The sequence below is a fragment of the Zonotrichia leucophrys genome, chromosome 6 (genome assembly GCF_028769735.1).
Source record: "Zonotrichia leucophrys gambelii isolate GWCS_2022_RI chromosome 6, RI_Zleu_2.0, whole genome shotgun sequence".
Taxonomy (NCBI): Eukaryota; Metazoa; Chordata; class Aves; order Passeriformes; family Passerellidae; genus Zonotrichia; species Zonotrichia leucophrys.
The window spans coordinates 5,860,887-5,932,521 of NC_088176.1; the positions used below are offsets into that span (position 1 = coordinate 5,860,887).

Here is a 71,635-nt window from a genome sequence, read left to right on the forward strand (position 1 = left end):
GTGGGTGTAAAATGCCACCAGACAGAGCAGCAATGCTTCCCACCTGCTCTGTGCTGCTATAAATGAGTGCCCAGGAAAGCTGGATTGAAAAGCTGCCTGCTGCTGCAGAGGGGACAGACATAGCTGTTATTTTTGCTTTCTTATTGTGCCCTGGCAGTCTCCTGCAGAAGCTATGTTGGGTTATAGATTGGTATTTAATGCTCCACACTCACACTGGTATGAGGGACTTCAGTTCTCTTACTGGAAGGGTCATGCTGGATGCTGGAGCACCCAAAAGCTGCTCCAACCACTCCAGGGTGTGGAAGGCTCTGAATCAGGAGGCAGTGGCCATATCTTTACTCTCCCAGCTTCATCCTTGGAATAGGGAATGGAGCAGAGCTTGGAGCAGGGAGGAGATGTGCTTGTTTTGGGGGGTGAATCTGGTAAAGTGAATCTTCTGGGAGCACAGCTGGGAAAGGCACAGGCTGGCATTTCACAATATGAAGTGTGGCTTTCTGAAAGGATCTGGTCTCTCTAGGTTGGTGACTCCTCATTTGCTGGGTCTGCTGTACCTGCACAGATTTGGACCAGATGATCATTGCAGGTCCCTTCCAACTGAAATGTTCTGTTCCATATCAATGAAGCACTGAGGATCCTTTTTTATCTTGAAGCAACAGGATGCTGCAGTCTTCCTGCCCAATGACAGCAGCAGGAGAGATGATGCATTGTGCATAATTCCTGTTTCATTTCCTCAATACACAGTGCATACATCACTGTGCTGGCAGCTGGGCCATTAAGAACTACCCAAGAGCTGCCTCCAATATATCACATACATGAAAGGATGATATTAGGAGGACTTTAATGTCATATGATGATGCCCTGGAATTGTTTGTCAGACTCCTGTTTTGGATTGGTCTGAGGTTAAAGCCTGGCTGCCACACAATGTAATTCACACTGTCTTTCTGTTCAGAGTTTACTACCTGAAGTCATGCATTTAGGGAAAGTGAATGATGATAAAGTACAGGAATATATTTAACCTTAACTGTTATTAAATGATAGCTCTTCTCACTGCTTCAGCTGTCAGTGATCAAATAGATACTTGCTAATGACTTCTGCTTTTAAATTATGTGTTGAAACTTCTGAAATTCATCAGAGGCAGTCATGCTAACATTTTTATAGCAGTAAAAAAGGACAGCTAGGGTTGGAGGAGGGGATTAGGCACTTGCAAATCATTTAGCAGAACAAGTCACTAAAAACCCCACATTCCTGCCCAAGAGCTGTGCTTTGGGCCATGGGCCCCAGAGCTCAAGGAGGGGGTTTTAGTGAGGTGTGCCAGTAGAACGAGCAGGAAGGACTGTCCTGTCACAGGATCAGTGCCAGCCAGGGTAACCTGAGCTGTTCCTTAGGTTTACAAGGGTTTTTTTCTCCTCCTGTACCCATGCAGCCTTTGAGCAGCGCACTCAGGGCACGGGGATTGGGTCAGCAATGTCTCTCTGCTGCCTCCTCTTCAAAGACAAATTATCTTGTGTGGCGGACAGGCATGACTTGAACTGGCAGCACTGCTCTGCTCAAGACACCAGGGCATTAGGTACGCTGAAGGACAGGGGTTAAAGCTTTCTTGGTATTCCTCAAATGTGTCATTTTATTTTGGCATTGATGACTCTCCTGTAATCCTGTTTGTCTGCAAGCCCCAAAGCAAGTTGTCTGTCCCTGGAGCTGGCACAGGAGAGCAGGAGATGGGAATTCTGCTGGTGGCTGACAATCCTGTGCAGCTCAGACCCTCACCATGGGGTTTTTTGGAAGCTCACAGCTCTCAGACATTGCCTGAGCTTTGGCTTTACTCCTATTCATTCATAAACCAGGAGCTAACAAACACCATTTGCCCTTTTTTGTTTTCTGTGTTTTTATGGTGAGATGGAAAAGAAATTCTTCTGGTGGTGGTGTTTATTCAAAAATAGCATAATATTTTTGTTTGAAATAATTGGAATTACCCAAACCTACAAACTTGCCCTGTCCTTTGCTAAAACTGACAGCAGCTGATTTTGCAATGGGGCTGTCTTTCAAATGAAACCCAGTAGACAGACCCCTCATCTCATTTCTCCAAAGCTACAGAAGACTCATTTTCACTTTTGATTCAGGCTGGACTTGAATAGGTGACCTGTCTGAATGGGAAGGACTTTTCCAGTTGCTTCAATTGCTCACTTTACAGTAATTTTGATCTTGCTTCCTTTGATGTATTTCTACTGCTAACCTTTTTTTTAATGACACACAATTCAGTGTTTTTCTCAAATGCCTTGCCTTTACTGAGAAGCTCCTTGATACAAATCAGCCATTGTTGTATTAGGGAGAGGTTCAAAGCTATGCTTGATACTGCAGGGCAAGCTAATGGCTCAAAACCAGAATCACTACAAAGTGTAGGTGTCTTTTTCTTTTTTCATCCTTTTATTTTTTTCCTCTCTGCTCAAAAAAAAAAAAGGCACAAAATGTATTCTCAGTAGTCAAGCATGCAGGAGGGGGAGGAGGTATTTATCACAGCAGCCTGAGTGCTGGAAAGGGACCATTTCAAAAGGACAGAGGATAAAAAGCCATGAATCAATATTGCTATGTGCCTTCTGCTGCTGTTTATTTGAATCCATTTGTTTTGCTGACATATTTCCCATGTGGCTGGCAATGCTATTTCCTTTGATAGCATCAGCAATTGATGTGTTGCGTTTGCTGTACAGCGAGGTGCATCACAGGCAAAGGGATGTCACTCTGCCTCTGCTCCCAGCTAAAAGGGCATGTTTCACCTTTATCTCCCAGCCCTGCCTGGTGGGCACTGGGTCCTTGCAGGGAATGAGCTGACAGACAGAGAACAAATTGCTGCTGACCAAGGGCACACTGTTATTTTTGTCGCGCGAGAGCACTGGGATTCCCTGTGGTACAAATTCTCCTGGGATGAACCCACTGAGGTCTGGCAGGTCTGCTGGTGACACTGGGCACCAGGCAGTGGTGGGGAGATAATCCCTGGAGAGAACTTCTGTGAGGTTTTAAAGCTGGGAAGGACAACTGCATGGGAAGCCAGGCTGCTTCACTGGGTGGTGATGCTCCCTTCACTCGACACATCTCCTTCCTATTGAAACAAATCCCTTAAATCTAATACAGCTTTCCATTTGCTGATGGAAGTGCTATAACAAATGGTGTATGTTTATTCAAAAGTTGTCTAAACCCACAAACTTAGAATGCAAAGTATCACAGGCATATTTTATGAAAAATCCTTTTGCTAGGACTTTTTTCTCCTGAGGAGCTGAGAAGCCTCAGAGGAAAAGAAAAACAATAATTATCTGCTGCTGTGGAATGCAACAGGTGCATCTGTGATTGGCCCATGTTAGCTGTTTCTAATTAATGGCCAATCACAGTCAAGCTGTCTCAGACTCTCTAAGAGTCACAAGCTTTTGTTATCATTCCATTCCTTTCCTTTCAAGCATTCTGATGGAATCCTTTCTTCTATTCTTTTAGCATAGTTTTAATATAATATATATCATAAAATAATAAATCAGCCTTCTGAAATATGGAGTCAAGATTCCCATCTCCTCTCTCATCCTGGGCCCCCTGTGAATTCCACCACAGCAAAGAACTATAAAAGATGAAAATTTCACTAGGAACAGATTTGGCCACACTTTGAATAACAGAGAATTAATTTTTTAACATCAGCTTTGGGCTGGTGTTTTAACAAACCCACAGCTCCTATGAGAACATGCAGACAAGGTTTTGTTAAGTTGCAAACTAGGTTGATGTGTTGTGCAAAAGTAAGAGGAGAAAACTTCTGTTTGTCTGATTTCCTTTCAATGCATGTTCTGAGAAGATGACACTTCTGCTGAAAACTTCCCACTCAGGCATTAGTAATTTTAATGAATGACATACCATTTCATGTCAAAAAGGCATCTTGGTCCCTGTCATCGTTACTGGTGTGTGGAAAAAGCAATTATAGTCTCTTTCAAATTCAGCAAGGGAAGAACAGCTTTGCAATGAATCACAGAACTATTTATGTTTGTGGGGAGCACAGGGGAGAGTGGAGTGGCAATAGAAAACACTTTCTGTGTTCTGCCTGCTTTCAGTGACCTAGAAAAGCATTGGGTTTATTTTGGCTCTCCATAGTTACCAGAATATCCATTTTTCTCTTTTTGTTTTGTTTTGTTCTCAAAGCCTGGCACCTGCAGGAGGTGTTTTCTGAGCTCTTTGAGCATTGGATCAGTAAATGGGGAAGAGCACATCCTCTCTTTGTAAAAATGTGCAGTCTCCTATAGTTTTTTCCTATTCAGGAGCTGCTCAAAGGGACATACCTTTCAAACATAATTCTTGCTATTCAGTGAACAAAGCTGAGGTTGAATATTGACCTCTTAAAGGGAATTCTTCCCTTTTCAACACAAAGCTGGTTGCATTCCAGCTCAGAATGGCTGCTGCTTCTGCTTTTTAAAGATGAAGAAGCAGACACCAACACAAAGGGACTTGAACTGCCACATACTATTTGCGATTTACTTGAGTCTTGCTGTGCTCACTCATAGAGGAATTGTGAATCTCTGTTTTCAGAGCAGTGAGGGTGTGGAAACACACAAATAAACTGGCACGGTGAGGTTCAGCTTCAGGAGACTCCTCCTGCTGTCTGGATTGTTCTTCCTATTCTGCCCAACATCTGCTCAGTAAATTGTGCAGAGCAGAGATTTGTGCAGAGCAGAGCTGCCAGATTGCTCTCCTCTCTGGTGCTTGGTACAGCAGGGCCCTGGGACTGGGCATGTGTTTCCAACAGACTCCTGCAACAGATGATAAATGGCCTGAGTGTTGTGGTCCCTTCTACCCTGCTCCTGCTGGATCAGGCTGAATTCCATCAGGGCAATGTGGAGAGCCAGAGAGACTTTCTGGCAAGTTGCAGAGAAGGAAGAGCTTGTGCACAGCAGCCTGGGCACACTGGGACCCTGTAACCAGCTTTCCTGAAAGGAAGGATGTGCTGAAAGGCAAACACAAGCTGTGGCACATCCCTCTCCTGACTGCCCAGAGCTGCCCAAAGTGCCTTTGCTTTTATCTGTGCAGCCAAGTTTTACTTCTGGTCAAAGCAGAGCACCAAGGGCAAGGTGGAGAGGGAAAAGGGCTTGTCATGGCTGAGCCTGATCTCCACAGAGCCAGCACGTGGAGGGGCTTCACAGCCTGACCTGTGAACCAAGAAAAGCTCCAGGAGCTCCTGACTTATCTGGGGTGAGTGTCCCAGACTGCTCACAATGCAAAGTGTTTGGGAAAAGAACACAGAAGCTTTCAGCATTTATTTAGGTGGCAATTTTGAATGTTTGAGTCCAAGGCAGCTTCCAGTTTTATAAATTTAAAAATCACCAGCCAATTTGTCTCTGGCATCCAGCCCACAAGTTAGCAGCTTTAGTTCATTGCAATGAGTTGAAGTTCCTAAGCTTTTCAAGAGTTCACAAACACTGAATTCTGAGCTCTGAGGCTTGTGGATGTAGCATTTCTTAGCAGGATCTGAAGCCTGTTCTCCTAAACCACATCTGACAGGTGAATGCAAGAGAGAAAATGTGGTTCCAGTGTGTATATTGAAAGCAGATGCAGCAAACTGAGTTCAGTGGCTCAGAAGGGGGTAGCTGCTGCAAAGATTGACACAGAAGATAAATTATGAGGTGCTATTTCTGGCCTCTGGCAAAAAGCAAGGTGGGTGATAGAAGATTGACTTGAAAACAATCACTTTAAATGATTTTGGAATTGTATGAGCTGGAGATGTGCTGCATTTCAGAAGCTGACCTAATTCCCCTTATTTTTGTCATATGGGCTTTTCTTTACCTGTTTCACTTACAGAAGAAACCTTTAAAGAGAACTTAAAGTAATTTCTGTCTGTGAAAGTAACACATATGACAGGCTATTTGCAACCTCTTTTATTTAAGCTAGTTATTTAAGATTTCTAAGCATTTAATTTGCTTTGTCTGATTCTGTTAGTTCCTCTACAGTGATTTATTTATTTAGGTTTTGTGGGTTTTATTTTCTTTGTTTTATTTTTTTTACATAGACGTAAACTTCTTCTACAAAGCAGCAGATAAATGTTCACCTATAATGTGTTAATTCTCATTGTACCTCATCAGAGAATGCATGAAGGAAAAGTCTATGAAAGGTTCTTAGATTCAGCTGAGACTTTTTCTGTAACAGTGGAGTAGCCCCTTCTCTGCTTTCATTAATTATGCACTGCAGCAGTGAGTTTTGCAGTGAAATTTCCACATGCCTTAAGCCACACTAATGAACACACATAAAAAGAAGTGATATTATTGTTCCGCCTCCCTTTTATTTACTGTAAACAAAGCTGATTTTGTTTCTATTTCCTCCTGCATTGCTTTCCATTCACTGTGTTGTTTTGCAGCACCTCCGCGACGGTTTTGATCCTGCGTGACATTTTCAGCTGATATTTATTAAAGAAATTGCAGCAATGAATTAAGCTATTTAAAAGCTTAGTCCCTCTGTTCTAGACTTAAGCATATGTCAAACTGGTGGTGTTTGGAATTAGGAATGCTATGCTGGCTCTGCTGCCACTATAATTCTGCCAGCAAAAGTTCTCCTGGTAAAGATTTATGGCTTAGAAATTGTTGTCTAACAGCGAAACAGAACGGTTCTGACCACATGAATATAAAAGAGTATTTTCTTTGAATTCTGCTTTCACTTCAAGGAGACATGGATGAAGCCAAGTGGATAGGTCTTTGATTTAGAGATAAAATCTGTCCTGGTGAATCAGGCTTGAAGAAGAGAAGGAGCAGCTTGCAAGAGGGTGTGGCAAGAGCAGAGAAACTGATTGACCTGAGGCAGAATCTGAAAATGCTACTTATTACCGTGGAAAAACCAAAAAAACAGGATTGGAGTAGATATTTATTTGTAACATCAGAAGATGGCAATTAAAAGGTGCTTTAGTCCCAGACTCCTTTAGAAGCCCTCTTCTTGTATTCTTATTTCCTGATAAATTCTACCACTTCTTCAAATAGTTGATAGAAGAAAAGGTGAGAATTTAAAGCATGACACAAAGAAAAAACCTCCTAGGAATGCTTCTGCCTTTTCTTAGCTTTTCTGCTGATATGCTGCCAGGAACTCCACATTTATTTTTATTTTTCATTCTGGCGTGAAGTCAGAATTAGTTTTCAATAATGCTCATCTATGATCTTGCTAGTTCATTGCTTTCTGTTATTACGTAGTGATATATGTGTCATTTGCATCTAAATTCCTCCAGTCTGTGGTGAATTTGGGACAAATCTGCTACTAGAAATAAAAAAAAAAAAAAAATTGAAGCATAATTTTGATGGGAAAAGGCTGTGAATTGATTAATTCCCTTACTGGTGTAATCCAGCAGCTGGTCAAGGATCAGGACCTCACAGTGGAAGAGAAAGGAGATGTCTGTCCTTCCCAGACCTCACTATCAGACAATTAATGAATGGATACAGACAGGGAGGGAGGCAGAAGGACACATGAGCCGCTCTGAGTCACGGGGCTGCAGCAAACCCACAGCCGAACACTTAGGGATGCTATTGACGTAATGCCACGGGAGAATTAGGAGGATAATGAGGATAGTTTCACAGATACTTAAGGCTGCCTGGGAAAAAGCACAAAGGTGCCTAAGTGAGTGTTTTAACAAGTGGGAGATAAGGGCTTTTATCCTGAATGGATTAGAGGACGGAGTTGGTTTCCTGACACTTAATGAAAGACAAGAACTGCATCATAAAGAACCTTGAAAGTGAAGCTTCTGTGTGATACAATGGAGAAGAGGGTCCAGAAACCCAAGAGGGGTCTGAGATGGTTTAGGTTTGATGGATAAGAGGGGAACATAACCATGTATTTTAGGGGAAGGGGAAAAAAAATAGGGCACTGTAAGAGAGGAAAGATCGGGAGAGCTGCACCTTTGGGGCATGGAGAGAGGGTGGATGCCAAAATGTCTCCTGAAGCACTTCTCAAGAAGGGCCAGGCCAGGGCAGCAGCCAGCTGGGGTGATGGGACTGTGCCCGAGGAAGAGGAGGGATGGAGATAAGGCTGTGAGTCCAGGGGGAGAGTTAAAGATGTCTTCGAGGTTTTTGATGTGCTGAGGTTGTACTGCTGCCAGGAAGGAAGGGAGGAGAGAAAGTTAAGGCAGGGACACAAACACAACATGGGTGGCGGAGGAGAGGCTGAAGGGGAGAAATAACTGAAGAAGTAGGAAGAAAATTAGAGAGTACTGAGCAAAGAAGCCAGACAAGACAAGATTGTGGGTGGTGGATGATGCCAGAGCTCTGGGCAGGCTGAAGAGGATGAGGCTGAAGCGCTGATAGAGAAGTTGATTAAGATAAGGCCACTTGCTGTGCTACGAAGAGCAGTAATCATGAGGGCTAGAGGCTGGCATTTGTCTGCCTTTGATCCTTGAATAACAACGCATGAAAATCCCTTGCATTTTTTATTTCTGTGTTTAACCTTGTCTCTAAAACCTCTTGCATTTGTGTAATTCCTTTCACCCTGAAGAGTTTTACAGAGGGGGCATTAGTTTGGTCAGCAGAGATTTTGGATTGAACCAGAGCAGGTGTCAAATCTGGGCAATGCAGAATGGAAAGAGGGAATCAGCATCAGGTCCCACAGAATACATGGGTGAACCTTCCTTTGAGAGTATTAAATTGAAAGCAGACAAAAAAACTGCTTTAAAACAATTAAAAAAAAAATTCTCTTTAAAGTCTTCCCCACCGTGACAACTTACACGGAAAAAAGTTTTAATGGACCAGTATCTCCTCTCTTACAGCCCTGGAAATAAAACAGTCAGGTTTAAAACTGAAGGCATGATGAATTCATGCATTATCTTCCAGAAGGAGGAACTATGGATGCTCTTTTTCCATTTCCTGAGAAAATACAAATAATGAGGAAGTCGATACCCAGTATCTGATAAAAAACAAAGACTGGGCACCCACTCTTTTGTTGCTGCACAATGGTAGCTTATGCCAGCCCAGATAAGTGCTGTGCAAATTATTTTCCAGAGTGCCTTAGATGTGAAAGCCAGTGAAAGATGTGATGAAGAAAGCTTCCCTGCTATCTGATTAAACAGTCCTAGAAAGGCCTGTTCTTGAAATAGCAAGAGAATTGCTGCTTGACACCTAAAGATTGTGCAAGACAGTAATCAGCAGCAGGGCTCTGCTTGGTAGGACAGCAAAACATTGTTCTGTGAGGAAGGTGCTGCTTGTTCTCTTCTCCTTTATGTATGGTTTTCATTTGTGCAGAGATTCTTTCTCCCCCCCCAGGATCCCTTCCCACATTTTCCCCTGAGAAATTCCATTGTGGCTATCACAGCTATATCCTAAACCTTCCAGTAATCTGCTGCTCACTATTGGTGAGGATGTATCACACCCACAGAGCCATTACTGAAGCAAATCCCTGACTTACATTATTACTATTTCTGTTTTCCCGTGTTATTGCTCAGAAAGCGTCTGCTGCTCAGTGTTGAGCCCTGCAGATGACTGGCTCCACCTCTAGGCCAGTTACAGCTGGCTCTGCAGGGTGAGAGCTGTCCAAGCTCAGGTTTTTATTTTCATTGAGGAGACATCAGACCAGAATGTTTTGTTGCATAGATAGCTCTCAGTTACAGGCATATTTCTACTTTTATACTTACCTGCCTGAAGTCTAGGAGGAAGGAAAGTTTTCACTCTATTCACCCTTATAATGAAAAAGTCACAAATATTTCCTAAGCTTCATACATAAATATGTTGATAACATCCCTTTAAAAAAAGGTTCCTGACTACTAAGAGAATCCTATTGATATCAGATAATATCAAAATACTTTTCTTTTTTTTTCAAATGACCACAGTTCTCATGCTTTTTTACCCAACACATCCTTATATTTGCATTCTCAGCGAAAAAAACTGGAAAGGAAAACATGAGTTTAAGATTAAAGCTCAAAAACTTTGTGAGATTCTCTGAAAATGTCACTTAATGACTTAATGCACGCACTAATGCACCTTATTTTACTGGAACCAAAGTTTTCACAGACTCTCACATACTCTCTGAATACATTCTGAGAAAGAAATTAAATGCTTAATGACAAAATAAACAAAATCTACACTGGGAAGTCTAGAGTTTGCTTTTTGCTTTTGATAAATGGGTCGCTTTTAGAGATCTTACAAGAGATTGCACACCCGAGTGGAGGCAGAGGCTCAGCAGAAGATTATTGGGAGATAATGGAGCAAGTCAGATGAGAAAACATGATGAAACAGCAGAAAATTTACATGCTGTTTTGCTTCTTCCTTTTGCATTAATAAAGCTGAAGCTTTTGTGTTTATTTCCAAATGCTGCCTGTTGCTGGATGTACCCATGTGCTGGATGACCTTCCCATTCCTGTGGTGCCAGCTGTGGGCAGCTAATGCCAGGCTGGGAAACAGCACTGAGCACATTTTCAGAGTCCTTTCTGTTGCTTGCACTGGCCCAGTGTCATCCAGATTCACAGAATTCACAGAATCACTGGGTTGGAAGAGACCTTCAAGATCATCGAGTCCAACCCAGCCCCAACCCCTCAACTCAACCCTGGCCCCCAGTGCCACATCCAGGCTTTGTTAAACACACCCAGGGATGGGGACTGCACCACTTCCCTGGGCAGCCATTCCAGAACTTTATCACCCTTTCTGTAAAAAACTTTTTCCTGATATCCAGCCCCTATTTCCCTTGAGGCTGTGTGCTCTGGTTGTGTCAGTGCTGCTGGAGACAGAGCCCAGCCCCAGCTGAGCACAGGCACCTTTCAGGAGCTGTGAGAGTGATGGGGGCAGCCCTGAGTCTCCTTTGCTCCAGGCTGAGCCCCCCCAGCTCCCTCAGGGGTTCCTCTCAGGGTTTGTGTTCCCAGCCCCTCACCAGCCCTCATTGATAAATGAGGCTGGCTGACCAAAGGCCCAGAAAACAGCCAAAATAAGGTCATTAATGAATAGCAGGCAATATATTTTATTATTTAACGTGAGACCCTTTGATATTGACTTATGGGACAGAATAGTCTGGTCATGCCTGTAGTTAGAAGCATTAACACAAATGTGCTTGTAGTGCAATTACGCTAAAAGAATTGTGCTTTGTCTTGGTGCAAGAGCAAAATACAGTCTTGTTTCACAGGGTACACACACCTCCCACCCTGCAGGCCTCAGGGCTGGGCTCAGGACACTGATTTATGTGCCTGACTGATGTGACAGAGCATCCAGAGCTGCTCAGGGTGGCTGTGCCCTGGGGACACGGCTGGGCAAGGGCTCTCCTGTCCTCTGCTCCCATGGGCCAAACACTGAGCTCTTCTCATATGCAGGAACTTGGTGACAGAGACCTTGAGATAATCCTGTTAAATAATTTATGAGGGAGGAACATGTCTGGACTTGGCAGAGAAAGGTGACAGGGCATACACAGCATAGGGCAGGTATGGAGTGAACCTTAAGCTCAGAGCTTAAACAGGGCACTGGTTTTATGGGAATCTAACAGAGGCTGGTCTTGCTAATTAGGGTAAATTAGTGTACTCTGGGCCCTCACACCAGGCACAGATGATGCAGGGAATGGGACCACTAGTGGGGAAACTGGAAAAATTTCAGTGCACATTCTCCTGTAGTCATTGTGCTCTTTTAATATCTTGCTGGAGAGAGCATTCAGACAGAGAGAGGAGAGCTGGTTTGAATATACATTTTCATTTTAAACATTTTCACACAGCTCTGAGTCCTATCCTCTTTGTAAGGCTGAGAAGTAGGAATACAGCCTTGCTGAAGGACAGAAGCAGACACACTTGAGCCTTATTTAAAACTATCCCACGTAGCCCAAGTGCAAATTATTAAGCTGAGTTTTTGCACCCAGGGTACCAGAAGCAGACCATGGAGTGTCCCTTTAGCTTATTTCAGGAGAATATGATCTGATTTGACTCTGTATTTATGTTCTGCCCTGCAAAGCAGCTGTGTGGGACAGCACAGGGAAAGGACAGACATCCCCAGAGTACCCATGTTCAGCTTTGATCAGAGCTCACATCTACCCTGCTGTTCCCTGCTGTTCCCTGGCTGTTCCCTGACTGTGTGCTTCTCTTCTCCACCAAAGGCACTCTGCTGGCACCTGGCATGAGCACACTCCTGCTGTCTTGATGGGGATTAGCTGGAATTTCCTTTGTTCACAATAGACCTTCTGCCTGTGGAAGATGGCAAGGATTATTCCTCTTCAGGCAGGTTTCTGCTTGTGCTCTGACACTTTCCATCGAGGTCAGAAATTGATAGTGCTGGTCAAACATGTTAACAATCTTTATTTCCCAAAGACTTATTGCATAAAATGTGTTTTTCTATTTTTTTCCTTGCTTAGGCAGAGACCAACTGAGATATCATGAAATGAGAGACTGTATATAGTCAGTGTTCACAAATTACATGTAGGCAAGAAACACCAAGGATGGTGTCTCCATCCCATTTTTAGGAAAACTTTACACTGATCAGCTTGCCCAAAGTGGGAGTTGTGCTGTTGAAGAGGTATGCCACAAATTGCCAGTCTGCCATGGGACTTTCAGTCCCCTGTGCCTGAGAAAATCATCAATTGTCAAAATATGTCTCAAAAATAACGACGCCTAAACTTCCTTGTAGGTTTATCCGCTCTCTGCCAGCTCTCAGCAAGGGGCTGTCTTATTAAGCATTGAAAGAGCTGTGTTGTGTGCTCCTCCTGACACACTGCTATTTAAGGCTCTGCCTAGCGATAATTTTTCTTTCTGGTTGGAATTATTTTCTTTTTTTTTAATTTGACTTTTAGAACCAGAGCTATAAATCTGAAAAGCATTTTACACTCTGTGTTAGGGCTTGATTGAAATCCCATTGAAATCAATGAAAGCTTTCCTACTGACTGCAGTGGGATTGGTGCTTGGGAAATCAGGAAGAAATGTCTTTTGAAATAAGAATTGTATCCATGTCATAATGTTTATTACCAGTAGCAGGAAATAAACCAAAACACACACATCTTTTCCCAACATGCCTCATATATCATTTAACTGCTACCTATATATACCCAACTGGGACACAGAATGCAGAAACAGCTCTTCTGGGCTACCTAATAATTCTGCTTTGTAAACACAAATCAATGAGAAAAACAAAATTCCCTTATCTGATTGATACAAATGTTCATAAAATAACACAAGAGGAAACATCCAGCAAGTGTCCTAGTCTGTTCTGAGAACCTGGAAGGAAAAGCTTCATTGTAGTCTCATTTCTGTGAAGTTCTGTGTAGAAAATATTTCTTTAATGCCTCACACTTTCCATGGACAGGTACTGTGAGGAAATTTAAATTTGCAGCAGAGCTTGTGGCTGTGACCTGGTTATCAGAAGCTGTGAGCCAGAAAAAAAAAAATTAAAAAAAAAAAAAAGAAAGAGAAAAAAGATATGATGAAGATGTAAAAACCACTTGTGATACTTGTCTGGGTAATTACATGCAGATCCTGGAGACTGAAATGAAAGTGTGACATCTGCATGTTACTTTGTCATCAAAATTGCTGCAGTCTACTGACGAGCTCGTTACAATAGAGACAAGCCTCAAGTCTCTGGGGATGTTACAGAGACGTGAGGATCCTCAGGTCTTGTCAGAACTGAATTTTTATGTGGTATTCTCAGCTAACAGTGAAAATAATTATAGTTATGGTATTTCAAAACCCTAACTTTGCCAAGGCAGTATTTAAAGCCTGAGTCAAATTTTCACATGCTGACGAGGAAAAAAGGAAGCGGTGCAGAGAAGTCTCTGTGCAAAAACAAGTGCTGCTGCAGTGATGAGCCCTTTGATAGTGCCTTTATCAGCGTGCAGGCGTGTTTGGAATAGTGTGAGAGCCATGGATGGCTGTTGCAGCTTGTTCTTTGCCTTACGGGAGGCAAGAAAGGGCTTCTTGTTTGGTTGGTAAGATGAGCTGCCGGCTTGCACAAGGCAGTGAAGTATTTCCTAAGCTTTCCTGGATTCCTGCCACAAGGAAGTGCAGTGAGTGTAGTCACAGTGAATGGAACGTTGTGAAAAGGAATTAGAAGGGCAAGGTACCTTTAAATATTGTGGCAAAAACCCCCAGCCAGCAAACCAAACCAAACTAAACCAAACCAAACCAAACCAAACCAACCCAAACCGAACCAAACCAAACCAAACCAAACCAACCCAAACCAACCCAACCCAACACAAACCAACCCAACCCAACTCAAACCAACCCAAACAAAATGAAACCAACCCAAATCAAACCAACCCAAACTAAACCCTCAGCTGTTCAGTAAATCACAGAGATGGCTGCAGAAATAGGTGCGGGCAGTGAGAGAGTATGAAAGAGAAGACATTTTAGAACCGAATATGAAAAGCAGTAATTCTACAACTGAAAAATGCTGTGTTTGTCCGCTGCTCTTAGATGTTAGCATAAGCACTTTTGAAATGAGCAAAACAAAGATAAAACTCTGCTGATAAGAGTAAGTTTCTGATTCCTCCTCAGCTCGTGATGTTTTCAAACACTGGCAAGCAATCAGAGCCCCACTCCTGAGATCAGCAAGAGCAGATGAGTGGGAGGCTACAGTGGAGTTGCTCTGAGGGCTGAGAACACAAACATGCCTTCCTCGAAGCAGTGAAGATATGCAAACTCCATTTACTTTTCTGTGTGGTTATCAGAGTTGTGGTTATCAACACTTAGCTGAGCTGGAAATGGTTTGCTGCTTTAGCTTTCCAAGTTTAACATCCATTATAAATGACTCTACTGATACCTGCATCACCCTGCACATCCAAGTTACTAAACACAGGTTGCAGCAGAGTGAACAGAAATGTCCTGTCTGTTCTCTTTCCAGGTGTGGGAAAGGTGTGGATAGAAACAAACCAGCAGCCAGAGCAGGTCTGTGAATTTGCTGAAGCTGTAATCTGAGATCTATGCATGATGTGCCAAATCAGCTTGTGGACTCTGAGACCAAATTGTGACTGGTTGGGGTTTACCAAGATGGAAAATGGAGAAAAATGTCTGCTGGTTTGAACAGAGCATTGATGTTCAAGGTGTGATTTTACATCTAAGGAAAACACTCTTAGCTCAAAAATGTTCTAAGAACTAAATGTACTTAGTTCAAAAATGTACACCCCATGCAATAGGGACAAACTGTTTTCATCACCTGCCTTTATCAAAGCAACTTGAGTTGGTTCCACACTGCTGTGAAATCAGCAGCATCTTCTGCTTTTATAAAACAGAACAACTTTGTTTCATGCTAAAATAGAACCTGGTGTTTCTACTTGGGAAAAAGATGGTGTGCTTTTCACTTTTTATGAGACATTTTGGAAAGAAGGCCCACCTTTGATTTTATCTACATTTTTCACTTTGTTTTTGTTTTGTTTGCCAAGCAAGATCAAACCCCCACACAGTGGGAATCTATTTTCAGTAAAAATCCACTGCTCATTTCCATTCTTCCATCACAGTGCCCAACTGAAAATTAAAATAAAACTTAAAGTAAGTGTACTTGAAGGCAAGTAGGCAATATTATCACAGGACCATGGAATGTGAAGGGGTTGGGAGGGACCTTAAGGACCATCTAGTCCCAACCATAGTGCCATGGACAGGGACATCTGCTAGACCAGGCTGCTCAAGGATCTTCCAAAGTGTCCCTGGACACTGTCAGGGATGGGGAATCCATGACTTCACCGGGCAACCTGTTCCAGTGTCTCACCACACTCACAATAAATAATTTCTTCCTAGTAGCTGACCTAAATTTCCCCTCTTTCAGTTTGTATCCATTACTCCTTGTCCTATAACTACAGTTCTTGGCAAAGAGCATAATAAAAAAAACCTTTTTAATTGTTATATTGTTTATTGCAAACGGGATTATGCATTATTTGTGCAGGTTATTCCCTTCATTAACAGGAGAAGGGAAGGGAGCAGCGCTGTGCAGGCACTTCACAGAAACAGGCTGGGCTCGAAGGGACTTTAAGGATGGTTTGTTTCCAAGCCCCTCATGGGCAGGGACACCTCGCAGGGTGGCGGTGGTGCCGAGGAGCGGGGACAGGCTGTGACAAGCGACATCCCGACTGGGTTCCGTCCCTTTTCCTGAGCGGGCCCCTCACGGCTGCCGCGCTCCCGCCAGGGGGCGCTGTGGGCACGGGGCCCGCTCTCAGCGCGGGCCCTGCCGGAGCCTCCCCGCTGCAGACAAACCTTCCCTGCCCTCGGGGAACCGTGAAGAGCGAACCCCGCGCGCGGCCGGGGACGGAGCCCGAAACGGCCGCGCCTCTTTCCGCGCCCCGGCAGTCGCTCCGCCCCGCAGGACTACATCCCCCAGCATGCCCCGCGGCGGTGCCGCCTGGCGCGGCTGCCGCCTTCCGCCCGGCGCGAAGTGTCGCGCGGCGCGGCCGGAGCTGGGCTGGGGCCCGGGCCGAGCCCGCCGAGCCCCGCCGGGCCTGAGGCGGCGGCGATGGGCGGCGGGCGCTGATCCCGCCCCGCTCCCGCAGCCAGGCGCCCGCCATGGAGGAGGAGAGCATGGAAGAGGAAGGCGGCGGCGAGGCCATGATGGACGACCAGAACCACAACAACTGGGGCGCGGGCGGTTACGGGCGGCACCTGCTCGGCGAGCGGCTGCTGCCGCCGGCCGGGCCGCCGCGCCCCGCGGGGCCCGAGCACAACGGAGCGGGGCTGCGGGGCTGCGAGCCGGGGGCTGCCGCCGGCAGGGTGGGGGCGGCCGGGGCCATCGCCGCCATCAACATCAGCGCCTCGACCTCCAAGTTCCGTGAGTGAGCCGGGCCTGGGCACGGGGGGGGCCCGCCTGCTGCTGTGCTGAACCCGCTGTGCTGAACCCGCTGCTCCGCTCTCCTCTGGGGCTCGGCTCTTTCCTACCTAGACCCCAGTCTCGCCTCGAGAGGTTCTCGAAGCGAAGTCAGACGGGTTAAGGCGCCTTGGAAGGCGAAAATAGCCTTTCCTCGCACAGCGCCCCAACTTCTGCTTTGCTTGTCACGGTGGCTGTGGCTGTAGAGCTGGGACAGTGAGCGTGGGCAGGGCTCTCGGTGCTGCTGGTTCTGAAGCCTTTTAGCTCAGACCTTTCCTATACACTTTGACTCTCAGCCTAGAAAAACCTAGAGGTGAATTGGAAACTTGTTTGGGATTGCTGCTGGCAGCTGTGGGCAGAGCCCCTGCAAGGGTCGTGCTGTCCCGGAAGGGACGAGTGTCTGCAAAGGGTTAATTTACCCAAGTTAGCCCCAAAAATAGAATCATAACATCAGAGAATGGTTTGGGTTGAATCGTATAGTTCTAAGCCCAGGGGCACCTTCCTCTAGACCACGTTGTTCAGAGCTCCATCCATCCTGGCCTTGGGAGTTCCAAAATGGCTTTTGCGTGTAGCTTCAGACAAAAATGGCATTTTCTCCCTATTTTTTTCTATGTTAAGATCTAGGGAATGGAAGATATTTTGCTGTACATTTCAATTCTACTTTTTTTCCAAAAGTCACCTTTCTGGGCAAAATAGGCCTTTTTTTTCTCATGTGCTGTTGGAAAACTGGGGTTTGGGTAGTAAGAAGCATTCCTGGAAGTGCAGCTGTGTGATTGCCACGACAAAATTTAGATGGGAAATGCACTTTGTGTGTCCTCCCTGCTTTCCCCAGTGCTCTCTCACCTGTCCATGTCCAGGGGTGATCAAAAGCTCAAAGTTCAGGCTTCTGGATTCCTGCTTCTCGGGTAAGCCTGGCTTTTGTGGCACATGGCCAGGGCTGGCTGCTTTGAAGTTAAGAATCCCAGGCTCTGTGAGCTCCCTGGCACTTTGCCTGCCTTGCTTGTCAGGTACCTTGGGGTGGCTTCTAAACCCTGGAGACAGCTGAAATGAGATGTCATTCGACCTTGCTAAACTAGGCTCTTGAAGTCTTAGTCCAGACATTCAGAATCTCAGTTTTTCTTTCTGTTTCAGAATGAAAATGGTTTTCAAGCTGGATCTCCAGCAAGTGGGAAGGTGATTTTCCAGCTAATCCACAATTTATGACTGAGGGGGAGAAGCAGCAGCAGAGCATGATTTTGCTTAGGGTGTGGTTTTGGAGTTCTTGTTTTCACTTCTCCAGCAGCGGTATCCCAATGTAGTGTTTTACTGATCTTTTTTTAAATAATTATTATCCTGGAAAACAGAAAATTTTCTGAGTGAAGTTCATTAGAACTTTTCCACATCCTTGTGTAGTGGACAGCTGTGATGGCACATGTAAGTGAACAGAACAAGTCCAGTGAAGTGGTGTTGCCTGAGAACCTCAAGGAGCTGAGGTGGGCTCCTGCCTGTTCTTATCCTGGCTCTGACAGAGGATCCCTTGATCACCTTGGTTTAATTTGCACCCATAGAAAAAGGGAGAGGGGTCTCTTTGGATATAAGTGTTTCCTAGGAGGGAATCAGTGTGTGCTGGATCCCTCCTGCCTGCTCTGTCCCACTAATGGCAGAGCATGTGTGGAGAAGTTTGCCAGTCCCAAGCTGGATGGAAAAGTTGTCTGTTCTCTGCTGCATGAGGCAGTTCTGCAGATGAGCAACAGCTCCTGCCTTGCTGTCCTTCAAAGAGGCTAAATCCAGTTCTCCCTCCTTGAGATTTTGGTGAGAGCGAGAGCTAAAATTGGATTAGTGCATAGTTAATTTAATAGTTTTTCTTTGATAGCTTTTCTTGTACTTTAAAGCAACTTAAGAAAAACTTCTGTGTTATAGTAAACTTAAAACTAAATAATTACAGCTGCTCAGTGTCAGTCATAGCTGTGGATTGATAAAGCAGTAGTGTTGGGAAGAGTATTTTTCAAAGTTCATGAGGGAGAAAAGAAGGTGAAGAACTTTTAGTGCTTTAAGAACAACTCTTCCTTAATAGTAATTGCAGCATAACCTGATTGAGGTGAGCAATGAAGAGTTTCCATTTTGTTCCTTTCCTCCTTTTCAAGGAGGGGTGGTTGTAAATGTTGTTGGGACAGGCACATGTGGCTGTGCACTGGCACATCCACTGCATCTGCTGCCTTCCCTGTTGCATAACCTTGCTCAGTGCAGTGTGTGTGCACGGCTGCGTGGGCAATGGTCTGATGGAGAAAAAGTTACTTTTACTACCCAGCCTTCATGCAGGCTGAGAAACAGGTTATAAAAATAGAACAGAATTGGAAGCCAACCACGGGGCAAACTCATAAACTTGCTAATGTATGCTGGGATGTGTCAGGCAGGGGGGGCAGAGCAAAATCTCTTGTGGAAACATGCACATGGGGGCTGAGAAACAGGAAAGCACAGGGCCACAGTCTGTACATGACTCTTGGACAGCTGCCTGAAGAGTTTGTACACTTCAGCAAAATACTGAGCATTGTAGGGTGCACTGCTAATTGAGCAGTAAAGTTTCATGTATCTCACTTGCTGAGATGAAATGCAGCTTCTGGAAGATGCTTTGTTGCTTTCTTTCATTTTTATTGCTAGAATAAATGACAGATAATTGTCAGACTGCTGTCTGCATACTTGGCAGTAAGTTGGATCAGCCATCCTGCTCTGTCTCCTGCTTTTTAGCTACAGATTTGAGAAAGTGAATGTGTGTAAGGTTTTATTACCAGTTTCATGGGGAATGTGTACCTACTCTTGATGGGCTATGTTTTTTGTGGTTTTTTTTAGTCTTAGTGGGTTTTGCCATTCTTTTCATTGAAGTTGATATCAAAGAATTTTGTAGTTGAAGCAGTTCCATTATGACTATAATACTGATATATCTAGGTTATGATAGCTCATGCATATTCTTTTTTACTGAAATGCTTTCACTGCTGCATTTCACCTAAAGTTTTCTTTTTGAACTTTTTTTTTTTGTATGGAAAAGCAGCAGTTGTTGCTCAAGATTTACTTGTGAAGTCTTTAATAATTTTCTAGAAAATGCTGAGTTCTCTGGAAAATACTGACTTCTTTCGATTCTGTTGGACTGACTTCTCTCCCAGCCCCACCCCCCAGCCTTGCTGGGGTTGGATAAAATCCAGCACTCTAGCATGCTTTCTTACAAAATATCACTGTCACTTCCCAGAAACCAACTAAATTGCAGTTTGGGGATGGAAGCTCTTGGGCAAATTCTTTTAAATCTTGGACACCTATTGTAGGGATAAGCATTTAAGCATGACGTCCTAAAAAGAGAGAAAAATAAAAAATTAAAGGGCAATCTGTCTTTCCTTGCTAAGGATCTGATTCCTTCCTTGCTGATCTCAGCCATGTTCTTGCAGAGTTTGTAGTTGGAGGGGCTTCAGGCCACCCTTCACTTGTGTGTGTGTAAGAGCTGCCTGGAGAAAAAGGACCTTACTAACTTGTGATAGTTATTAAAATTTTAAAGTACTTTGTTTACTGGATTAGAAGAATAAAAATAGTGATTGCTGTGTTTGTAGTCTTGGACTTTTAGCTATGTAAATATTGTGGTTGGCTTAGTTTCAGAACTGAAGTGTGGAAATCAAATTACATAGTACTTGTAAGAGACTTTTGAATGAGAATGAAGCTTTTCTGGAATGTTACTGTGAAATTATCAGTACATTTTCTATGCAGACTTTTCTGTGCAAGTCTCATGGGGCTTTTTGTGAAAGTGTTTTGTCCTTTACCTGTGCAGCATGTCTAATGGGCAGACCTTCCTGTCTGCTGCTGCTTTCTTTTTCCATATTGTAAAAAAATTAATATCTCAACAGCCTGTTAAAATTATTTTAACAGCCTGTTAAAATTATCTTACTTGACTATTTTCTTTCAAATTAATAGGGCTCATTTAATATGTTAAACCAGATGTAGGTGTGATTATACATTGAAATCTTAAAAGCAAGACTGGGTCTAATGTTTATGCTGACTTCAGCTTAATATTTTCTCTCGTTGGCAAACAGTGATGGCCTGTCAGACTGCAGCCTGGGCTCCTGGGGCCGTGTCCTGCAGCCCAGGTAGAGGGGACCTGCTCACTGCTCAGACATTTTTAGGTTAGCTGGATCTGATTCTGTAACAGCTGTGAAACAAGAGGGCACCAATGGCTGCAGCTGGATGAAGAGGAGCAGGAGTGCTGCACTAACATCCTCCTCTAAGCAGTTTCTGGCTGAAATACCCTAACACAGCACACAGATCTGTAATACTTGCTCCTGCAGATAGAGTTCCAACACCTCCTTGTCTCACCCCTCTCTCTATTCCATGTTCTCTTTACAGTCTTTTATTTTCCTCATGATACTCATAACTGTTATGCCAATTTCCTTACAATTGTTCCTTATAATGCTGCCAAAAGTGACTCACTCACTCAGCTCCTTTCAATCCCTTTGAAAATACCTTTCAAAAATATTGCTTCTCAAACCCATCAGTGAATCTACATTTAAATGCATATTTAAAATTCATTGCTAACCAAAATATTTCTTTCCAGTGTTGTGTCTAAAATGGTCTGTGTGGGGTGAGAAGTATCTTTATTCTCTGTTCCATTTAGTGGAGTTCAAATGAAGAAGTTATTCTAGATTTCCTAGGCTGGATAGTTTTGATCCATTTTTGTTTTGATAGATTTGCTTTGATTCAAATCACAGATTTGACTGAGGTGCTGGTGGTTGCTGAGGGCTTTTTGAGTGGGTGCAGTGAAGCTGTGGTGTTGTGACAGGGCAGTGAGGAAGTGCTGCGAGTAAGGCCCTGAAGGGAGGGTGTGAACGTGTTGGAGCTGAGCCACGAGTGGATGGTTCAGAAATCCTCCCTGAAAAGAGAGAAATCCAAACCCTCCCGTGGCTGGGAAGGTGCCCTGAGTCACTGGTGCAGGAGGGGCAGTTGGGAAGCTCAGGAGGAAGCTCAGGGAGCAGTGGGAACCCTAATTTAAACCTCCTGTTCTTCCCTCTGGTGATCTTTATCTGCGGTAATTGTCCCTGCTGGGGGGGAACTGTAATGCAGATTCAGAAAAGTTGCCTGGAAGCCTAACTGCAGTGGAAGGCAGAGGGAATTGCATCATCTTTTAGACCAAGGAAGCTGCTGGTGCCACCTGGGACTTGTGAAATGAACACATCAGCTGGGAAGGAATATTCAAAACCTACCAGTCTTGGCCAGAGCTTGTCCTCATGAATGTGAAGATGCCAGGTTAATGATTGGTTCTGAACTGCCACAAAGTTTCATAATTTATTAGTCTGAACTAATCTTTTTATAAATTTTTATTATTATATTTTCATGTTACAACTCCCAGGAGTTTGCTTTTCCATGTTACTTAGGCCCCAGGGAAATACCAAAGCGCTGATTTGGCAGGTTTTCTGATTTTATTTTTTGTTAATACAAAGGTACAAATGTAAGTCTGAGCTTTAGTTTTAGATTAGGTTATTTATTAGGTGGAAGTGAGTTGTTCCCAGGTTTTTTGGCCATGTTCTTGGTGTGATCTGAAATCACAGTGTGTTCATTTGTTGCTGGGCTTTTAGGTGAAGTTACTAAATCTGTTCTTGTCTTTTTCTTGCAGTAATGAATGTTATAACAATTGAAGACTATAAGAGCACATATTGGCCAAAGTTGGACAGTGCCATAGATCAGCTTTTAACTCAGAGTCCTGGTGACTACATCCCTATCTCCTATGAACAAATATACAGGTAAGGAAATACTTTAAATGCTACATAACTTATTTTGTCTTTAAAAGGAAATGTTTATTTGATTTTGTTGTTTATGCATATGTCATATTTTGGGGAGACAAATTGGAAAGTTATATGAAATACAGTAATGTTTAAATGGTTAGAGTGAATAATAGATATATATCTCCATGTTAACGGGAATAAATGCTAAAGAATTAAAATGCAGAAGTGCTGAAAACACTAGCATTAAAATAAACCCATCACAGTTGCTTAGTGTAGTGTCCTAGGAAATGTATTAAAGACTCAACATCCTTTTCTCCAAAGAAATTGGCATGGTTAGCAGTTGACTTAATGTATCAGAAGGCTTCTTGGTGATAGCTGATAGGAACCAATTTGGTGTGGTTGATGTGCAAAGGAAATAGAAGCACCTGGTGCCAAGGTCCTTTGATGTAAATTGACATTTGTGTGTGTTCCCTGAGGTGTTGTGGTGTGTTCTCCCCTTGCCAAGTGCCAGGCAGTTTGAAGGACACTCCTTTGGATCTCCATTCTTGTCTGGAGAAGCTTGGGCTGTCTTGGAGCTGCAGTTTGGTTTGAAAGGGATCCAATCACACAGCAGAGCTGCCTTCAGGCTACACCAGTGCTCAGTGCTGGGGATGGTGGAGGGTTTGCTTCCCCATCACACAAACCAGAGTGCTAAATGCTCTGGAGACCTGGCAGTTCCTTAAGAGATGAACTAAAATGCAGATGTTTGTTCTGTGGGTGGCAGATATTCAGGGTGTTGGTGAACAGGATGGAAAGTGGATGACTGCTCTGGATTTACTGCCCAGGCTGCTGCTAAAACCCCTGGCCCTTGCACAACTGTGCCACTGCTGTCTTGCTTTTCTTCACCAGAGTGTTGCCCTCTGTGGAATAATGCTGCCAGCTCCAGTCACTGATGGCTGGTTTCAGAGACTTTCAGCTCTGTTATCTCGTGGCCACTTCCTTTTAGTCACTCTGCAGTTTAAAACTTTGGATTAAGAAAGGCGGGTGTTCAGTTTTGCCCCTTAGTTCACATTGAAAACTCAAGAAACTTCTTCTTTCCCCTGTAAACTTTTGGAACTGCTTTTATCAGGACTCAGAGATCAAGCATCATGTGTATAAATAATTCAGATGGCTGTTTGAATTAAGAGTAATCAGAATCCTTTCCCAGCTTGAAATCCCCAATGTGCCAACAGCCTGCAGTAAGAGATCTCTCAAAAGTGATCTCTGATCATGAGTAGGTGTTCAAAGTTAATTGTTTAATTCTACCTAGTTATGGTTTGCAGATAACTGGACTTCATCCTTGTCATCTCCTCAAAAGTTTTATTTACTGAAGGAATACTGGGTTTTGAGTTTCTCCTGGATAACCCCCTTTTACATCTGAGGCACTCGGTGCAGGACTGTAATGATGCATGGATATCTGTTGGATATATTTTACTATTACCAAAGCGAAAGATTTTCCATAGTTTAGTGTTAATGGTAAAGCTGGTGTGTCAGTTTTCCTTTAAAAATTATGTCTGGGGTTGTAATTACTCTGCCACAGCCTCTTCCAGCCAGGGGATTGATTTTGGTGTTTTTAAAAATATTTTTAGACTGTTGCTTTGATTGAGAATCTCGACAAGATAGACTGAAAAGGGAAGGATAATTGATATTTTAAAAAAAATTGAATTTAATAAGGATGTTTGCTTGGAGTATTTTTGAGAATCTGTAGCAGACTTGGAGTTTAGATCTTCTCTGTTTCTAAGCCAGTTCTTTAGTCTGAAAAGTGGAATGTTTCTTGAAGTGGTTCAAACAGCTACATGTATATATTCTTTCTTTATAATGAAACTCCAGTAGTATTCTTGGTCATCTTGTGCTGACTAAATTGAGTTTTCTATAATGCAAACTCAAATACATTATTAGATCCCCAAATATTTGGGTATTTGCTATATTTGACATGGTCACTGATAGCTGTAGGTGTTTACTCCCCAGCAGTGAGAACTGGGAGATAAATTCCAAGGTGTGTGTGCAGATATTTACCATGGAGCAGTTTATCTGTAAACTCTCAAAGTGTCATTAGTGTTTGTTTTCAACTGAATCCAAAGCCTGCCTGTGCATTGTCACTTCCTGTCATAAAAGGGTTGGATGAATTGGCAGAGAGGTGTGAAGGAAGGTTTGAGATGAGGAAAATATGAGCAGCTGAGTTGTATTTCTGGAAGCCTTCACTGCCTCCCAGGTGCAGTGCAATTTTCTGTTCCTCAGGAGAGCTTGGATATTCATCCACTGCTTACCCTCTTAAAGTCCTTTTTGGGATTTCCTTTTCCCAAGGTGTTTGGTTGTGTTAAAGAACTAACAAGCTTGTGACTTCTTTTGGGTAACATCAGGGCAAGGGTGATTCACAGGATTAGCCCACAGTCAGGAACTGAAAACAGGATCTCAGAAGGAAAAGGAACCTCTAAGTAGAAGTGTTCAAATCAAATGTAAACACACCCTGTGTGTACATGGGAAGACTGGTGTTTGACTACAGAACATGTTGCAGAAATAGAGGCAGCAATAGTGTGTGTAACAGTAGGAGAAGTGTTCTTTAAATATCAGTGTAGTTGCATACAAATAAAGCAGTCAGCTTGTGGAAGTGGCTGTGTGCTGGTTAGCTGTGCAGCAAACAAATGGCTGGCCATCTGCTGGGGTTACCCAGCTGGCTGATTTTGTAAGAGATCACAAAAATCAGTCTCACTTTTCTTATCAGTGTTTCTCTCTTTGATCTAAACCAAACTGATATTTGTGCTCTTAGCTAAAAGCATTATACCAAAATATCTTTTGCATTGGCATGTTTCAATAAAGGATCTGCTATTGGTGGACTTGATATGAAAGAAAAGGAATGTCCTTGACTGACAATATATAAATAATAGCAAACTAGAGATGCTCAGTATTTTTAAAATATAATAATATGAGAAGTGTAGGTTGTTTTTTGGTTTTTAACAAATAACATAGTTCACCAAATAAGCAGACTTTTGCCATCTTTGTAGTTTGAATGTTTTTGTGCCATCTTCTCAGTAGAGAATTGGAGAGTCACAGTTTCCCTACAGAAATACAGTGTGGCTGTCCCAAAGCCCCATTTGGGCTTTTGGGGCCATTTAAAGCCTGCAGAATTCAAGGCTGGGGTCTGGATCTCCCTGGAAATCATTTGTTTGCACATGTCCTAAGAGCAGTTTCTGGCCTAAATTGCTTGCTGTCCCAGTTCTTGGTGCAGAGGAATGGAGAGGGGAGCAGAACAGAAGAGAGATGTGACTTGCCCTGGATGCCAGGTGAAGTCTCCCTGGGTCTCTTGCATTTGGCAGACACATTTTGAAATGCTGACTGAGGAGTAAAAGCTGCTTGGTACAGATGAATGTTGGTGTTAGTCCTGACAGTGAGGACTACTCCAATAACATCTTGCTGAAAATAATAAATGTATTTGTTTTACAACTTGTGTAAATATGTCTTCAATGAATAGCCTTGTTTTGCAGATGTTATATTGCAATATGAAAGCAATAAAGTGTTCTTAGGAATCAAAGGTGGCACTGAAGATCAGACATAACACAGCAGAGCTGTAGAATGCAGAATTAGTTTTATAGTCCTTCTTCTGCACTTTTCTTCATTATGAAATTGTAGAAATTTCTTAGAATTTAAGAAAGAAATGAAGAAAGAATGGAGAAGCATGGTTGGGTCTGTAGTTGTAGAACTTTTGCCATTTCTTTTTAACACTTCCATAGTTTTCATGCTACTTCTATGATACTTGTCAGCATTCCCCTTCTTTTAGTGAGGGTTTTGCCCTAGAATATTCACAGAATTGTTAAACCTGCTTATTTTAATGGAGACTTTATTCACAAAGGAGAGACAAAAGCAGAAGTAGGAGTGTGCTGTTGACAGAAATGTCCTGGCTGTTTGGAAGTGCACTGTAAGAGAAGTCATTGTAAGTTAAAATGAAGTTGGGGAGGGGGAATGGGATGGACACCCTGGAGCCTCCAGGGAGCTCTAAGAGCCTGCTGGAGCTCATTCCAGCCTTAGAACTGTATTTAAAAGTTCAACAATCATTCAATTAACTCTATAATCCTCTAAATTAAAACTTGAACAAAATGTTCTGGTGTTACCTTTCATTGCAAACTGTTGTAAGTTCATTGTTTGTTCCTGTATTTGTTTCTGCAGTTGTGTGTATAAGTGTGTATGCCAGCAGCATTCGGAACAGATGTATAGTGACCTAATAAAAAAGATAACTAACCACTTAGAGAGAGTCTCAAAGGAGCTGCAGGTAAGAAACTGCACAATCTACTTCTCTCTTTCCTGGGATCTGTGATTTTATCAGAGCACTATGTAGGTGGCCCATGGAGGGGATTGTTATTATGACTGATTTACATTAAGTTACAAAATTGTCAACTACTTCACTCACTACTGGGCTGTCAGAAAACCAGCTACTACATCCAAAGGTTTGGCACTGCCAGACCTTGGAGATCTCAACCATGTAGAGAGCACTGGCTAAGCCTAAATATATGATACAGAATGAAAAAATGGAGAATGGGAAATCTTAAGTATCATCTGGGATGTAAATACCTCAGTCAAAGTGATCTGAGCACGTGAGATAAATGTCTGCCATTCCTGTGTAAATGTGTATAAACTGTTTATGGTTCTTGTGCAACCAAAAGCAGCACAAAAGGGAAAATCTAAATGAAAAAATTTAAGTGAATTAAATATAGATTTTGAAGTATAAGTTAAGAGTTACTGCATACAGAGTTCTGTTATAGGTTATTCTGCATTTTTCTTGCCTATCTGTAGATGTCAGTGGTTTACAGCAGTCCTAATATATACAGTTTGTATACCCCTATCCTTCTCTGCATCTTACCTGTGCATCCATGGTTGTTTTCACAAATGTACCTTGTTGAACATTCTTTTTAGACTAGAATCTCCAGATATGTACTTGAAATTGTCATTGTTGTAGCAGCAGCAGCAGCACTGCTTGATTTTTTGCCCTGAAGCTTTTTTCACTTCCATAGCTGATGTTTGAGTTCTGTACTGATTTGCAGTGCATGAAGTAGAGAAGCCAGATACCAAGAAACCCTAAACTACAGCAGCTTCTTCAGTGCTTCTAACACATTGATAGCTAATTTAGGTCAGCTCAGAACAGTCTTAATGCTTTAACTGCATCAGATATTTCTGGCTAAACATGCATTCCCAAAATATATAGCACTGTGATCTCTCTGATGTCCTTTTTGTTGCACTGTTTTCCTCTTGTGGCTTTCCTTACAAGAAATTTAATAGGCATGGTGTTTGCTAGGTTCTTTCTTCTTTTCTCTTTTATGGTCTCTTTATTCCTCATGGAGTGACAGCCTCAGTGTTCTGTAAAAATTGCTTGGAGCTGGTGAATGTAGTATTTAAAATAAAGCCTTTCCTTGGTTCTGCTGAGCTGGTACAGCCTTTTTTCTTCTGTTTGTGAGAACTATGAATCATTTCAGCTATACAGGTTTGGCCAGTTCTTCTGATATATCTCATAGTAATCCATGGCTTTAGTTTGATTTGAATTTGGGAATACTCCAGATTCTTTACTTGCTATTGACTATTTTCTCTTAAGTCCCAAAACTGAGGCAGCTGATTTTAAAGTTTGTTTTAGCACATATGAGCCCAAATACTTCTGCCTAAAAACAAGGCTGCCCTCTGAAAATCAGCTTGTTAAAAGAATAATTAAGACAACTGTTTAATGCAATCTTAGCCTTGCAAAAGCTTCCTTATGTGGGTTAGACACACCTGTAATATAACACAATACCATCCTTGAGTGCATCATGTGGGTTTTGTCTGATGTGTGAGCATGACTTGGCTTTTGGATGACAAATGGATCTTTTTGAGCTGCTGGAGGTAAAACTCTCACGTGCCTCAAAAAATTATTCTGTAAAGAAACTGTTTTAGCTGTGGGTTGTGAAATTTACTCTTAAGAAATTACTACAATATGTTTTATTGCTCTGATACTTCTTTGATCTTAGTACATTTTGGTGACATTCAGTCACCTGAAATTTATGTTGAAAATGCAGTTCTAGATTTTTACTCTAGCAACAATAGCAAATTAATTTGTAAATGTTGGTTGCTTAGAAGTTTCTGGTTCCCACAGGCCAACAATGAAAAAACCTATATATGTGAATCCTTTATATATATGTGAATCCTTTTAATGCACAATTTGTGGTTTTTTGCTTTTTGACATAATCTCATTCACCTGCCAACAACATTTAAGAGTTTTGTTTATTTGGCAAGCTATGACTTGATGCACGTTGTTGGTTTTTAATGTTCAGAGGTGCAAAGGTAGAAGAAGAAATAGATGAAGGAACGTTGGTGTGTGTAAGGAAACAGATGGTTATAGAAACTGAAATGGCAGAAAATGCAATGTCTTTCCCTGGACAGGGCAGCACTTTCTTTGCATAGCAATGTAAGAATTAAGTGGCAAGTGGGCTGCAGTGTCTGCATGTAACCAACATGCCAGAGCAAGCTGTCTCCTACAGGAACCACTCATCAACAGCCAAACCAGTAAAACCCAGATACCAAACAGTAAAAGTGGGAGCACCTCAGGGGACTGGTCAGACTTGCTCTTGCATGGATTTAGTCTTAATTTAGTTTGGTTTCTCTCTTTGGGGCATTCAGTGCAGAAACTCCCTGTATATATATTTATTGTCCCCCTCCCTGTGTGTGTAGCCCTGTGCTTGCCTGGCCACAGCTGGAGTCAGCAGTGATGGACACTCCTGTGTCCTGTGCTGGGTGCCCTGCTCATCCTGTGTGACATTTGCTTTTCCACACTGCAGCACAGCTTGTGTGGTGTTGGTGTTTGTTGCCCTGTGTTCCTGAGGGATTGTTTCACAGCTTTTCAGCTCGAGAGAGTTACTGGCAGTGGTGGCAGAGGCGCCAGGGAGATGTGGCTGGGCTGGTGCATTTCTGCCTGTTGGACATGGGGTGAGGAGCAGTGAGCAGTGCCTGCTGAGTAATGGTACATTTAGAGGAGATGAATTGCTTGTCACCAGGCTGATCTGGGGCCTCCTGGATGCAAAGCCATTTCCAGCTCCCTCATTACTGTATCAGTCACTTAATGATCCCCTCTTCAGGAGAGACTCACAGCAAGGATTGCTGTCCTTGCTGCAGCTGATGTCTGACTAGCTTCTCTGCATTAGTTAAGACAGAGTTTTACCATGTGGACTTTCAGTAATTTAGAATTCAATCTCCATAATTCCTGAGCTGATTGGAATTTTGGATTTTTTCAGCTTAAAAAAAATAATGTGTCACTGCAGAAAACACAAATTAACTTGTTTCCTGTTGTCTTGAGGTCTGTGAAGCCTGTGGCATGCAGGTGATTTTTCTAAGATGCTTTATTTGGAAACATTTCACTGGTAATGGACATGGTTCATTATGTTGTGGTTTAAAATAATGTCATCTGTTTTTGTGGGTAATTGCTGAGTCATTCAGATGTATGAGGTAGGGTGGATACACAAACATGCTTTCAAATTAAATACATCTCTTTAAAATGAGTAAAACTCTATTTGCATTAGGCACTGGTGTTTCTGGCTTAATTTATTCTTATGCACTCTGATAAAGTAATTTAAAATCAAGCACTTCACCCATTAGCACTTCAGCAAAAGATGCTGGAAAGTACTCAAAGCATTGACAATCAGATGTGCTGTGGCTTTGCGCCTGCTTGTTACAAATGTAGCTTTTTTGTGCAGGTGCAGTGCAATATTTTTCTTTGAGTTAGAATAAACTCAGTGCTTGCTTTTTGAAATGATTGAGGGCTGAAAACCATGTATTTGTCATGTTCCACCTTTTATTTATCTAGAGGAGAGAGAATAGGGGATCTGTTGTTTTCTGTTTGCGGTGGGGTTTTTTATGATGATGAATTATATTTTTTTTAATAATGAACATGACTGCACTGAGGAGTCACTGGTGTTGTAGATGATTTGCATGTCTGCTGTTTGGCCCCCAGGACCTGCAGGTTTATAGTCTTTGTTGTGCAATGCCAGAAAGGTTTCCTGCCTGATATTAATCCTTACAACTTCTCAGCCTTTTGTCTTGGCTCTCAAACCAGTCAGTGCAGTGTATGAAAGTATTGTCCCACTTGCTGTTTCCTTGGGAGAATGTGCATGGGAGTCAGGTGTCCTGAGTGAGGGCTTTAAGGAGCTCAAAGAACCCTGGTAAAGGTATCAGCAAAGCAGATTTAATATTAAAGTGAATTTATTGCTGTGAGTTTCACTGACCTGAATCAGCCCATATGGATGATTTGAACTCAGGTGGTTGAAACCAGAAGTGTTATAAATGTTTGTATCTCTGTGTGTGGACATCAAAAAGATGGCTTTTGACTTGAAGTAGTAGGGGTGGCCATATTGCCAGAATTGCTATTAAAAATGACAAAGCCATCAGCAAGTTAAGCTGAGAGGAGCACTCTTGTCTGCAGCTTTTTGGAAAGGCTTGTTTATCTCTGCAGCTCTGTTTATCTGTTTTGTCACACTACACTGGGGCTGCAGACCTTGATGCAATTACAGAAAGATACAAGTACAGCACAAATGAATCTGTAATTAATAGATAGAAAAGCTTCTGAAGGTTTCTTACTGCTGCACAGTTTTGATGGTCTTTAGATACAATATCTTTTTGTTTTACTAGCATGTAGAATGGGAATGGAACATGGCCCACAGCTGCTAACCTGCTGTGAGACAGTTACATGGGAAAATGTCATGAGGCTTTGAACAGGTTTGAGTGCAGGCTTGGCTAGGAAGGCACAGTCTTTGAATCAGTTGTGCTTTGGTTTGATGTCTGTTTTTTGGAAAAGGTTTTAATAATACCAATGTCTAGTGAGGTAGACCTGGCCATCACGTACATTGCACATTGCAAGGCAAGGTAAACAAATTATATTTTCTTGAGAAAGAACAAAGAGTGGTTTAGAAGATTCAGACCACTTACATGAATAACAGGTTAATTTGTGTAGTCATAGCCATTCTCCCTTTTCACTTGGCAGGCGTGGGAGGGATGCTGCAGCATATGTGCTGGCATTTTGGCAGGGAGCATATTCCCAGGAAAATGGAGCTGCCCATTCACCATAGGAATGTAAGCTCCACTACACATACTGCTGGTTGTGCCAGACAGCTCTTCAGAAACAGATTAACTTTGTGTTCCTCAAGCACAGAACTGTTGTCTCTCTTTCTTTCTTGTGAGCTGTTTGTGAGTTGTTTTGAGCCAGCAGCTGCCTTCTGATTACATATGTTCAGTTTAAGAATGATATTGAGACTGGTTTTCAAGCTCAAAAAACCCATATCTTTTTCAGATGCATAGTTTCTTGCCCACAAGTGCCTTGAAATGCCTGGATATTAGATTTCAAATAAGGGAAGGGTAATTTAGTGCACAGGATCTCCAGCTGCTCGTTTTATTTGACTGTGTCTTCTATGTAATCCTTTCCCAAATGTGTTTTCTTGTTACTTCTCATTTCTGTTGGTGCTGAGATGTCCACTATGGTGTGTAAGGAGATGAAATTGTGTCTTGAACATCAGCTTTTACACAGCAGCCATAGTATTTTATTCTAAGAAGCAGTTGACTCACAACCAAGCTGAAGATGTTAAGCAAATGCTTAAGTTTGAGAAATCCAGCCAAACATTCAGTGCTCCTGTGAACAGACACACAATACAATTGTTGCTGAAAAACTGTTTTTACCCCTACAAGTGGTAGATAAGAGCAAATGTAGCAGAGGATTTAAACTGTCTGCCTGTATTGAGTGTTTTAAAAAAACCCCAAACAATCCAAAAACCCAACAAACTTAAAAAAAATACCATCCCCAACCCCCTGAATTGACAGTTTGATGGGATTCAGGATGAGGAATGAAGGAATGAGAGATTCTCTTCTTTCCTGGAAAACCTTAAGCTAGGAGTGTGCATTCTGTATATTTGAATACCTTCTGTAATACATCCCTCAGGTAAGATAGGAGTGGGTTTAAACACTTAATAGTTGCTGGGGAGTTGTAAGAAGTAAATGTCAGGCTTAATTCTGCCCCATCCCTTGTAATTTAAACAGCTGAATGTATGCATTCTCTTTTTTTGGACTAGGACCTGGAGTAAAAAGTATCAGCCAAAGCAGTTTTTTTGGATTTTTTTTTTCTTGTAATAGCTATATCTGAATAAATATAGATTTTAAATGCAAGTTGGGCTGTTTGATGGCCACGTTATATAAAAATCTTACCAACTTCTATTTACTCATGAATTTGTTAGCATGTGCTGCTTTTCAGTTTACAAAACTCAAATAGTTTATATGAAACTATTCCAGCTCCAGTTTCTGTCCTATAAATGTCAGTGTAGAGATGTGGAGAAAGATCCTGTGCTGAAGCAAATAATTGATTTCAGCCTGGCAGTTTGGAGCAGCTGTACAGTAACACTGTGATGAACAGAAAACAGATGGTTCTGTTTTCCCCACACAGATTACAGTAATTCATAGATGAGCTGTGAAAATACTATTATTGATTTCTCTTTAGCTTGGGTATTTTGGTAGTTTACAAGTCAAGCTTTAGTTGAGCAGAGTTTGATTGTCAATCTTGCTTTTTATTTATTGTTGTCCATTGCTGTGACTGTCTTGGCTATTTGGGCTTGACATGAAACACTGTCAGGAGAATAAAACTGAAAAGTGACATGCCATGCTGATAAAGCAGACACCACCATAATTTCTGCATTGCAGAGGTTAAAACCAAGGCCTGATACTTGCCTGACATGAGCAAGACACTTCTCTGAAGCCATCAGCCTCTCTTAGCTTTGTCTTTATCCAGAGCAGTTGTTTTCCACTTGATTGCAAGGCAAAGTAGTGGTTGACAGCTCCCAGGTATCGTGAGAGGCTCCTGAGGTCATTCTCATGAACTCTCCCTTCCTGAGACACCTTTGGGAGCTGAGCTAGCAGAGTTCCCATCTGCAGAGAGAAAAAGATATCAGTGCTTATATCCCCAGGGATATATATCCCCTGGGATCAAATCTCCACTGCCCAGACAGCTTCTGACTGTAGTTTTTCTTGTTGGCTTTATTGTTGTTTTGTTTTTTTAATGAAAATGGCAATCTATCAGTGAGAGAAGAGTGGTGCCCTGTGTCAGGCTGTGGTCTCCTTTTGTCTGACGTGTTCTTTCAAGTAGAATTTTCCTTTTTTTTAATCTTAGAAGCCGTATACAAATCAGAGGGTAAAACCATATTTAAAGTTGAGGTTGAAAAGGAGTGAAGCAGGAATACATACTGCTTAGAATGCAGATTTCATTGCATGTTATTTGCAACAAATTGTATATGTAGCTATATATGAAAGGGAGTCCTTGGAGCTCATAGCCACTTTTATATGTTGTTGGCATTTTTGAACTAAAATTTGTTTGGCCACCCCTGAGAACTGCATTTGCAATAAGATTAAAATCTTATGATCAAAATGAGAAATAACCATATATAGCCTTTGGCAACTGCATGTGGAATAACACTCTTTCTTCCTTTGCCAGTTTTGCTTTCCTTTCTGAACTGTCTGCTCTGTGTTGGTGTTTGCTGTGAAAATTACCCACGTGTTCATTAAGCATATTAAGAAGGGAGGCAAAAGAAGCTTTTTTAAGGTGGGAAAAAAGTCATAAATTTAGAATACTTCATAGACCAAAATATCAACATAAATTTTAACTTTTCTCTTAGGGCTGCTGGTGAATGTCCATACAAAAGTTGAAAAATGTGAAGATAGCTTTAAGTTCTGATAAGGTGGTCAAGGTGCAGCTGAGCCTTGAGTGTTCCTTGTGCCACAGATGCTTTGGCTTTAGGGAAATCTTTGAACTTGTTTTCTTGCAAGGTTCCAGTTACTGCTGTACTTCTCTTGGTTCTGTCAGAAGGGAAAACAGTGCAGGGGAAGAGAAATTTTGCTTCTCATTGGCAAAAAAAGGTGTATCTGTATATGTGAGCAGTAGGAACTCAGGCAGCCACCCAGCCCCTCTGGAAAGACCAAAGAGGGGTTGGGCCAGAGGTAGGGCAGTGTAAGGGGGAGGATTGGGGTGCAGAAGTGCATAGTGGAGGAAGACATTGCTGTAGCTCCACTTGCAGCTGTGGGTATCTAAGTGCACTCCTGAATGCTCCAGTGCAGCTCCCCTGCAGGCCTTCAAATGGATATTGTACCAGAAACAGTGCTTGGTGCTTCCTGTTCTTCTGGTTCTCCTCTCAATTTAACTTCACCTGCTGATCTTTTGAGTTCCTTATCTCCTTCTTTGGGAAATATGGTATTGTAGCCATAAAACAGATGTGTAGATTGTAGCAACATAGGGATGCTGTGTGCTGGAGCACGGCTGGATTTCCACAGGCCTAACCTGGAGCATGAGCCCTGAATGCAGAATTCTCTCTGAAGATGTTGCTTCTTTGTGGAGCTGAACCTGAGATAACCCAGCAGTGACTTAGAAAGGTTTTCTGTGGAGGGCAGCATTCCCTGGAGCAGGAGGATGTGCCACTTGCCAGCTCAGCTGCAAAGCTTAATGCCACCCTGCTCTGGGGTAATGACAGCTCAGGGGGGTGGGAGCACACACTGCAGCACTTGTGCACTTTTGCTTATGGATTCTAGGCATGACAGCTGGTGCTTTCAAAACAAACCTCTGGTCTTGAAAAAGGAGTGTTTTTATTTGCATATGCTAAATGTCAGCTTGTTACAGGCTCACTGTATTTCTTGTTGAATGGACCTTGTGCTGGGCACTGATGTATAGTTCTAGGAAAACCTAGTTACTGAAGGGAGATTGGTTTTGCTGGAGGGAGTTAGAGCAGAAACTCTGGAATGATGTGTGGCTTGCTTTGTGTGATCCTAGTGTATCAAATCCTTTGTAGTTGTTTGAGTTTGCTATGAAAGCATAGCCCATGCTGTTCCAGATCTTTCTCTTGTTCAAATTCCAACCTGACTTTTACGGTTTCTTGCAGGCCAGCCCTCCAGATCTCTATATTGAAAGATTTAACGTAGCTCTTGGACAGTATATGGGAGCATTGCAGAGCATTGTGCCTCTTTTCATATATATGGTAAGTTTTAGAAAATTCTTTTCAAATAAATATGTCCATACACGAGATGCTGACTAAAAATGAAAAGAAAATGCAGCTATAATAACTTCTGACATGTAAAACTTAGGATTTGGGCCTAGTTTTGGTGCCTGCCTAACAATACTGATCAAATTGTATGGGGGGAGGAAGGGGAAGCCATGCTTTTTAAATGTAGAGTTTTGCAGTTTGAGATTTGCCCTAATACTTCTTTCCTGGAAGTGGGGAGAATGGTTTTGATTTTAAATGGAAAAAAGCCATCTCAAATAATTCATTATGGATATCTTTTTGTACAGAGATCATTTATTGACTTGTTAAATTTTGGCTTCTTAGTTTGAGCAGGTTGTGGAGATGACTAATTTTTGCTTTCAGATAGTACAGTTTCAAAAAAGACAGAAAGAAATGTGGCTTGGAAATGTCTTCATCATTTGATAAAGCAATTCAGGGTGTTGTATGGAGGAAGCCAAAATAATGTTCATAGCACTGTCAGGTGTACTTGGAATGGTTCAGAAACCAGTAATTTGCATCCTTTTTGTCAAAGTACCAAAACTTTTTTTTTGTGGTAATTAATAACTTAAGTTTGAAATTTGTCCTTCTCCCAGAAACTGTCCTTGTTTTGGCATCACTTAGAAGTGAAAAAAAAGAAAAAATAAAACAAGATTAAATAAACCTCAAACTCTTTAAAGCTTTTCTCATTGGTAGTTTCACAGAGTTTGGGGAGCCTTTAGGAGGCTCTCCTGTGTCTCAGTGAATTTCAGTAACTTGCTACAGCATTTTGGCATTGTTACCATACAGATTTATTGCATTAAAAGAGAAATTTGCCTTTCTTGAGCTTGGTGTCTTTTAATCTGCCCTTTTATCTGGTTCTGTTACCTGGCAGTTCCTCCTGCTGCCAAAAGCAATGCTGACTTGGCTCAGCTGGTTTAGAAGGCTAATGGCAAATTAGCTGTCACACTTTTTCACTGAAATAATTTCAGTGTTGTGCACGATGTGGGAAATATGTCTAGAGAAGTCAGGGTGGAAAATGTGATTCTTAGTTGTTTCTTTGTGCACTTGGAAGTGCTTTTATGTACAGGTACTCTTAGAATCTTACATTGTAGTGTCTAACCAAGTTGTCTCATACAGTAACAACAGCTTCCTCTCTTTAGTCCAAAAGTACAATTGAAAAACAACTGCAGGAGGTGAAAGCCTAATTACAGTCTAGATTACAGCTCTGCAGTTCCTTTAATAGATACTTTTCAAAGCATTTTGAAGTGGACCAAGTTGTTAAACTCTGCCTTTATGTCAGAGGTGAGGAGAGGCTTTCCATTTCTGTGATTGCTTTAATCAGGGGTTTCCAAGGCTGTTGAGTTGCTCTTGAGGACTTTGTTCTGGAAGGATAATTATATTGCTGCTTAGGAAAACTTTTAATATGCATTTAAATATTTTTAAAATTTATGAAGCTGAGGAAAAACTAAAGTTTTTTATGTAGAACTGGAATATGGCACAATACTTTGTCTTAGTCTTGTGTGTCTTAAAAGCAGCAGCAACACTTTTCTTTCCTGATCCACACCAAAGCAGGAAAGGTGATTTCTTACCTTGGGTGTGTATGGTGACCAAGGGGTGGTTCCAAGCTTATCAGGAGGGGTGGCTGAGAGGACTGACCTTGCAACTGAGGGAGTTTTCTTTTTCCTTCTTTTGCTGAGAGCACTTTGTTTTTTCACATGGTGATGGATTTTTTCAGTCTTAGGCTGCTGCAGCAGATTTGTCAGAAAAGCAAAGAGACCAAATGACCCTCTGAGATTCTGTGGGTTTAGGCTCCTTCAGAAGTTTGGGGATGTAACTGAAGGTGAAGCAAATGAAACTGGAAGTCAGCTTCATACACAGTGCTTTGTTCCTTGCAGAAAACTGTTTTGTAAATTTAAGTGAGATTTTTCTAGGTGCTTACAGATTGTACATATCACAGTCTGCTACACACGTGAATGAAAACATATTTCCACTTGAATAAAATATAAAATTTAGAGGATATATTTTTCTTATAGAATCTCATTTTTTCATTTTACTTTGAGATATAGCTGAAAATCTGTTATTATGGTATATGAGCCTAACATTTGTGAGCACTGTGCTTTTGGGATGGTTAAAATATTTATTGCCTCTAAAATAGTTATCCTTACTGAGTGGTACTGCATTTTGTTACTTATCAGCTAGAGGGCATTTTGTGTGTGTCTACACACAAATATATGTGAGCATGATGTGATAAGCACACCTATGTTCTGTGTTTTCTTCTTTCAAATACTTACTGATCTCCTCTTAATATTAACTGAGCTTTATCTTGTCAGGTTTGCCAGATTGCTTTATCATAAGGGCTTTTGTAGAATTAGTGTTTGTATCATACCTGACTTTCTCAGTTACTCACATGTGCTTACCTTTTACATGTCAGTTAGACCTTTATGTGACTTATTTTTCAAGAAATACTGGCACAGTGTATAATTTATCACTGGTAGTGACAAGTTAGATAGAAAAATCTTCCTGATTTACCCCCAACAAGCAGGGGGGAGGTGCCAGCTCTTCTGCTCTCTCCTTTCAGCACTGTGGGTTGGAAATTAAGTTAGATGCTTTTTCACTGTCTATTTAAGCTCACAAAAGTGGTACATCTTTTTGAAAAGGTGTTTCCAAGTAAGCAAATGTGAAGAGTATTTTACATTTTTTCTGTGTTTGTACTGTCTGGTAACTGCTGGGTTGTGGGGTTTTTTGTTGTTTTTCTAGTAATGAAATTACTAGAATTAAAAGTTTAGGCTTTCCAGCCCCTGAGCAAAACAAAGCATCATAATTTGCACATCTTGTGCAAACTGGTTTAGGAAAATGTTCTGGTGAAAGGCTGTAGTGTGATGTGTAGCTTAACATTTCCTTGAAGTGTATCTTTAGTTACTGTGGGTTTCTGTTGCAATGGAAATTCACCATTGACCAAAAGCATTACCAATAAGTGAGTCTGTTTCTAATTAGGATATTCTGTCTGCAGAGCCTTTCCCTCAATCTCAGTTCAGGCCCAGGTGAGGGAAAACAACTGAGTCCTAGTCCTTGATTAAACTTCTACAGGCAGGATAAATTCAGGGTAGCAGAGGGAACCACCAGCAGCAAGTTTGGTAAATTTAATAAAAACATCTTTTTAAGACTGTTGTCCATCACTGCAACAAACTTAAACTACACCAGGGGCATGTATTCAGCCCTCAGAATATATGTATTGCCTTTGTTCTACCAGGCAATCTTTATTAAAAGTGAATAACTGCTGGTGAATGTTCTCTCACAGGTTTAAGGGGTTTCTGTCTGGACAGATTGTTGTGGTGTGTTTGTAGTTTTGGTGATGGCTCAGAGAATGGGTTTCACACAAAAACATGAAGATTGCTCTGTGTTCTGAGAGTTCTGGTTTTGTTAAATCCTTTAGTGAATAGGAGAAAAACTTGATTTAAAAGCATGGGAAAACCTTCTCCCTTAAGATACCACTTATTCTAGTAAATCTCTCAGATAAGAGAGATTCCTGTGGAATATTTTTGAATTGATTTTCTGTTAGATTGTCTGTTTAACTCTTTTACACCATTTGTCCAAATTAGTTAATTCAACTGCTCTACTTCCAAGTTAGCTTTGTAATGTTAGGAGATTTATCTTGAAGCAAATTTTTTCCCCCAGCTTTTAAAACACCTCTATGAATAAAACACACAGAAGAAATCTTGCTATTAATTGCAGGAAATGGAACATTGATACCAAATAGTACATGAGGTATTGGGACCCTGGAGGAACTCATGAATAAAATTATCTTTGAATTTCCCTCAAAGAGATGAATTCTTTATTAATGCTGAATTGGTCAAAGTAATGGAATCCTAAAAATTTTAATGTAGTTCACTTTTGTGTAGATTTGTATGTATCACTTATTTCCACAGCTGATTCATTCTGAGTAGCTGTCCTCTGAGATTGTCAATGAACCATGTTGTATTATTGTAACCCATCTATTTTAATGGTTAGTCATTGGAAAAAAATATTTTCTTTTGTTGCAAACTTCATGTCCAGCTGTATTTTGGTGCTAAGAGAATTTAAAAAATTTCTTGAAGTTCTAAAATGAAGTGTTCTGTATGCAAGCTCTCCAGTCTGGATCAGTATGGGGTATAGCTGTAGATACAGAAAATAAAATACATATGTATGGCTGTATGTAAATAGGTTTGTCACCCATGTTTTTTTGTTGTACAGGAATGTTCTATTTAGTTTAAATGCAGTCACCAAGGAAACACTTTACAGGTGAAATATTCTACAGCTTTAATATTCTGAACTGGTTTCATTCAGGGAGAAAAAAGAAGTTTCCTTTGTTTGCTGTTATGAGAAACAAACTTGAAAACTTGTGTCTTGTTTTCCAGAATAAATTTTACATAGAAACCAAGCTAAACAGAGACTTAAAAGATGACCTTATAAAGCTGTTTACGGAACATGTTGCAGAAAAGCACATTTACAACCTAATGCGTAAGTACAGCTGCTGAATTTGTCTTAAAATGGAAAGAGGCTTCAGATACTGTGGAGATCCACAGCAAAAGATATCAATGCTTTCAGGTGCTGTGGAGATCCCCAACAAAAAGGGATAAAATGCTAAATATTAGTAAACTTCAATACTTTGAGGTATGAGGAAATGTGACACACCTCAGCTTACTTATTTCAAAAATCTGACTTTGTATGGAGTAATGTTTTGCTTGAGATACGGGAGATCCAATATTTATTTTCCCTTGTGACATGTGATTATGGCAAAACGAGTGTTTTATTGTTCTGTTGTTTATGCTGCTACTTTTCAACTTCATTATCAAAATACTGACATGTCATTAAGAAGGTGGTGTGATCTGTGCTCCCTCTGTGGTTATTGCCACGGTGTGCTGGAGTGCTGCTGTGGGTGGGAGCTGCAGAATGCTGCCAGCAGTTTGTCTCTTGGGTTAATGGGTTAATGCAAATGGAACGTGCTGCAAGTGACAGCCACGGGAGCACTGCAGGGGAAGTGTGACTCCTGTGGGGAGCCACAGAGTTGGTGTGAAAGCTGGCACCCCTGGGAGGGTTTGTGTGGGCACAGGGAGCTGCTGCTGGCCTGCCTGGCCCCTCAGAAGGGCAGCTGACCAAGCACAGAGCAGTGGCAGTGCAGTTCACTGCTCCTTTTGTCTTTGCTTGGTAGCAGTGCCCTGCTCTTTCCAGGCGAGGGCTGGGGAAAGGAGCTTGGCTGTTGTTTCAGGCTCACTGAGAGGAGAATTCCTGGCTGAGGGATGGGTGCTCAGGGAGCCTGGCACCCTACAGGGATGGGAGATCATCAGCTCTGATGAATTCTTGCCATCTGGAAAAGTGACACTGGGAGCAGATCACATCACCTTAAAAATAGCAGAACAATGAGAAATGCCCAGCCATGTGCCTGATGTTTTATTTTGTACTAAAGAGAATTACTGGTATGAAACCTGGTAAGATGATTGCTGCAACAAGGTCATGGAAAATTAGCTGATAATTGCCTTAAAACGTTGGCATTTTTCAGGCTAAGAATTTTTTTTCCAGTGGCAAGGTAAAGGTGTAACAGTGGATAAACCTCTGACAAAGATGATGTCAGATGTGTTGTTGCTAAGTAATTAACTTTCTGCAGTGATAATAGCAGAATCAAATAGAAATTGCAGATGAACTGTTGAAAGGAAAAGACCTGTGGTGTTTTGTGTGTGGGGAATCAGAAATACTTTTCTCCAGCTCTGTTAAATGCAGAAGTAAAATGAAAAAAAGAAAAATAAAGGTAAGCTGTTTGTGTTGCTGTATATGAAGTCTCTTGTTTAATGGGCAAGAGGTTCATTTCCTTGGGTTCAATTCAGTCTGACCATCAGTTTATTAAAGCTAAGTTATTTGGGTTTTATCTCCCTCCTAAGTAAGATGATAAATACTGACAGGCATGAACTCCTAGCTGTGATCTGATTTAATTAAATCTTGGATAAGAGGATCTATAAATTGAGTTAAAGTGTGCCTAAATAAAATTTTAAATTTGCTAACAGGTTCTTGGCAAATAATTGAAGATACATTGCACATGATGTAGTACTGCAGATGTGCTGAAAAACTTCTAGTATTGTATTTTTTTCTGCCTTTCTCAGCTGTTTTTTCTAGCTTCCTGAAATTCAAACCAAAATAGATGAATAGTATCTTGCTCTTTGGAAATGTAAGGGCTCTATGAAAATAGAATGCAAGTCAGTGTTTGTTACTTTGCTTCTCAATGTCAGTGTGTGGTGCTCTTTGCTGATATTTGATACAGATTTGGTTCAGCAAAAAAATGTTTCTCTATTGTGAGGGGAAAAAAGTACAAATGTGGAGGGGAATACTTTGGAAATTAAAGTAAAGGAAATTGTGATTGGTATGGAGAAATGGAATCCTGGGGCTGTTTTGTGAAGAGATGCTGCAACTGCAGCTTCAGTGATAGGAAGCATGCCTTCCCTCTGCTTGAAAGTAAAATCAAATTACAAAATTGGTTTAATCCGTTTGTGATCTAGACTTGGAGGGTCAGAGTAACATCTGCTGTCTCTCCTGAAATTTGTTGCTATGTTTGTACAAAGTGGGTTTTGTTTATAGTACCTTGTCATTCTCTCAGAGCCTGGAAGCTGACATTTCTATTTGAAGCTGTGTTCAGGAAGGACTGTAAGTACATTTCAGGTTCATTTGATTTTTGACAAAAATCCTGCTCTACTCCAGAAAGAGAGTGGGGAGAAGGCAGAAGAGCAGTGCAGGCCCAGTCTCTTCCTTGGCATTGGATCTCACTCAGATTCCCCCAGGCTGTCCCCTCATTCCTGCTCTGCCTGCTGGGAGGCAGGAAGGTGCAAGATCAATGCCTGTCTCTGTGCTGGGAACACTTCTCTGAGCACTTGGTTGTAAAAATTAGAGTGATCAAGGTGTGGGAATATTCCCTAAGTGAACATTACTTTGGCAAATTTTTCCTGTACCACTTTGGTTCCATTTGGGGTTTGATAGATGATTTTTTTTTAAAGCACTTGACCATCTGGAGGACTTCTCATTAGTTAAAGTAAATACATAATAAAACCCCACAATACACAGATCCATGAACACAGCTGTTTGTGAAACACTTTTACACTCACACATTTATCAAGTCAGTGCTCTTCAAATTAAAGTGGGCACATTTGAACTAAGTGAATATAACCTGATTGTTTTCTTTACAAAGCCAAAGCTGGCTCTTGCTGATAAGACTGCTGCATTCAATGGCTTGGGAGAAGTTGCTGTGTGCAGAAATGCTTAACTGAATGTAACAAGCAAAGATACAGCATCTTATTTACAGGCAGCTTCAGAAATGAGTGTGGGAGGGGGAGAAGGTGCAGATAATATCCCCATGACACCAGGGAAAGTGGTGGTGGAGAATGTAGTTTTTGTTCCTGCTACAGTCCTGCATGAGGTGACTTGTAAGCAGAAAAACTCAGAAATAGGTTTATTTTCTCCTTATGCAGCCACTGTCTCTTCTGATAGTGCTGCAATGTAATGTCTGTGCCCTGGAAACATCCTGCCTGTTTATTCTTGTCTAGAAAAATGGCAATTACTATGTGAAAGTGGATAGCAACTCCTGAAACTCTCTACTGCTGGTACTTGCAGTAGGCAAAATTCAATGGCAGAGTATTTGTTAGCAACTGCAATTCTCCTTTTGGATATTGGCAGCTTAGTGCCCAAACCAAGCTTGCTTTTGAATCTAACAAAAGAGGAAAAGCCATTAAGAGCATAGTGTTGTGTCTCCTTGGTGGAGAGATCACTTGGGTTTAAATGACAAGAGTTTGCAAGCATTCCTGTTCTCTTCCTGAAAGCTGAGGAAAGGAAGGTGAATGCTAGACTGTAATCCTGCTCTGGGAGGTCGATGACGTTCCCATACTAAAAAAAGGCAACAGAAAGTTAAGCTGGTCATAGAGGTGAAAGCTGTTTTAGAGGACAGTCTTCCTCTCCTTCCTTCTCCTAATTCCTTGCTGTAGTGCTTCAGCCATTGATATCTGTGTGTGTTTCTTGCCTTACATGTTCCTGTTTTGAGTTCAGTAAATATTTTTAATCTTGAAAGAGCAATGTGCTGGTACAGATCATTCAGTACAAGTTGGTTCTTCCCAAAAAAAACATCTGCCTGCACTTTTGTACAGTAGTTATTCATCTGGGAAGACAGGTGAATTTTATCTGAGGGAAAATAGCTTTGTGCAGCCCTTCTGATTTTGTTCTTGTTGCCTGGGGTAATTACAGAATTAGCCACTGAAGCCTGAGCACACAGAGTGGTTACTGTGTGTGGATTCTAAAGGTGTGTGGGCAGTTGCAGAATGTAAGTCTTTATGTCAGTGCCTGTGTGAGTTCAGAGCTGAAACCCAGTGTAAAAATACATCACATATGTTTGTTAAAGTAGAAGTTTTTCTTATTGTCTCCAAGAAAAAGTTCTTTGAAAAAAGTCAGGAGGAGGGAGAGCACTCACAGCCCTCTTCATTATGTTTTCAGTTTCTCATTAGTTACAGAGGAAGTCTTTTCTCTGAAGATTTTACATATGACAGCTTTGTTTCTTTCTAGTTAGGTCACTTGGAGTCAGATGAGGGGAAGAGATCTTGTTGTTACATTTTCTTTATTTTTTTTTTTGTTGGAGGTGTAGTAAAGTTCAATAGAAGGGCTGTTTATGTTGGAAAAGCTTTTATAAAGAAAAAAGCAGGAAAGATATTTCCAATGCATTCCTACTTTCTACAAAGTACCAGAAAAGTTAAGTCAAACATTAACAGCTATTTAACAATTAAATTATTCAGCTTTTTGATTCAGCAGGTAGAAATGCAGTGCAGAATTATAGAGAATGGATCTATTTATATCTGCTAGAAGCTGATGAATGCAGCAGGGAGGATGCTGCCTGAGCAGGGGTTCTCCTGTTGCTGTGCATGCCTCAGGAGGGGTGTTTGTGCTCTGTGGGCACCCAGCCCTGTGTGTTTAGCAGCTGTGTTTTGCTGTGCTGACCTCCCCGAGCCTGTTGATGTCAGTGCAGCAAAGGATCCTCCTCATCTCTTCAGCTCTGTGCTGCTTTGACAGAATGCCTTTCATTAATAAGTGCCATGTCCAGCTTTTGTTTGTGAACACAGAGCTCTGTTTGAGAGGAGCAGTGCAAAAGGCTGAGGGAAGGATTGTGATTGATGCCAAGTTCATGGCCTGACTCTACAGCTACAACAGAGACCCCAGGGTTTGTTTTGATGTGTGCTTTTATTCACTCCCCTTGCCTCACCCTTTGGCACAGATAGACAAGAAAATGATGGATTGAATTGACATTCACCCTGTTTGAGGTGGCATTTCTTCCCTCTCCCTCAATTTTGTCACCTGTCTCAAACAATCTGCACATGAGAAGCAACCTGTTACTGCCTTGATGCACAAACTGCAGAGAAATGCCTGACAAGGGGAATTAACACTCTCATGGTGTCTCAGCTGCTTGCATTGCCCCCAGCCTTTCTGCATGCTGCTGACATTGACAAAGTTGTTCTTTGTGCTTCTCATTTCCTTGTCACATTTAATGACTGTTTCAGAAGGAAAATGATCTTGTTCTTGAATGTCTGTCCTGAGCTGCGTTTGACAGCAGTGCCTGGAGCATCATTATAGGTTTGGTGCAGCAGAACCACGAGCTTTTATCTGAAAGGTTTGGGCTCTGTAGGAAGAGCTGGGGTTTCATTGCCTGGTTTAGGCTCTGTCTGCATCAATAAGTGGGGTGGTGTAAGGGGAGCAGATATGCAATGCCTCCCTTTGGTGTTGAGGACCCAGTGCTGACCTCTCCCTGCTTTTTTGAGAGTTTTATTTCCTCCTTGTTCATGTCTGCTCCTTTGGACAGAGTGCCAGGGAGTAGCAGTTTGAGCACATCTGGTTGAATCTTGCCCAAAAGGAATTAAAGTAATATGCTCCAAGACAGCTCTGTCATACCAACCAAGGAGCAGCAATGTGGGGATGATCAGTGAATTTGCTTCAAAATCACATTTCTAATCTGAACTAAAGCTTTAATGTAGAACCTGCCCTCAGGAGTTTGAAATCATTATTCTTTTTGGTTTGGGATTCAGGGTGACCACTGTGATGACAGAAGCAATGTGTTTTAAAAATGTCTTTTTTGATTACTGAGGCCCTTTCCTTCTGCAACATATTAGATGTTAGCCTCTAGACACTGCTTTGCTTTGTCCTTAAACTCTGAAAAGTTAGTATGAGAAGAAAATCTGCACAACTCTACTCTGCCATGCTCATAAACTGTATTTCTTGCTTTTAAGTTTAAGACTGAGACACAAAAAAGGGAGATTGCTTTGAAAAAGAAATAGTAACAAAGGCAGAATGACTGGCCTGTGGAGTAGCTTTGTCCTTAGAATTAGCATGTGTCATGGTAGGTTAAAATGAAATCAGGTTTCTTCCTCAGGACCTTAAAAATGAAGAAAGATGTGGAAGACTAGGAGAAAATACCAGTTAATACCAGTGGGTTGTGCCAGACTAGACCAGGGTGATTTCTGTTAGAATTCCTCTGAAACTAAAAGCTAATGTACTCTTTTCCTCAGCTATGAAGGTGTTGAGGTTCCACCTTCTGACAGTGATTGATTTGGGGGCAAGAGGGTTCTGTAGCATAAAAAGTCCTTTTTTGAGATGCAGGGAAGGGATGCAATTATTCTGAAGTTCTTCATTACAAATAATTATAAAAAAATTTATACATGTACAGGATTGTGAATTTCAGTATTTAATTTCTACCTTATTTTATGTTGGCAAATAGTTTAATCGCTTCAAGTTTCCAATTCTAACCTTCAATGTTCTCCTTCCTTCTTTTCTTCCAAATATTGATAGACCCAGATAAGGGATAGTGAAAATCAGCTGCAGTATTGTTCCACTTCTTTTCCAGCCACGGGGAGTGTGCTGGGATGCTGCTGCTGCAGGAAACTCTTTCAAAACTTCTGTCACATGAATGTCACCCTTTTCTTAGACCTCAGCAGGCACCTTTACACTCTGCAGGAATAACTAAGAGAGCTTTTGTAGCTGTTGATGTTTTATCCCCTCTGTGCTCTGTAGATCTGATGGAATAATCAATATTTACATGCTCAGCACTTCAAGGGGCCCATCACTAATATTGAAGTCGCAGCTGTAATTTGGCAGCTAAGGACTAAGTAATTGTGTTTAACAATACTGGAAGCAGTCTGGGTTGTTACCAAGTATTGTAGAACACATTCAAATTCTTTAAATAACAATCTACATGCAAATTTTGTCTGTGAACTAAACCTTCCATGAAAGAAGTCTAGGCCATTTTAAAAACTTGCAGCTACATTTCTTATTTTCCTTGTTTCATGTTGATTGAGTTGCAGCACCTCAAATTAAGTTGGAAAATACAGTCTCAGGTAATGACCACCATGGTTAATCCAGCTCCTTGGCAAAAAAATAGGAATAATATTCCAATTTCAATAAGACCTCATAAAATTATTAATGTGAAAATACCACCCTATTTTCCAATTACACAAGTCGAAAAGCATATATCATATATATATCTTACATTTATAGCTTTGTTTTTCATATTTATTCCTTTTACAGCACTGAATATTTTCCATGTGATTAAGATTCAAAATTTTTATTTTGTAGCATTTTTACTATGTACTTAATAAAGCTTTTGGTCTGTGTAATGAATATTTTTAAGGTAAGCTGTGGCTTTATTAAATGCCTAGTGGAAAATGCATAGTAATAAATTTTTTTTTATGTTTTTTTTTTCTGATCTACATTTAATTCATTACAAACTTACAATGTATTTAAGTTGGTAAAAATTTATTTTTAGTTCTGTTTAAAGGAAGATAAAACCCCTGGATCATGAGGAGTTTGATATAACTGCAAATATGAGGGTTAAGCCAAAGAGAAAGTCAGCTTTCATTCAAAAGGCTTTTGAAGTTCTAGATCAGTAATTAACATGGAGGAACTGAAGAAGTGAAAAGGTAATATAGGATCAAGTTGCATCAGAGAATTTAATAATAAAATAGGCAGCAGATAAAAACAAACAAACAAAAAACAAACACAAAAACCTGACCAACCTGCAGAAAACCACAGCCCAAAATGGCAACAACAAAACCTATCAGCTGCATTTTGGCTGCCAGCTGTGGCAGTTCTCTCCCTGTTTAATTGCTGTTGGCATCGGGGTTAAATCCAGTGCTTTGCATGGACTGGGATAGAGGAACCATCTTCTGGGTGAATGGGATTTTATCACAGTGAAGTGGAAGTGTTTGTGTGGTCAGATGGACCCTGAATTATTTGGCTGAGGGAAAGGTAATTTATTCTACTACAGGTTTGACTCCATGGGATCTGCAGATCTTCCCAAGAAGGCAGAAATGCTCTGCGCTTTTGTAAGGGCTCAATTCCCTGAAGTACTGAAGTTGTCACTCTGCACAACAATACAGACATTGCATACACAGTGGAATTAAGTCCTGAAAAGCTCAGTTTGTGCAGCAGGACAAAGATCTCCTGCATCTGTTTGTGTTAAGCAATGGGTTCTGCTGCAGTTGGAGACTGGAGAGCACAGCTGACTAATGCCTTGGTGTGGAAGCTGCTGGGGTTGCTTTTAGTGGGAATATGGTTTCTAAGTTTTTAGATTGCATGGTTGAGTAGTTACAACTTTGAACATATCTGCCTGAGTCACACCTAGGTATGATTTGTTAAAAGAGCTTACTTAGAAATTCTGTTAGATTACCACAGAGGGAGGAAAAAAGCCCTTGTTGCAGAAGTTTCACTGTTCTGCCAGAAAAGTTACATCTTCAGCAAGTAAAATAAATATATTTTCAACAGAATGTTGAAGGATAAAAAATGCTTTTAAGAACAGCTAAACCTGAGTTTCTGAAAGTCAGTCCTGAGTTATGAACAAGTGAATTTCAGCTTGTTGAGATATCATCTGCAACTCCTGGAATTCCTGGGCTGCTGGATCTGGCCCCAAGTGCCTCACTGTAATTAGGAGTGGATTAAATGTTCATCAAGGGCTGTGGTTCTCCAGTGCTGCTGTGCACCATTGGGGTCACTTGGTTACTGCAGAGTACCTGAAGTGTTGCAGGTTCCCACCTCACTTACTCCAATACTGTTCATTCACTGTTTCTTAAGAATCCTTGAGGTCATTTGGGGCATTGTGTTCAAGAACATTTCAAAATATGTTATATCTTTCTACATTAATACTTTTCATCATGGGAACCCACACTTCTCTTCTTTGATTCTGGCAGGAGTTATTTTCCAGACTCTTTCCAGGTTAATTAACTTGTTTGCTTGTCAGTCTGTAGAATGTGGTGTTAATTTGTGAGCACTGTGGAGGTGGTCAGATGGTATCAGGGTGCCATTACCACCCTCATTCAGCTGAGGTTCAGCTTTATTTTGCCTCTCCCTCCTCTGTCTTTGTAAATGCTGCAGGTGCAGTTCTGGGAGTGGGTACAAGGAGTCTGTGCAATTTCTGTGTAGACTCTGACTAATTATTCTAATAAAGCAAGAGTCAAAGCCTTAGTATTTGTTAGTGTTTTGTAAAATTGTAAAATAACAACAGAGGTAATTTCAGTGTGTCTGGCAGAGCTGTTTCTGTTCCTTGAGTGAGCTTCTCAAGAAGTAATACAGGATTGAATGAATGTCTAAGTTTGTTTCATTGCAAAACTGAAGAGGAATTCATGTGCAAAGAAGTTTTACATCTTTGCATATTAGTTTACAACTTTGTCTTTAAATTTACATTGAGATCTTTTGCTTCTGTCCAGAGAGGAGTCTTGTTTGCTCTTATGGAAATCATTCTGAAAACACAAATCCTACAGCAGTGCCATTCATTTTTTGAGGCTTGATGTTCAGCTTTTGGACAAGCTGGTTCATACTGTATTAGTTAGTTCATACTGCTTATTGAACTGGATATTCTTTAATTTTCTTTATTGAGAATCAGGAAATACATGCCATTACTTTGTTATCTTGTTGAACTTAATACTATCATGGTTGTATTTATTGACTGTAAATCAGGAGTGAGTGATTTAAATCTGCATTGTAGCAGGTGATGTGTGCATTTGCAGAAAGCAAGATAAGAAATGTTAATTTCTGAAGCTGCAGTAATGAAGATTTTTTGTTTTAATCAATTTGTTTTGCATAATTTAATGTCTGCATATGAAGAACAAATTCACAGTTCTTTGGATATTCTGCAAATCTATTGGTGATGCTTAGGCTGAAGTGGCCACAGTCTAATTGAAGATAGAAATATTTGTATATGCACACACATTGTTTGGATTGTGCATTACTCTCACATAAAGCACTATGCCCATTTTAATTCTGTGATTTCCAGCTTTCTTGGCTGCCAGGAGGTTGTTTGACAAACCTTTAGGAAAGGGGCTGTAAATATGTCATTACAGAACAAATCACAGGCTCTCATACCCTCAAGGCTTCTGCTGAAATGAGCAAGAACTTTTAAGATGTCTCTTTGTAAAACAAATTCATCCATAATAGTTAAATATAACAACGTTGATTACTTGAAGGTTAAAAAAAGTACTTTGGTTTCATTTCCCTATGACATGAGCCACTTAAATAGTTTCAGAAAGAGAAGGAAAAACATCCTACTGAAGATTTTTCTTTCTATTTAAGTGTATTTAGTGGCAGATGCTGAAGCCAGAACTGGAGATGCTCTGAAGCTTACAAAGCAGAGCTTCTCCAATGGAGGCCCAAGAGACATGTCCCTTGGGTAGAATTGTAAGAGTCAGTTCTCCTCCTGGGGTGGGCACAGAAAGGTGCTCACCTGCTTGGCAGAGAAATAAAAATCAAGATGTAGCAGTTGGTTTACCCTTTCTTAATTTCTTTCTTTTGTGTGTGTGTGTTTCTGTAATTCAGATTACAAAGCTCATGTAAGTACAAATAAGGATAAAAACCTGCACATCACAACATAAACAGTGAATGTGCTATTGGCAGGTTTTCCCTCAAGAGGAAGGTGCAGTTATTAACTTGTGTATAAAAGAACAACTTTTCTTCTTGGATGTTTAAAATTTTTGTACTACAAGTGCATAGACTTTCAACCCATCTGAGTTTTGTGTGCAGGATTCTAAATGTTGTAAAGATTTGTGGATCTACAGGTGTTTGACACAATTGGTATGAGTTTGCTTCAGTTCTGTGTTGTTTTTGCTGAACCTCTGCTAATTCTAATGAAAAAAGAAGTTATAACACATTTTCACTATACATAATTTGAGCAGGATATTTCTGTCTAGAGGTGATGTTTTATTACTCTTGAAAATAAATTGAAATCAGATATTTGTCTGTTTTCTTTGTGAGGGCGTTAGGTGCCAAAAAAAGCACAATTACTATATTTTTTTGATTAAAAGAATCTATGTGTAAGAGCCTGTATTTCTTGGTTGGACAAGCTGATGATTGTGTTAATTTTGTTTCAGCTTTACTTTTGGAAGCTCAGTCAACACCGTTTCAGATAACTCCTTCAACCATGGCAAACATTGTGAAAGGCCTGTATACACTACGACCAGGTAAAAAGGAAAAATGTTTGTGCTGATCTCATCCTGTGCTTGTCATTTGTTTGCCAAACTGTGTCTGCTCTCTAGCAAATGCACAGTTAACAATCAGAGTCTGTTGTGTTTTGTGCATCATAATGCTCATTCCACCCTGGAACCCTCTTGTTGCCTGTCTGTCACCTGGGCAAGGTACTGTGTGATACCAAATACTTAAAAATAACAACCCAGCCCTCTGTTCTGTAAACAAAGGGAAGATCCATTCCTTTTCTGCAGAAATAAGGAAAGAAGGATGTTAATGGGTCAATCATGGTATTTAAACGGTGAAAGTTGTATTGAGAGTCACTCTTCAAACAGCCAGATCTTTGGCATGAGGTGAATGATTGACTGTTTCCCTTATGAAGCCATTGTTCTTTTGGTATTATTTCATGGAAGAGCTTAATTTAACTTGTGAATACATTGTGGCATCTTATGCTATAACAATTATATTGAAAAGAAAATGGTGTTGCAGACTTTAATCAATTTTGTACAAGAATCTTCCAAGTTTTGGAGAACTGAGGCGAGCCTTACCCTGTATTTGAGAAGTTATTAGAATCAGGAAGTGTTCACAATATCCATAAATAAATGGTACCTCTTTCCCTTCCTTTTACAGTACTGACAGTTTCTTACTGTGGCATGCCTGAGAGGATTGTGTCTATTTTTGCAGTCCCCATTTATGGAAATAGAAATGAGAATGGAAATCCCTTAAAAAAACCTTTAGTGCAATATTTACCATGTGTACAAACCAGGAATGTAGTGGGCTCTACATGTACAAAATGCACTTTCTGTAAACAAAGATTATTTTTACATCAGCAAAATGAACATACTGCTATCAATTTTATGGCAATGCTAATTTCAGTTTTAGAAAATGTTCAGGACCAAAGATAGGAAGGATGGATACATAAGTATAAAAGTATTGCTCTTTTAAAAGCAATTCAGAGTGGTTGTTCTTTGACCACGCTTCATATTGTAGGTGATGGACTGGTGATTTCACAGTTCTCCATTTCAGATGATCCCTGTCTTGCTGTCCACAGCACAGCAGGCACTGCTTTGGGTTGGTACCTTGGGACTAACCAGATTTGGAGTAGTTGAAGAGCCCAGGATAGACTTCTTGGTGTAAAAGGCTGTTCTTTGGTGATCCTAGTTCTTGGGGATGAATTCTGAATCAGTCAGAGCAGGGGTCCCTCTGAGGCAGTGCTGCTTATTTTCCCTGTTGCTCCATTGGTGTCTGGTGGGACTGGAGAGCAGGTAATGGGGCCAGGGAAGGGGCTGTGGGATTGGAGCAGCCTGGGGGTGTCTGAGTGCCCTGCATGGCAGCCAGGGCCTTCCCTTCTCACTCTCTTCCTTTGTTTCCTCCTCAGCTTGAAAGTTCCTAACAGCTGTCACACTTCCAAACTCTCTTTTAATCGCAGCTCAGTACTGAGTCCTTTTTAAAGGACTTACTGACTCAGTACTCTGTCCTTTTTAAAGTCTCTATCACTGCTCTGGATGAGGGGATCAAGTGCTCCCTCACTTGGTTTGCAGGACTGTGGGAATTGTATAAAAACCTGTTATGTTCCTCAGTGAATTTAAAAATATCCCTTTTTTCTAAGTAAAAATCAAATTTCAGGTAACTTCTACAGCCTGTGGAAAATCTGGCTGCCGAAATAGTTGAGGGCTGTTTATTTTTCTCAGAACTTGGTATATAGTTGCTGTAAACCCAATTCTCATCCCTTGCTTAGTCTTAAAGCCTTGAAGCAACTTCAAGGTAAATTGTCTTGCTCCTGTAAAACAGTGTTCAGGGTAGTGAAATTAAATCACATTTCTGTCCTGAAGCTGAACTAGTACAGGTTAGACTTATATTATCAACATTAAAAAAGTGTTTGTCTAAGCTTTGGAAGATCAGTGAGAGAAATGCCTGAATTCCTTTGAACTGGACATGGAGGAGTAGGGCTGTATGATGCTACTGCTGTGATTTTTAGAAGTAAGGCTCAGGAGAGAGAAGGGTACATTTTGGAGATAGATTTCCTGGAGTACAGTGTTACAATCATTATCTAATTATCCAAGTCAGTTTGCTGATCATCACTTGCCTGTCCTTAAGAGTGTCCAGGGACTCAGCAGGTCCTGTGAGATGCAGCAAGAACTGAATTTCAGTTTGATGATGAGGTTGAGAAAAACAGTCATTCTATCTACACATAAACATCCGATTTCAACAGTCTCATTATTTGTTCTGCTTTAAGGCATGGTTTCTGTGGATTTGGGGGATTTTTCTTTTTCCTTTTTTTTAAATTCAAGATCCTAATATCTATTCAAAATAAAGTTACATTTGTCAAACAGTAAAAATGTCACAAAATATCTCTTCCATGTATTTTGTTATTGCTTTCTCTCTTCTTACAGAATGGGTACAGATGGCACCAGCTTTATTTTCTAAATTCATCCCAAATATTCTACCCCCTGCTGTGGAATCTGAGCTTCAGGAATATGCTGCTCAAGACCAGAAACTTCAAAGAGAGCTTATTCAGAATGGATTTACTAGGTAATAATTATTAATCTTTAGTAGTGATTGTGCAATACAGTGCTGAAATGATAACAATGGATACACCTAAAAATACTGACAAAATAATTTAAGAGTTAATGGAGAACTTTCACAATTCAGTATCTGAAATATGGCCTTATTTTCAATGTCTTTTGAGCATTAACAGCCCTAGAGATGGTACCTAAAAAGTAGATAATTGTAAAGCTTGACATTTTTTGATCAGGTTGCTTGCAGTTCATGCATCTCTGGGTTTTGGTTGTGCTTCTGCTGCACGATCATGGTTCTGTTCAACTTCAACCTTTACTTTGGCTGTTTATTTTCTATAAGCTCTCTTTTATTCATGGTGCTTCTGGAAATGTCAGTTTTCTCCTTACTCCACTTTCAGAGTTATTTATACAGGCAAGGTGTTTATTTTAAATAGACATTTCCCATCTGAGTATTGAATCAGGGAGGGGAAAAAGGGGGAGGAACAAACAGTAAAAAACACAGCAGAAATGTTCAAATGTAAATTGTTCCCTCTGGGCAGTGCCTGTTGCTCTGTGCTCTTCTATTTTTCTGCCCAGACAATGGCACAGCACTTTTCACCATTTTTGCAGTACTCTCAGAATATAAGATCAGGCTGGGGAAGCCTCATGCTCTACCCCCAAGAGGTTCATTTCTTCATAAAGAGAAAACATCTTCATTTTCCCTTGTTACCTATGCAGTGCTGAGAGTCTGGCCCTGTAGTTTGAGCATCCCCTAGATGTGGGTATGTTTAGTACTGGGTATATTTCTTGAATTCATACCCCAAGGTTTTCATCAAAGGTCATCTCTCTCTTCACAGCTTGGTAAATTATTGAGCTGCAGAGCTGTACCATTGACCCAAATGCAAATGATGTGGTGCAGACTCTTTCCTTATAAAGGCTGGCTGTTGAGAAAAAGAATGTTTTGAGAGATAAGCATCATAATAAAAGCATCAGACTCTGGGCTGAGAAAAGCAGTGCATTTGGCCCAAGAAATAGAAGTGTGAGACTCTGTAACTGAGTAGGCATGTAATGCTGACAAAAGAATGTAATGTACAGAACAAAACAGAAAAGGGAACAATTTGGTGTTGTCAGACTTTCAGTCTTACTAATTCTGTAGGTGGCTGATAATAGTTCTGCTTACAAGTGCATTTCACCAGTTTCACATTGCTTAGAGAGCTAAATGTGACATTTCAATACTAACAGTCTATATCCACGAAAACAACTGGTTTTCTGAAATACATTTTGCCTTGCAATGGTCAGTGTCCCTTACTGCCCTTCCCAGCCTTTCCCACAATCTCTCATCCTTCCAGAACCAGCCAAAGAACTTGACAGCCAAGTCTCTCATTTCCAGGTAACAAAAGAAAAATATTTTTCAAACCAGTTGTTTTTGTGAATATAGACTGTTAGTACTCCAAATGTCACGTTTAGTTCTCTAAGCAGTGTGAAACTGGTGAAATGCACTTGTAAGCAGAACTATTATCAGCCACCTACAGAATTAGTAAGATTGAAAGCAGTAACCATGAGGAACACAGCACAGTGAGGTGTATTCAGCAGCAGTAATTGCACATCAGCTTCCAGTTGAAGAACAACAGCCTATCAACACCATTAAGTGCTGAAATCTTCTGCTTAAAGAGCAAGTGTTGTCAGCTCAGACTTGCTTAGAATCTGTAAGATTCAGGAGCATTTTTTTAGACTGACAGATGCAGAGTTTTTTCACATAGTTCTATAAAGTTTGGTTGAGGAGTTCAAAGTGAGGAAAACAATTTTATGCATGTTTTAAGTTCCAACTGTATATGAACATTTTCTCCTCATTTTCATTTTGTAAAAAATTATCCTATGAGATCAAGCCTACTGTCTGTAGCAAAAGCATGAGCTGATTAAATCTATGAAATATAGCTTATACTTTCAGCAAATTGAGTAGTAGTAGTGTGTTTGCATTACTGTGTTTGCATTTTTTTCCTAAATCTCTAAAAGCTGCTGATTGTGCTAAGGTGTTTCACTGTTGTTTTGAAGATCACAGGATGTTTGGGGTTGATAGGGACCTTTGAAGGTCCAAAGGATGAGGGAGATCTTTAATTAAAGTTATCCTGAAAACATCTTTCTTTGCCTTCTCCCACAGAGGTGATCAGTCACGCAAGAGAGCTGGAGAAGAGTTAACTTACAGTAAGTACAGATCCAGCCCTGCCCTCACAGCTTGGCCAGACAGCTCCTGGTGGAATTCTGGGTTCTCAGGGTGGGGAGAGGTGTCAGAGGCTGCATCTTCCCATGGAACAGCTGTCTGCAAGGTAACCCTTCCCATGCCAAGAAATAATAGAAACTGCTTGGATGTGGAGCCGTGGGAGAATGGAATCTGTTCTGGTACTGTTGTTAACTTCTGCTCATTTTATGGCCCTCTTACCACCAAGTTTCCTCATGTGCTTTCAGCTGAGTATGTTCACTTTATTCCCTGCCATAAAATGTCACTGGTTTATGATGAACTCCTAGTGCAGGCTGAAATGACTGAGTGGACATTTCTGTGTGAATGTTTTGCAGGCACTGCTGTGTTTTGAGGGATGTGATGTGGAAGTTTAACATGAGAGAATTTCTTAACTTCTTCTATAATTTCAGATGGCTCATCAGCTTGTGCAAGCTCCAGGGGATACAGATAGTGAATATACTGGATCAGCTTCTATTCCTAGCCAGAACAGACACTGGAGGAGCACAGGTGATATCTGGAGCCTCCTTTGTGGCAACTGCTGATACTCAAGCTCTGACACAAACCATGCCTCAAAGAAGAGTTTTGGACTTTCTTCTTTATATATTAAAATGTCAGTTGCTGCTACAGTTGGAATGACTTTGAAAGACAAATTCCTTGGTCTGGTCTATCAACAAGCTCTTCTTCTGTGACCTTTGTGAGGAATGCACCTTGAAAAACAATCCTTTCAAAGTGGGAATGGGCAGCCAAAATCAGCAGCTTCCAAAAGCATTAGAACGGAAGAATCCTTTTTGCACTCTTTTCTTAATATTAAGGACATTCTTAAAACTAGTTAACATGTCAGTGTATTAGATTTTAAACTTCAAGTTATTTTCTGGAGCTTCTACTTAAATAATAAGAATAAAGTTTCATTATTTTGCAGTATTTGTTTGTTAGTTTAAAACCTGTCACCTTTCAAGAGTTGGTCCCATATAAATGTATCTTCTGTCAGGGAGTTTTGAATTCCAGATTTTGCTTTTATCTCTTTTTTTGTTATTTGGTATTTTGAAATCTGTTTTCCTATGTGTTTGTACTCTGTGCCTTCAGCTTGTGCACTTTGCGACTTTATAGACCATATTTTGTTACTGCAAAATGTGTTCTTGAGGAAAAACTTGATGTGAACAAACATGCTGCAAAGTTGCACTTTTCTCTTGCATTAATAGGAAGTGAAAATAAGGAGGAAGGAAGGAAAGTTGAACCCATCACCATCACTAATAGTGACTTGGAAGATTGTCCCCAGTTATTTTTCATGTGTATTAAGTGTTTAATGCAGGGACCAACTCTTGTAGAATCTCCCTCACTGATATTTCATTGGCCTCAGGAGTTGGACTGGATGATCCTTATCCCTTCCAACTCAGACTGTTCTGTGATTCTGTGATTCCATAATTGCAATAGATGAAGATGAGAATTCCAGACTGAACAACATACCAGGATGTGGTTTGTTTTGTGCTCTGTAAGAACATTGTGGGCAAAACTCTCCAGTCTGGTGGCTCTGCAAAGTGCATCTCCATCGGCACAAGATTTGCACTGGGCTGAGCAACGGTACCTGTCCAACATCACTGTGTGGCTCCTGTGCCATTTCTCCTGCTGGGGGGATGTGATGGAGCTGGGACAGTGGGTGTAGTCAGAATCAGGGATTTCAGGAGTGATGTCAAGTGTACATGTGCCCATCTGCCTCCTGCCTCCAGTTTTGTGTCCTGGAGATCCAGCTGAGCCCATCTCCAGGGCATCTGGGCCTAGGGGCTAAGTCTGCTCATTGTCATGTGGGTTTTAATCAGCAGTGTGGCTAATGCAGCTCTTTCATGAGGGGAGAAACATACTTGAAAAAGCAGTTTGATTACAGGGTTTGGGGTTTTTTTTCATTACTATGGATTTATTTTTTATCACCTTTAGTTATGAAGAGAAATAAGTTGGTAATATAAAAAAAAATCTTTCTGAATGAAATAAAAGTTTGTTCAGTTTTGTCTGGCACAACTCTTATGCCTGTTTTAAAAAACAAGACAAAAATGCCAACACAACTCCTTTCATGCTTGTATGGGTTCACTGCAAAATGCAAGAAAAAAAGAAAAAAATAGATGCGGCAGGGACAAAGTTTCTTTTTGTTTTGTATCCAGGCTTTATGTTAGAGGATTTAATTCCATCAGTGTCTCACCAGCCACTTTGGAAATGTGATTTGTGATGGTGGGTGGGGAGGAAGAATGAGTTTGACACTGCTGGGATCGAGAGATTCAAATATGATTTTCCTATATTTTTCTTTGCATATTTGCCAAGCCTGTTTAATTTTGAGGAAGTGTTTTTTTTTCAAGCAAGACCTAAATGCTTCAGTGTTTTGTGTTCAGTGTAGAGCAATGCCAGCAATCTGAACTCATCCCCAGTGGTGTAAACCAAGCCTCTCTGAGAGGGATTTTCAGGTGTTGGTAGTGTCTGCTTCAACTTTGCTACCAGCTGCTTGAGTTGGAGCAGAATTAGATAAAATCAGGGGGTTTGAAAATTTTGTTGAAGTGTGCTGTGAAGAAGTTAATGAAGGCTAATAAGGAACAAAAATAATTTGCCATCTTCCAGGTTTTTAAAGTCTTGGCTTTAAACAAAAATAAAACCTCTGATAGTGTCCTTAGCTTTAAAAATCACTGTCTGCTGAAATGGCAATATTCTTGAGTTAAGAATAGATGCATTAACCTAATTTGGTTAAATTTGTTTACAACTTCATTACCATCCTGGTTCACACAGTACAGTAACCAAGCTCTGCCATCTCTGTCAAGTGGTCACAGTTTTTCTCTGGTCTTAAAGTGGTTTTACTGCATCAGGTTTGTAAATAACATGTAGTGCTTTTGCTTCAAGTCTGAGGCAAGGGTTTAACATTCCTTTTCCATTGCATTATGTTTGGGACACAAACTCCTAGAGTGACAATTCCATCAAAAGGTAAAGCATTCCTGTCAGTGTGGTCCACTGTGTGTGCACTGAGTAGGACTTGGATGCTTCTAGTCCTCTTTAGCATTGTCACCACTGCCCCCATGCCTGAGGAATCTGTTTGTTAAGCACTGTATTATGTTGTAAATTTGGCATTACAATTCATGTATGTTTTGGCATTATTTACATAATGCTGAAACGTTGTTTATCTGTTGAAGACATTACCATTGTGACTGAGCATGGAACAGAATACAGGATACTATACTAAATTATTTTGTTTCTCTGTAAACTTGCATTTTACTTACAGTCAAACTAACTCAGCCAACTTGAGCATTGGTACTGTAAAACCAGAATTACCAACAGCATGATTCTAACTTCAGTATTTAATTTAACCAAATAACTTGTGGTGAATCTGTTGCATCTGTAGCTTACTCTGTTAAGCAGTGAAGTTGGTTATACAATGGGTGTCCTCTTTATGTTGCACTGGTTCTATAGCCAAGCTTGCTACATTAAAATATTTTTAGATTAATTTCATTTCTTTATTTGAGAAGTTGAAATATTTGAATTCAGCATGCTGACTAATGGTTGGCAGTTGTTGATACATGGTTAAGATGGTCTTTGGTACAAATGATGGGGTTGGGGGTCTAACCAAGTTAAGTACCCAACTCTTCTTCAGCTGCATCTCCTTCCTGCAGTTGTTGGGGAAATGTTTACAGATTAATGCATTGAAGTTTTTGACTCCTGTCATTTGATGGAAATGTGACCAGCCAAACCCATCCATTTTAATTTGTCCCTGACATGATTATTCACTTTCTAAAAATTACAAAAACCAAACAAAACCCCCAAGAACTACAAAGGGCATGTTTTGAGTGACTGAAAAATGTTTCTCATGTACACTGTGACAACCCTAGTGAAAGGAATATTCTGTAGAACTATGGAATAAAAAACAACCACTTGAATTTGACTCCTGTCATCAACCCAGCTCCAGCAGAGAGAAAACAAAGAATTTTGGGTTTGTTTTTTATTTTTGTGTGATGCCTTGACATGCACAAGGTGCCCAGAGGGCACTTAGTGCAGCTCACGGTGTGGGCCTTTAGGGTCAGTTGACAGCAACCATCCTGGATTTCTTCTGGGATAAACAAGGATATTTTTGGTAGCTTACAAACTTCAGGTATGGGTAATCAGGGCAGGCATGAACCAGGTGTGGATTTATTCTGGCAGGTGTCATTCCAGTAGTTACAAGCCATGGGAATTTACTTTGTAAATTTAGCACAAGTCAGTGTGATACTGGCCCAACAAGATACTTTAAAAGAAAAACGCTGGAGAATCTAAATTTAACCCTTGTAGCACTGAAATAGAGTGGTTTCAAATGGGGCCCAGAGTCACCTGTGGGGGGAAGTTGTCCCCTGTCCATCAGGAAGGACAGAAAATCAGCATTTACTGCATGAGCAAAACAGGGCAAACTTGCTGATTTGGCCTCAGCTGGAAACTCCTTGATGGGAGTGCTGTGTGCTTTGCTAGAGAGAGTGAGGGAAAGGATTAAACCAATGTATCTTGATCTAACAGGAACGACTTGTTAAGGGGATTCCAAAATTCCATAGGCAATGAGTACTCAGAAATCCCTTCTGGCTGTCTCTGGAATGCTCCAGATACACTTGGTCAATGTTCATCTTTCTGAGCTCCTGCTATCTGACCTAATTAGCACAGAACAGGAATGTTGACTTGCCTAATGATGGCAACAGAGTGGATTTAGTAATGGCGCTTATTGCCTCATTAGTATTGTTTTTCAATTAGTGTTCCTTATGAGGAGCTGTTCCAGTTTCAGTGATGACCTGGGCCTATGTTATAGAGCAGTGGATAATTTATTTGTTATTACTCATGGTTTGCACCACTGGCCATTTATCAGTGAGCTGGATGGTTTTGTAGAGAGATCAGTTCACTAATTAATATCTCAGGGTGGTTGGGAGGTGCTGCCCTGTGCATGAGGTGCATTGCCAGGATGAGAACTCCTGTTCCATTATGGGATGGGTCTGAAGGCTCTGCTGAGGTGGTCCCTGGGGTGAGTGTCACACTTTTGTCCTGTGGAAACATCCAGTGACCATGGAGTGAGTTGCACTGCCACAAACACCCCAAATGCCTCTACACAGCCACCATGGGAGAGCTCATGGACTGTAAGCTCACCTCTTAGCTCTGCAGCTGCCTGTTCCTGTGGCAGGAGTGCCTGAGCAGTGACATTCAGGGCTTGAAATCTAAGAATTATTCCTGGCTCAAACTCCCGGTGTGGTCAAGGTGAAAAAAAAAGACTTCTCCAGCAGGTACCACCCATCAGTAAATGGATGTGCTCCCTGATTTCTGGTTTGAGGTCTCAGTTACTGACCATGGGCTGCTGGTACTTGAACCCACCTCGTGGAAAGAGCTGGAAGCAGAACTTGGCAGACAGGACCAGTCCTACCTGTGCAAGAGCAGAAGGAAAATAGGCCTGCTTGGTTCTTTCTCTTAATTGCTTCTGTATTAAGGCTTTATTGAGCAGGCACCTGCTGTTCCCAGTTGCTGAGGCAGTCTCAGTTGTTTCAGGTGCACAGTTTGGATGTCTGTTGGAATGGGTCTGAGGCAGAATTCCATCCAAGCTGTAAAATAATCATTGCCCTTAAAATGCAGAGATGCGTCATACCTGGTGATTATCCACTTGTTTTGGAAATAATCTCATTATCCCATTTGTTCCCTCAGTTACAACTTCTGAATACATATTCAAGTGAAATGTGCTTGCCAGCTATGGCTCTGATCTGCTTCAGAGAGTGCCATAGTTACAGATATGCAGGGAAGAGACACCCATAAAGTGAAATCCTGCTTCCATGCTTGTTTCCCTCTGGGAATGTGGCATGGAATGAAAAACTGCATCTTCAGTTTGTTCATTCATGCTCTGGCATAATTATGTTTTATTATTTCTTTCTTAATAATTCCCAGCATTGAATTTGCCTTTTCTGACTAGCTGCTCTATATCAAGCAAACCCTTCTTACAGCTGTTACAGTGCCAGGATGCCATTTGTGGGCAGCAGCAGCTCCTCCTTGTGCAAGCAGAATTAGGATCACGTTTTGCCAGTGCCTCTCTCTGTAAGTCACTGCAATCAGGTTTTTTGGAGCTCTCATCCCCCTTGCTGAGTGAAATGAAGTCCTGTAGCTCTTTGTAGCCAAAGTTCTGCATTTCCCTGGGTGATGATGGCACGTGAACTTCATGTCTCACTGTTCACCTCCTTGTCAGTGAGCACAGCAATGAGCAGGACCCCAGCGCTGTGGGAATGTGGTGCTGACCTCTCTCTGCTGGGAGCAGTCAGTTCCTGCTGTGCAGCTTCCCATTTGTGTGGAAAAGCTTCTCCATTATAGGAATTGCTGGGCAGACCTAAGGGTCTGAACTCTCACATCACAGGTGACAAATTTCAGGTGGAAATTTGTGGTGTCACACTCTGCCCCTGCTGATGAATTGGGGTTTTCCTTCGGTAAAAGGAAACAAGAAAAATTTTAGCATGACATTTCATCTGCTCTATTTAGCAAAGAATATCTGCTGTAAACTCTCTGAACTTGGACTGATAAATTTATAACTTGCCAGGTCCTCTTGTCAGCTTGCCAGCACAGCTGCTCATCCTGGGAGGATCTCCTGGCACCTGAAGGTCCAAGGTGAGAGAAGGAGACTGAGCAGAGCAGTGCAGCAGCCCCAGTGGTTCTGGCTGAGGTCTCACATCCACATTGCTGCTGTTTCATCTACAGGGCCTTCAGTGCTTCATTGTCACACTTGCTTCTCTGATTGTCACTTTAAATAAGCCACAGTCAGTGATCTGCAAATGTCAGGAATCACCTTTGGGACTCATTTACCAAGGCCTCTCCTGGGCTAAATCTGGGCTCTCTAAGAAATCAAACTTGTGGCTTCCTGTTTCCAAATCCTGGAAAAATCCAAATCCTGGGTGGGCTGGGCAGGGAGGGTCTGTGCTCAGCTGTGCAGGGCTGGGTGCACAGTGGTCCCTGGGCCACATGTGCTGCAGGAAGGTTTTTAATTACAGGTGTAATGGCAGTGTGTGCATGCCCAGGGCTAACCTTCAGGGATGGGAGCTGGTTTGCCTAATAAAGGGGAAACAAAAGATTATCCTTTGTTCTGTATTTGTGTAAGTGAGCAGAAAATGGCTTTAAGCTGTAGGAGAGCAGGTTAGATATTAGAAATTCTTTGCTCAGGGTGGGCAGGCCCTGGCACAGGGTGCCCAGAGCAGCTGTGGCTGCCCCTGGATCCCTGCAGTGCCCAAGGCCAGGCTGGACACTGGGTTTGGAGCAGGCTGGGACAGTGGGAGGTGTCCCTGCCATGGCAGGGGTGGCACTGGGTGGGATTTCAGATCCATTCCAACCCAAACCAGTCTATTATGCTATCATAACACCACTCTCCCGTGGGCTTTGCGGAAGAAAGGAGCAGAAAGCTGAATCAAGCTGGGCAAACTACAAAGCATTGCCCTGCCAGAGCAGCAGGGACTGCCCCAGGCTGGTTGAGGGCATTTTCGATGTGTTCCAGACTTTAGAGCTGTGTGCTGATAGAAGTGTTCTGGGGAGAGGGGGATTGCCCAGCCTGCTGGGAGCTGTGTGCTGGGGAGGGCAGGGGGTCATTGTACCCCCAAATGGTGCTTGTGCTCCTTTCAGCCATTCCCAGGGCAGGACAAACCACCCTTCAGCTGATTTAGCTGCTTTGCAGCCAGATGTTTGTTTTATATAAAGTATTTCAAGAGCTCTATTGATTTTTAAAAGCATCCTGAAATCACAATACATTTGAAGTTTAGTTCCTAGGGGAGCTAATTTAACTTTCTGCTGGTTTGCATCCTCAGAGTGACTTAGCTCAAGATTGCTTTAGTCTGATGAATTCTTCTTCTGTTGAATACAAACAAATGCTTTGGCCATTATTATATTATTCTCTTTGTTTGTAGGCTACATATGCACAGGAAAAAGCCCAACATGTCTGGCTGCTTTTAATTGAACCATGTGACTTATTTGATTTTTCATCAGTCAAATTAAGGCAAATAAACTGAATTTAAAGCAAAAGAAGGATATTCATGCAGAAGATATAATTCTTCTCTTGGCTGAATAAATTTCAAGCAACAGCTTTGGCTCTCAATATTAATCTCTGAGAATTTTCAGTCATAAAGAGATGATTTAAAAAGTCCTGGGTCATGTCAACTCATGAGCAGAATGGAGGAAGCACTTCACCACTTGGGAGAGCTCATCTCTGACCACAAACTGAGACTGTGCAAAACTTGTGTGTGCCCCAATAGGCCCAATTTCAGCACTTTTTAGCTTTGCAGTGTGTTGCCTGAATTGTGTTCTGAAATCTGTAACTTTTCATGTGGTTTTCACATATTGTCTCTATTTCATCTGTCCAGTGTCTTCTGGCTGGATCATGCTGGACACCTTCCAATCCCCATCTTCTCCCTTAGCCAGGGCACAGTCTGGGCTACTTTGTGTGTCTCCAAAATCAGATGCTTGGAGGAGAAAGGCAGGACAGGACAGAACTGCTTAGTTCAGGAAGAACAGCAGTGCACCTAGACAGTGTCTGCCTTTTTCTGAGGAGAAACATCATGACCTGAAATCCTCTGGATTTAGTGATCATAATCTGTGCTTCTGGCTGTCCAGATGTGCTCTGGAGAGCCTTTACACCATGTTAGAGGTGTCAGCATCCTTTTCTCTCCAGGCTCCTCTCCTTGAGTGCTGCTCTGGGTGGGCAGCCCTGCTGCAGCTGGGTGAGGCTGCGGCTGTCAAGGCAGCTTTAATCTCTCTCCTGTGTGCATGATGTACTGGCAATCCTTGAGCAATGTTGCATTTTAATTCCCCTTAATGGTTATTTGCAAAATGGATGAAAATATTGACAGCTTGATATTTCAAAACAGATTGAAATCTTAGGTACTTCTAGCGTCAACATAATTGCTTTCTCGGGAATGGGGGAATTAATTTAAATATATTTAAATTTTCTACCAGCAATTCTAGTCTGTTATTCTCTAGTTGTTGCTGTGCTGTCAGTCAGGTTCTCCTGATTTGTAGGTTCCAACATTGTATGATTTTCTTTTGCTGTCACTTTTTTTGGTAGCCTACTTCAATATGTATGAAGCTGCAGATGTGTTCTCTCTGGTTTTATTCTCAAGTCATAGAAACCTGTCACTTTTTCTGCCTTTCACTCTGACTCAGAGCTGTCAGAAAGGCTTATTCCCACTTGGTGGAGAATTCCTGGAAGTTGAAGAGATAAAAACACCCAACTTTCAGTAATCTGCCTGATTACTGAAAATCACTGAGTGGTGCTCTTTGGGGACATCTGTGCTGAGTATGGATGTGTCTGGCCAGGCAGCAGTGCTGGCCATTGCTTCAGCATGTCAGGGGTTAGCTTCTTGTCCATATTTTAGTAAGAAAATATACTTTAAGTTCCTCTAAACCATAAGGCAAACCTGGCACCACAAAATGAAGTGGTGGTTGTAAGGAAAACAGTGAAACGAGGTGACAAAACCAGTGGTGAAGGATTCCAGGGGTACAGACACAGAGTGAAGCTCTGCCCCTGCTAAACTGGGCAGGGACTTTCCTGCACAACACCAAATTCTGCAGTTTTGAGCTGAGCTGTTTGTGCTGGGAAGTGCTCAGACATGTGGCTGCATCCAGCCTTGCACAAGGAAGGAAACACCACTCAGCTGCTCTTTAAATTATGCACAAAGCAAACAGGGATGTTCTGTAAAACTGGGACATGTGAAAGATCCATACAGAGCCTGCTTAGGCAATAAATTACACAATTTATTAGAGTCTGCTGAGGCCTCAGAGAGTTCATTGCAGACCATTTCCTTCACCAAGGAATGGTAAAGGAGACGCTGTGGGCTCAGTTTGCCTGCAGAGTTGTCTGAGCCTTGGTGGTGGAGGGCTGGGAAGGTTTTCCCTGAGGAAATGGCTCTGCTCACAGCTCTTGAGGGATGGCAGCACCAAAACAGCTGAGGGAAACACATCAGTGGCCATGCAAGTGCTCAGGCTGCAATATCTGCCAAACACAGATTGCTTGGTGCTCTTTGGGCCGTTCCTTGGATGGATGGATGGATGGATGGATGGATGGATGGATTAGATAGATAGATAGATAGATAGATAGATAGATAGATAGATAGATAGATAGATAGATAGATAGATAGATAGATAGATGATAGATAGATAGATAGATAGAAATAGAAAGATGATAGATAGAGATATAGAGATATAGAGATAGATAGAGATATAGAGATAGAGAGATATAGATAGATAGATAGATAGATAGATAGATAGATAGAATGATAGAGAGATAGATTTCTCCATCAGATACCAGAGCTGCCTGGCCTCTGGGTAAATATAAGGAAACCTGTGGGTTCTATGGGTAGCAACACAATGTTACACAAAATGCCATTACAAAGACCAGGACTTCCCTACTCGATCACTCCAGAAGGATTTGTTTTGCAAGGGACTGTCAGACCAGTAACTTGTGTGAGGAAAAGCAGGAATAGTTATTTGGGTTCTTTTCAAACTCGAAATTATGTCCTAATTGTAAGTGCTGAATGCTTTTTTGAATTGTCCATAAATTGCATTACTCTAGCATTAACATTAATTTTGATGTTAGTGAATAGCTCTGTTTAGTGGAGGTCATTGAGTTACACCAGGAGAAATCTCATTTTAAGGGAAGGAAAGGAGACCTTGGGACTGGAACAAAAGGTCCCCTTATGGCAATGCCATAAAGTCACTTAACAAAACTCACTGGGGTTTTCCCACAGAGGTACACATTTCCTGATGCTGAAAGACACAAAACCAGCCAAGGGAGAGGATTCCTGCTCTGTGCCCTCCCTGAGCCAGCTTCCTGCAGGATCAGGTAACACCAGCTCGTGGCTATTGGAAATATTAGTGCTGATATCAGCATAGTAAAGAAGACCCCTCAACTGCTTAAAAAATCTCATTTTCAGGCTCCTGAGGGGTTCCTCCATTTTTGGTGGCCATGAATCTCATTGCTTTTGTGAACAGGGAGGTAACAGCTGCTGAGGGATATCAGTGACAGCCCATGGGGTGGCTGCTGCTCCAGGGCCTCTGTGCAAACCATCCTCTGCCATCCCAAAATTACCCATGAGGGTCAGAGCACAGTTTTCTCTCTGTGTCAGGCCAAGGTATTTTATGACTGAAAGGCAGCCCATATAAAGATTTGTTCTGCAGGCTTATTTTCACAAAAATAAAGAAAAAAGGTTAATCCTTCAATTCCCTCCTGTATAAGATTTTTTTACATGTCTCTGCCTTGGTAACCACTCACAGAGACTTTAAAACTATCTAGTTGGATACTCAGAAATCAAGCTCAGAAATGTTCTTTTTTTGTTAGATATTTTATTTTCATGAAGCCAGTTTGATATTTATTTTTAACAAATTGATTCTTTTGAATTCCTTTTACCAACTGTCTGCTCATGTTGCTCTCTTGAGATGAAAAGGTGGTGTAAAATGACTTGCTGCAAAAACTTAATGTTTTTGATTGGAATAAAGGTGAGCAACAGAGCCTAAAGGCTTTTTGATTTGCATTCAGAAGTTCTTGATTGATTGGTTTCTAGGGGATTACCCAGCATGAGATGGCATCTGTGCTCCAGTTTTGTTCATAGTCTAACTTTTTATCTAAATTCCTGAAATCAAAAGTACTTATAAAAACACATTGCACTTCTGTTATTGATAAATGCATGGCTTTATTTTGGACCCTTAGCTATGATCTTGCACAAACAGAGGCAGAGGAGAGTCAGCAGACAGACATTTGATCAAAGACACTCTGAGCACTGCAGTGAAAACTGGATGATTTCACCTGTTATGGAGCAGTGCCCAAGTGTGCACCTGAAGTGACACCTTCAATAAACACAGAGAGTAACAAAAGGCACATGAAATTCTTTGAGATTCAGAAACGTGTTGGTCTGCTTTGGAGATTTTACCCTGAGCACTCATTAGGAATTTCCCTGGACTGTCTTTGGGGCAAGCATTGTTCCACTTCAGTGCTCCTTGTTCTGTAGAGCTGACTACAGATTCTTCCTTTTTATTTTGGCCATTTATTTAGTATTAACAAACTTCCTGGTCCCATGCCTCTCACTAAAGGTGTTCTTTAAAAGAGTGACACAAATTACTGTTGGTTTCCCATTGGCCATGAATTTGGACTTTTCATTAGGAGCTGCCTCAAAAGCGGCGCTTGCTTTAATCAGCTCTTGTCTGCTTGTTTGGAAAGCCTTGCAAGGTTGACTGGCTTTCTCAACTTGATCTGTGCTCACAGTAATGAGCTATCAGGCTAATGAGACCGCTGCCATTACAATTACCAGCTTATTAAATCCTAATTAGGGCCCCAATGCTGCCGGGTGCTGAGTGCTGGCTGTAAGCAGCTGGATGTTTTCCTGGGCCCGTTTTTGATCTCCAGTTGAAAGCAGCGCTTGAAGAGCATTGAGGCTCCCCGTGCACGTATCGGCTCTGTTTCAGTGCTAATGGGGTAATTGACTCTAATGATGTTGGCTGGTGTGTAATGGTCAGAGCTGCCTCTCCCTCCCCTGAGCAGCCCAGCATCCATGTCAGTGTTAAATGGGCTGTGATTCACATGGCAGGAGGCTGCAGGATGCTGAAGGACAGCATTTCCTCTGTAATGTCCTGTGGCAGGTTGTTTTCTGCACATTCATGCACTGGTGAAAGGAGTTTGCAACTTTATTGTTCATCAGTGCCAATTAAATGCAAACTCAATGTTAGCCAGACATGCTTCCTCCTGAATAAACAACTCAATTCTGTCCTCCCGAGGCTGGAGAATTTGAAATGTGCACTGTCTCTTTTGGAATCTAATTTCCACCTGACCTTCCCCAGGCTGCTCTGTGTTCTGAGGCAGTCATTGAGCTGGGCAGGTGGTGTCAGTACCACTGCAGGGCACTTTCCAGAGGTGAATTACAGAGCATTCCCTGCCTGCCAAGGGCTGCTTGTTTTGCTGTTCTTTCTGCCAGGGCAAGATTGTATGAACTCTGCTTGATTTTTCATCTCGTGGGGATGAAGTTTGAGGCTCACCTTTGCCAGCCTGCGGAGTTCTGCTGCTCCTGGCAAGTGAGGCTGTGCAGGATGTGAATCTTTCCAGCTCAGTCTGAGAGCAGTGGCTGCTGCCAGGCTTGGAGAGCCTGGACTGTGCTCCCTTCTCACCCATCAACCCCAAATTCTGAGCTGAGGGAGTGCCTTAAAACTGAAACATGAAGGTACAAATGTATCTTGCAGCACATTCTCTGACTAGCAGCCAGGTGGATCCCTCCAGGACTCCAGACATGTTCTCTGTGGAAACTGCCCAGATGGCACAGAACCCACATCCTGATTTTTACTGCTTCTTTTAGTATTGGTCAATTTGTTCTCCCTGGGAGGAAAGTGCTCACTTGTATCTCAATCCCATTTCTCATTAGCAGCCCTGCTAATGAAATCCCAGTAATGATGTGGACTGCTGGAAGTTGTGCCTCATCCAGCCTGGCCTGGAATGTTTCAGGGATGGAGCATCCAGCACCTCTCTGGCTCCCTGCTGGGCACTTATGTAAAGACAGCAGTGGAAATCTGGGCTTTAAGTGCTCCAGCTTAGTCCTAATGATCCTGTATGCTTACCTGAGGGCTTTCCTTGTTTCTCTTCTGGGGCATCTCTTTTTGCTCTTTAAATGGACTTGGGCTTGAGAAAGAGATTGATCCAGAAAGAATGAATTCTGAGTCTGGGGTACCAGCCCCACATGTCAGCCTGTTCTCACCTTGTTCCATGAGGAAAATCACTGTCCCAAAGAAGGAGCCTTAGAGCCATGAGACACCAGTTGATTAAGAGAGTATTTTCTGCTTTTTCAAGCAGACAGATGATGTGGGTTTTGTCTGCTTTGCTCCTAAACACTTTTCTCAGAACACCCCGGGTATGAAATGGGCTGAGCACTAAATGAAGGAGCTGATTCTGGCAGGGCTGGGCCATGGCATTGTTACCCAGCTCTGCCTGTGGATGTCACAGTGCCAGCTCTGCAGCCGAAGGCACAGATGTGATTCATCACCTGGGCAATGCTGCCTCTGCTCCCCACCAGGAGCTCAGGCCCTCAATTATGTCAAATTTGGCTGTTCCTCACATAACTCCCCTTCCACTACCCCTGAACACAGTCCTTCCTTTCCCTGCTGTCTGTCTCATCACTTCTCACACTCCTATCTATCACCTCCAGCCATTTCTGCTGTCACATCCAGAAGCTTTTTCACATCTTCCCCACTTTCCTTAATCCCAGGCAAGGCCCTTGTAGCAGTCACCCAGGAAACACAAAGATACAGGTGTGATGAAGCCTTTTACTGCCACAAGTGAACAAAACAAGTTCCTTTTTGCTGCAGAGAGAAGCAGCACCCTGTGGTGGTGTTTGCAGGGGTCCCAGGATGAGAGAAGAGATGAGGATCTGACTCCGTGTTTCAGAAGGCTGATTTATTATTTTATTATATATATTAAAAGAAAATTATATACTAAAGCTATACTAAAAGAATAGAGAAAGGATTTCATCAGAAGGCTTGAAAGGAATAGAAAGGAATGGAATGATAATAAAATCTTGTGACTGACCAGAGAGTCCAAGCCAGCTGACTGTGATTGGCCATTAATTAGAAACAACCACATGAGACCAATCACAGATGCACCTGTTGCATTCCACAGCAGCAGATAACCATTGTTTACATTTTGTTCCTAAGGCCTTTCAGCTTCTCAGGAGAAAAATCCTGGCAAAGGGATTTTTCAGAAAATATCATTGCTGCAGCAGTCCATCCTAGAGCTTTTCATGGCATCCCTTTATGGGTCACTGTGGGAATTTGAATGTCTGCAGGAGAAGCAAAACTAAAACTCTTAACAAAAAGGCCACAAGAAAGAAAATTATAATGTTTGTATCTTAGGTGCTGTTGTTCACCCAGGAGTTTTAAAGAAATGGCTGGAGCCTTCCAGTATAGCCCTGGGTTTATTGATTGGACCCAGAAGAAATGATCAGCTGGATTTTGAAGCCTTCAGTCTCACAGAGATATGGACATATTTGTGAGACATGTACTTATTTATGCTGCTCTGAATCCCAGAGAAAAGCTGAGGAGTCAGAGTTAGGCCCTGCACAAAGCTCTGGAAGATGTGGATCTGTGATATCAATCTCTTAATTACAGTGGTTGAATTTCCTGAAACCTTTATTCTCTACATAACTTCATTGAAAGATCCTGCTTGCAATTAACCTTTAAATGCTTAGGCAATTGCAAGGGCTGCTGAATCCCTTAATGCATTAAGAGATTAGGGATGCCTTTTGATGGCAGGAATTCAGTTTCTGGGCTGTCTGGGAATGGCTTATTTCCATTGTCTCTGTTTAGGTGTTGTGCTGTACCAGCTCCTTTGTTCGTACTCATTTCCCCCAGGTAGGCACTGTCGCACCTTCATTTGTGCTCTCGGGGTTCTTGCTGCAGCCCAGGTAAAACCACCTAAAGTGCTGCCCAAGTGCCTGCAGCTCAGGACAGGCTTCAGGGAAATCTGTGGGCTTTGTTTTTTACTGTTGGCAGCTGCTTCTCTGCAAAGACAGACTCCAGAATCCCAAACAGGCCCTGAAGCACAGACTGCTGAGGGTGCTGCATCCCTGCCCTGTGAGCAGCAGATGCTGCAGACCTCACCTTCACCGTGCCTAAAAGTTCTTAAAATACTCCATTTTTTGCTTGAGGGAAGGCTGTTTACAGCTTGGCACCTTACACTGGCTTGTTCAGGTTTACATTCACCAAAATAAATATTCCAAAACTTCTCCAATTTTCCAGCAATTTGACTAAAGCAGTTATTTGTGGATCACTGTTTCTGCCAGGCCAGGGTATTCTGTTCAAGCCATTAATTGAAAGCAGGAGTCCTTGGAGATACCTGTTGCTGTGTGAATGGCATGTGAATGGATTTTACACCCCTTTGTGCATCTATTCAAGTGGAAAACAATAATTTTCA

The 71,635-nt window shown here is 41.6% G+C and overlaps 1 protein-coding gene across 2 annotated transcripts; it reads left to right on the forward strand.

Moving 5' to 3' along the window:
• Window positions 1-16,304: 16,304 nt before the first annotated feature.
• CACUL1 (CDK2 associated cullin domain 1) lies at window positions 16,305-56,625 on the forward strand. Of its 2 annotated transcripts, XM_064717050.1 has the most exons (9): window positions 16,305-16,682; window positions 22,342-22,468; window positions 26,630-26,732; window positions 35,377-35,472; window positions 39,870-39,972; window positions 50,877-50,966; window positions 53,364-53,502; window positions 55,627-55,670; window positions 56,115-56,625. In XM_064717050.1, exons 1-9 carry the CDS (start codon window positions 16,421-16,423, stop codon window positions 56,153-56,155), a joined length of 1,005 nt encoding a protein of 334 aa, XP_064573120.1. In that variant the 5' UTR covers window positions 16,305-16,420; the 3' UTR covers window positions 56,156-56,625. The 2 variants fall into 2 exon arrangements, with proteins under 2 accessions (XP_064573120.1, XP_064573121.1); XM_064717051.1 differs by lacking the exon at window positions 35,377-35,472.
• Window positions 56,626-71,635: the final 15,010 nt, after the last annotated feature.

What these genes read in the sequence shown, in the direction of transcription:
- CACUL1 (XM_064717050.1), top strand. Translation starts at nt 16,421, where the DNA reads ATGGAGGAGGAGAGCATGGAAGAGGAAGGCGGCGGCGAGGCCATGATG. An exon ending in GAGTCTCAAAGGAGCTGCAG is followed by an intron (nt 26,733 to 35,376) that starts GTAAGAAACTGC and finishes GGTTTCTTGCAG; the next exon opens with GCCAGCCCTCCAGATCTCTA. An exon ending in CCTGTATACACTACGACCAG is followed by an intron (nt 50,967 to 53,363) that starts GTAAAAAGGAAA and finishes CTCTTCTTACAG; the next exon opens with AATGGGTACAGATGGCACCA.